This window comes from Corvus kubaryi, unplaced genomic scaffold (genome assembly GCF_017639235.1).
Source record: "Corvus kubaryi isolate FWS band 111438036 unplaced genomic scaffold, C.kubaryi_AGA036_p1.0 37398, whole genome shotgun sequence".
Classification (NCBI taxonomy): Eukaryota; Metazoa; Chordata; class Aves; order Passeriformes; family Corvidae; genus Corvus; species Corvus kubaryi.
In genome coordinates this window covers 11,035,179-11,107,267 of record NW_024581137.1, presented here as the reverse complement: position 1 = coordinate 11,107,267, position 72,089 = coordinate 11,035,179, and the positions used below count along the sequence as shown (strand labels likewise).

General features: G+C 40.2%; 2 protein-coding genes across 3 annotated transcripts in view; both read left to right on the top strand.

The window, feature by feature from the left end:
* TRANK1 (tetratricopeptide repeat and ankyrin repeat containing 1) overlaps positions 1-12,910 on the top strand; it is a 49,398-nt gene extending 36,488 nt beyond the window's left edge. For both annotated transcript variants that reach the window (XM_042043181.1, XM_042043180.1), the window contains exons 19-24: positions 2,647-2,750; positions 4,206-4,338; positions 5,195-5,340; positions 6,358-9,434; positions 11,003-11,104; positions 12,048-12,910. In XM_042043181.1, the coding sequence (XP_041899115.1) occupies positions 2,647-2,750; positions 4,206-4,338; positions 5,195-5,340; positions 6,358-9,434; positions 11,003-11,104; positions 12,048-12,160 (3,675 nt within the window). In that variant the 3' untranslated portion in view covers positions 12,161-12,910. The remainder of the gene's footprint in view (positions 1-2,646; positions 2,751-4,205; positions 4,339-5,194; positions 5,341-6,357; positions 9,435-11,002; positions 11,105-12,047) is intronic.
* A 24,011-nt stretch (positions 12,911-36,921) lies between these two features.
* DCLK3 (doublecortin like kinase 3) lies at positions 36,922-67,674 on the top strand. The gene is made up of 5 exons (XM_042043563.1): positions 36,922-37,115; positions 50,278-52,166; positions 60,205-60,337; positions 61,233-61,400; positions 62,359-67,674. The coding sequence occupies exons 1-5, from the start codon at positions 37,055-37,057 to the stop codon at positions 62,553-62,555; spliced, it is 2,448 nt and encodes an 815-aa protein (XP_041899497.1). The 5' UTR covers positions 36,922-37,054; the 3' UTR covers positions 62,556-67,674.
* Positions 67,675-72,089: the final 4,415 nt, after the last annotated feature.

Here is a 72,089-nt window from a genome sequence, read left to right as displayed (position 1 = left end):
ACTGGTGATGTGCTGAAACACTGTGACTTAGGGAATGATAAACTCCCAGCTGACTCGGCATTAGTTTGAGACTGCTGCAGCTGGATGCACATAAATCTATTGGGCTTGATGGGATTTGTTCCAGGTACAGAATGAGCTGGCCCATTTTATTGTAGGGCCCCTTTCCATTGTTTTTCAAAGGTCTTGGGAGTCTGGAGAGGTCCCAGTCCATTGGAAGCTGGCAAATGTCCCAGTTTTCAAGAAGGGTAAGAAGGAAGACCCTGGTAATTACAGGCCTTTCAGTATCACTTTGGTGCCTGGTAAAATTATGGAGGAGGTTATTCTGGGAGTTACTGAAAATAACACTTGAGAGACAATGCCATCATTAGTCATAGGCAGCATGGGTTCACTCTCAGAAAGTCCTACTTAACCAACTTCCCTTTTGTGACAAGGTCACTCATCTAGTTGACCAAGAGAAGCCAGTAGATGTGGTACATTTTGGTTGTAGCAAAGATTTTAATAGTTTCTCTCACAGTCACTCTTCATTCTGGATGAAATGTTCAGCACACAGCTAGACAAGTCCATAATACATTAGGTGAGAAACTGGTTGACAAGTCTGGCTCAAAGAGTTATAATAAATGGGGTTATCAAGTTGGGGGCCAGTCACTAGTTGGGATTCCCCAGTGCTCAATTTAGGGCCTAGTGCTCTTTAATGTTTTTATAAATGATTTAGACATAGGAATGGAGTGTACATTAAATATGTTTGCCACCAATACTAAATTGGGAGGACACTAAATTGGGAGGAGCTGTTGATTCTCTCAAGGGTGGTGAGGCCCTGCAGAGAGACCTTGACAAACTGGTGGGCTGTCACCAACCGTATGAATTTAACAAGTGAAGTGCTGGTTTCTGCACCTAGGATGGAGTAATCCTGGTTATACATTCAAATTAGGGAATGAGAGGCTGGAGAGCAGCCCCATGAAAAGAGATCTGTGAGTTTGGGTTGATGGCAAGTTGAATATGAGCCAGCAGTGTGCCCTGACAGTCAGAAAGGCAAACGGTGCATCAAATACAGCATTGTGAACCAATCAAAGGAGGTGGTTGTCCCTCTCTGCTCTGTGCTGATGCAGACTCACCTTGAGTACTTTGTGCAGTTTTGGGCACCACAATATAAGGACATCAGACTATTAGAGTGTGTCCAGAGGAAGGTGACCAAGATGGTGAAAAGTCATAGAATCATTGAATGGTTTGGTTTTGAGAGACCTCAAGAATCATGTAGTTCCAACCCCACTGCCATTGCCATGAGCCGCTCTAGAGGACACTTCTTAAGAAGAGCAGCTGAAGTCGCTTGGCTTGTTCAGCTTGGAGAAGAGGTGGGTGAGGGGTAACCTCATCACAGTCTAGAACTTCCTCAAGGGAAGTGGCAGAGGAGGAGGAGGTCCTGATCTCCTCTCTTTGGTGACCAGTGATAGGACATGAGGAAATGGAGTGAAGTTGCATCAGACAAAGACCAGATTGGACATAGAAAAGGGCTCTTCACTGAGAAAGTGGCCTGCCACAGGCACCCCAGGAAAGTGATAATGGCATTTAGCCATGAGTTCAGAGTTCCAGAAGCATCTGGATGACACTTTTAGTCATGTGGGTTTGTTTTAGGTAGTCCGGCAGGGAGCAGTAAGTTGGCCTCTGTGATCCTTGTAAGTCCCTTTCAATTTGAGATGTTCTGTGATTCTGTGAAATAAAATTGTAGATACTTTTTTGATCATGGCAGAGGGAAAGCTTCTGTGTTTTGCTGGTAACAACATATAATTCTCTGAAGGGAAAATAGATATTTATAACAAGGCAAAACCCCAAAATAATCAGCTGCTACTATACAGACAGTCTTTATTTCCCCTTGAAAATAAAAGGCAATTTCCTAAATGGACAGATAAGAGTTTAGATAAAAAACTCACTCAGCTAAAAAAAATTAATCTTGAAATCTGAAATGCATTACCTATATTATCTGCTAATCTGTTTTCTTTATAACCCTGATCTTTGCTTGTCAATGCTACCTTAAGAAGACATTATCTGATGACTTTGGCAGTTCTAAGAGTGGCTTGCAATGTGCAATTTCCAAACAGAAGCAACACTAAATTAATGGATAGAATAAAGAAATCATGGTGTTGCAGAATAAGCAGGATGATAATGAAGCAAAGCTCGCTAGGAGCATGGCAACTCCTGGTGTTTCTGTTTAGTTTTCACAGAAAGAGCCCAGTATGATAAAAGCATTGAGTAAATGTTCCTTGCTTTTTGATTTCACTTGCACATGTTGGTTTTCTTCACTTTTATTAATATGGGGCAGCTGCCTGGTGACTTACCAGTTAATGGTTTAGGCTATCCTTCAAATTGCATATGGTATTAGTTCTATCAGCTTACCAGGAATTCTGCTTTCACTACTTCCATGGACAATATTGTAATTAATATTCTAATTTTGCTAATCGCATGTGGACTGACTTCAAAGCTTTTCTTTTTGTCCTAAAAATATACCACAATGTTTTACCTTTTCCTTTTTCCAGGCACCCTGCCAGTCTTTCTGCTTTCCATTACAGTGACTGTAAAATTAAGTATTGCTTTTATGTGATAAGCCATGGGCTGGATGCACATCTGTGAATGCTGTGTGTGATTTCACCCCAGGTGGCCGCCAAATGTTATCAAAAGGGAGGAGCAGCTGAGAAGTCAAAACTGGCCCTGACGCACGACGCTGTTCTCAAAGTGCACGCGAAGAAAGCCAGCCCAAGGTAAGTGTCAGTGCAGCCGAGCGAGTGCCACTCTGTGGTGCCAGACCCCTTGGGGGTGCAGGGGGCGAGATTCACACCACAGCTGTGGGACCGGACCGGAGACGTCGGAGAGCAGTGCAGGAGGGGTGTCTTTATGTGTCTGTGGGCTGCAAAAGAGATTTAAGAAATTGGAAGGTCTCGCACAATAGGATCCAGGGCACTGCTCCCTGTGGAGAGTAGTGGAAGAGCTGTCTGAATGAAATGTGGCCCTTGCAAGGGCTTACTGGTTGTGTGAGAGAAAAGCAACAGGATTTGCATTATGTCAAGAGGCTTTATGTCCTTAGATATGGATAGAAGAGCATATGCCATCAGCAGTGCTCAACTTCGGTTAATCCCACTGCATATTCACTCAACAAAGAAGAAGGAATGGTGGTGTACATTGGGGAAGAAAAGCTGCTAGCAAAAGTGAGCTTTGGGTAAAATTAGTGTTACAGTCAATTTAAACTAAACAAGCTGAACTAGATCTGAACCATAGGACAGTTTTAAAGGAACAGATTTTGAGATGAATCATTTAGTTCATGATTTCAGCTAAGTAAAATAGCTCAAGGATTTGACAGGGGAGAGAGTTTGCAGTTTCCTGAAGAGGCTTGGAAACTCTTTGGGACTCATCTCAAATAAGACAAGAAAAAACTTAATGGAGAAAGATCTAGACCGAAGTGAATCAGTTCCTGCTCCTGCTGGGGAGACCAGAAGCTAGCAGTGGTAGCAGAAGGGGAAAGGAATGACTAGATCAAAGGAAGCTGGCACACAAGGGGGAGGAGGGAAGGTCTGAAGAAATGCTGTTACTGGAGTTAGTTGAGATTTTATCTTCCTTAATTACATGCTTTATGTTAGTGGCCTGGGTTAAAAGTATAAGGATGCTCATAAAATTTCATGATTGTAGAGAAATTGTTGATGGGACTGATAAAACTTTTTGTCAGTTCCCTGTATGTTGGGGTGCTTGTCAACTGTGTAAAATTTGAGGAGAAGGAATTTGATGTATTAGGATATGTTGACAGAACATATGTAATAATGAAGCTGCCAAAGTTGATTTTTTTTAATAGAGGTATTAATGCTGGTATAAAAAGCTTAAGTAAGATCTTCATATGAAATGTTCTGTACAGTTCTGATTCTCCAGGCTTGGTGCTTAACAGCAGAAAGGAGAGAAAAAGTTAAGAAAAGAGAAGCAGTACAAAATCACAGTACTATACATTACTTAAAAAAACCTCAAAAGAATCTGCCAGAGCAGTCATATTTTGGAACAGATTTCTGGACAGAACAGTGTCATCCCAAAATATAACTAATTGTAAGATCATAACTCATCAGGTAATGTGTGAAGAATAATGTGTGATGTCAGTGTTGGTTGGATTCAGTGAAGATCACATGATCCTAAACTTAATTTGGATGTTAGTGGTAATGTTCTCTTACTTTCTACAGGGAGAAACAGATGGAATATATGACATTGGCTAAAACTTACTTGGAATGTGGAGAACCAAAACTATCACTAAAATGTCTGATTCAATCAAAAGAGTTCCGTCTTTGTGCAGAACTGTGTAAAAAATTAGGAAAGGTATTAAATCCTCACCTTTTCACTTTCCTTTTCCTACAGCTTGTTTTCCTCTCCTATTACTCAGAAAGTATTAGTATCTTTTTGTGTCACGGTAATAGCTGAATGAAACAAGCTCTTTAAGCTGGGCTGTTCAAAGAGAATCATTTGTCAGAGAATAGGCAGAAGAGGAATGAAGTGGAGAACGATGCAATTATGAAGGCTGGCTTTATTTCTTTGGCTTTCCTCAAACACCATCATCAGTCATTTGCAGTCAAAAGTTAGTGAAATGACTGATGTCCTGAAACTTAAGCTGTTGCTTCATTCAGTACTCTGAAGATACTGAAACTTCACTGATTACAGCCATTTAAATGGAACCTTAAAACTTGGAAATATTAGTGTGTTAACAATATGTAATATTTTTTATTTGCAGTGTATTTCCACTAAAAGAATGTAAAATAAATGTTCCCATATATTTGAAGTTCAAGGTACAAGGCTAGGGTTCTCATTCTGCATCCATAACTGTTTTAATTTAGTACTATCCATTCTGACAAATTTGTAAAGCATCAGAAGCATGTGTGGTGTTTTCTAACAACAGGCAGAGCTGGGTAGATAGAATTATTTTGAAAATCCTGTATAATACCTTTCATTTTACACTCTAGTTTTTCAGACACAAATATTTTGAGTTTTTTCTAAAATATTTTGAAGTTTTAGTGATGGTTACTTTAACAAGTATTTGATTACATTCAGATAGTTTAATTACACTTTATTAAAGTGTACTTCTTAATGAGACACATGATGGAATGACAAGATTTATTCTGTTCCTATAGTTCTGACTGTTTACGGCACTTCAGTTTCATTACTGACTTCTGCATTGCAGATGAAAGATGCTGCAGTTTACTATCAGAAAAGCCAGTGCTACAAAGAAGCATCTGAATGTTATGAACTAATTGAGGAGTTTGATCTGGCCATTAAAATGTATTGTCGGGAAGAACTCTATGAAGAAGCAGCAAAGGCCGTTGAAAGGTGTGTCCTGCAAGATGGTATTGGAATATAATTATCTTTTCCATTTCCAAATTCCATATAATGCAGCTGGTTCACTGGGAAATTTTCAAAAGGGTTTTGTCTGCTGACTTTGTTTTACATAAATCCTTTGTGATGTACCTTTAGTAATGGTAGCTGCTTTTTTGAAGGATTAAAGCTTCTTTAATATGTAAAGATTGTTTGATGACCAAAAAGTTCAAGCATTAAAGGCACTTTACCAACTAACAAGTTTTTAAATCAGCCCCCCAAACCATTCATGCAAATTTATCAGCATAGACACAAAAAATCTGCACTCTGAAGTTTATCATGAGAAGATGATAACAAAAAGCTAACGATAATTTACTCACCCAACAGGAAAAAATTACTTGTTCTCAGCTTGCAGGAGAGACTATTTCACAAAACTGGCTTAGGGGATACCTTAATAATTTTACATCAGCCATTAACAATGAATTACTGAATATTCTAAAGTGCATGTTACGAAAGATGCAACCAGGTGTTTTGCTCAGACACTCAATAAGCTACAAAGTATATGCAGATACGTACAACAGACTTGAAAGAATTCTCTCTAAACTGACAAGTTTATGTAAATTTTACAGAATATTGTATATATTGACCCATGGAGAATTCACTGAAACTCATATTTATTTATAAATGGAAGATTAACACTGATAAAATGTGTTAAAACAATTTTTACATTGATTTGACAGTGTGGAGAATGCTTCACTAATGCTGTAAACCTTGTGATCTTGTTTGTGCCAGAAGTTTTAATAATCGTGATTCTGACAGCCTCATGTTGTAATTAATTTCCTTCTGTAGATCTTTTAAGATGATGTGATCCTCTTTTGCCTGGCTGGCATATCACATGAAACAGTTGGCCTTTTTGAAGGAAGGGCTTCTAGGAGCAACTGTTTGTTTAATGGTTCTTTTTTTTATTGCAGTGCTTTTTTTTTTGTCTAGATTTTTCATCTGTGGTAGTAAATTGATGTATCTGTATTTCAGATATGAAGATACGTTGAATGCAAAAGGACAAATGGTTTCCAAACTCTCCTGTACAGCAAATCAGTTGTATTTGGAAGCAGCTGCAAAGTACCTGAGTATGAACAGGACTGAGGAAATGATGCGAGTCCTCTCAAAACTTGATATAGAGGATCAACTTGAGTTTCTGAAGTCTCGTGGATGCTTGCACCAAACAGCAGACTTACTGAAAAGGAAGGATCGCCAGGAGGAGGCTGCAAAGTTGATGAAACAACACGGGTTTGTTCTGGAAGCAGCCAACCTCACGGCTATAAAAGAGTTTCGTGCATCGTGTTTGCTTGCTGAAGCGCGTGCCAGGCTGAGTCGTGGTTCAGAATTACACCTGGGGAACGTGGAGAGCATCCTAAGAGAAGCCCTCGAACTCTGTGAACAAACCAGGCAGAAGTCTGGCATTGCTGAGGCTGTGTTTTTGCAGGGAGCTCTGAAAGGAGACTTCAAGAAGCTGAGCAACGCGTACAGTCAGTTCCTATCTCTGAATCACTCTGCTGGTGCAGTTGAAGCTCTCTTTGCATTATGTCGCTGCAGCACTCCTAGTCAGAACATCCTCTTCATGGCAGCACCTGGCTTAATGGCTCTTCTGAGTCTTGTTAGTGGTCTGAATAAAGCAGCCACCAATGCAGAGAAAGATATGGTGAAGTTATGCTTTGCCTATTTTGGGATTGTCCCAACAGGTGACAGTTGCCAGGTGTCTCAGAATGAAGCTGAACCCATTCTCAAGTTTTTGTTAGACAAGCTAAGTCTAAAAGAGAGGAAGGCAAAAGGTGATTTCTCAGTAAGCACAGAGAAAGTAAAATCAGCTTTGAAGCAGCACTTGTTAAGCAGGTTGTGCTTTATCACACGTGAGTTACTGAGCAGGAAGTACCCTGATATTTGTATGAAGTTCATTGCCGGATTGAACTGTGAAGATGAAACCTGTGAGGGTTACCACAAGCCCTTGTTGCGCTGTGAAGCAAAGACAATATTTCAGTGTAAAATGCATCTGGTGGCAATAAATGGACTGTTGTTGGAAGCCACATGCACTTTCCCTAAAGAGCTACTGAATCAGTGCAAAAGCTTCAAGGACATTTTGACTTCTGACATATATGCATCATGTAAATCCCTCCTAGGAATGTTTTTTCCTAATCATTTTCATTTGAGAATACTGTCTGAGAACCCAAAGGCATGCAAAGAAATATTGCAATTCAGTAGTATTATTTCCAAACCTTGTAGAGAGATGTTGAAGAAGTACATCACATATAAGTTTACTAATGAAGACACTGCAGCCAGAAGAGAATCAACTGACTTGTGGCTAAGTGCCATGAAAGTTCTTATCTTATCTTCAGGATATCCTGGAGAATTTGAGAAGCTTCTTTTTAAAGAAGAGGATGATTATAACAAAGAGCTAAAGTTTGCTTTGGCACAGGCAAAAAGTTCCCCAAAGAATAAAGGCCAGGGAGAAAAGACCAAAGGAATAGAAGGCAGACATGGTATGTTGCTACCTGACAAAAATGCTGAAAATGCAGGAAGAACACACTTGTGCTTCATTCGACTTCTTGAAAATTCACTTGAGCAATTCTATGTTCACAAGAACCCGGAAAACTGTAAAAGATTTTTTTTCCGTTTCATGAATGTCCTGATCAAGAAATGCACAAGATACCTGATTCCAAGCATAGGAAATACGGTGATGTTGTTGGAATTCCAGTATATTCTCTGCTGTGCTGTCCTGATGCGACTCTCCAAGAGCATTATTCTCAGCCTTCCAAAGAGTTACATTGCTCTCCTTTATTACTGGGACTTTTTGTTCAGACGCAAGGACCATTACAAAGAACTTAAAGACACATTTTCTATTATACAGGAGTACAGACCAAAGGACACAAATACAGCTGTATACCGTTTCAGATCTCATCTCTGTTACCTATCAGAAGTCTTGTGTGGTGTTCATGGAAGGTTCAATGTCCTCCTGGATGCATTCAGGGATCCCAACTGCATAACTTCAGGGGAGGCTGAGCGGACAGTAGTGCTGTGCTTAGTGATGTTACTGAATGCTGACCAGGTGCAGAGTTCTAAAGATAGATCCCTCTTACGCCACCTCTTTCCTGCAATCAAGGCGATGCTGGAATCAATGAGAAAAGCCTCTCCCTCTAAAGTACCTGGAAGATTGCTGAGGGTCGTGGAACAAGTGAGTGATGCTACACATGTAAGAGAAGTTGCTGCAGGCCTGCAAGGGCTGCTGACAGAGCGAGATGAAGAGCACTTGGTTGACTGCCGCTGGAAGTCGGACACTGCCTACACTCAGGGGCATTCACCCATACGGGGCATCCAGTATGAACGCGTAAACCTTGACAGATTTATAACCTCTTTGGATGAAACAGAATATGCTGATGAGCTGGAAGAGGAATTTGAAGAGGTTCATTGCTTAGAGGACCAAAAAGATCCCCTGGAAGTCATTGCACTCAGCAAGCAACAGAAGCAAGAGCAGAAAGCATCTGCTCAACGCCAGCTGTATCGTGTGTTCCATTTCATTTCTCTATACATGAAGTGGAAAAGGAAGGCCCGCTCCAGAGTTCATCCTGTTGCAATGAAAGAAGAGGAATTTTTATCAGAGATATTCAAAAGAGCAGATATTGACCAAACCCAGTGTGACCTCTGTGGAGTCAGATTCATCCAGAGCTCTGAGAACTATTTCAGCCGGTCAGAAAGCATGGAGGCAGACACTTCTGAACCTCTGACACCAACAGAGAACAGTGGGGAAGAAAAGTTGCATGCAGAAGGAAATGCAATTTCTGTGGCCAATGAGGCCTACATGGGGCACAGAAACACAGAAGAACACACAAATAACCATGCTGCCTACAGACACTATGCTGAGTTTTTCAGAACAAAGATAGATCCAAGAATACATGATGGACTGGAAGTAGCGGAGGCCATTAGAGAAAGGGGTTACACCCGAGACGGTTTGGCATATAAAGAAGGTTCCAACTTATGCCAGAGGAAAATCAAAGAGAATATTAAAAAAATTTCAGATGCAGTAGAGGAAATATATGAGAAAAAAGCCTGGGATAAAGGTAGGACCTTTCCAGTTTTCTTTAAACAATTTAATATGTAATTTTTTGGCCAGACCTCTAGACCTGACAAAACTCTGTTTGAAAATCTTAATGTGGTCAAGAGAAAGGTACTTCAGGTAGCTGAGGAAAAGAAGAACTGAGAGAGCTGGAAATACTGAAAATGTATCCTAAGCTCTTACAACTTAATAAATTACATAGTACAGGTAAAGTGAATAGTAGTGATTTTTTATAGGTAGTAAAGAATTCTAACCACATGGTCAGGTGTACTGTGTTCTCTGAACGTACATAGTTTTACAGCAACTTCACATTTTTACTGACAGGTCATCTTTACTAATTTTTCTACTGTTTCTACTGTTTCCTATTTACTTCTTCCAGGCACAGTAATTTGGATATGCAGGGGTAGTAGCATGGTGGGAGTACTTGGAGTCTTTGACTAAGGGTATCGCTGACTATTCTGCCCTTGAACTTGTAATTTTGCTAGGGCTGAACAGACATGGATACTTGACTACAAATCTGTGGTGTGTCAGGTACTCAAAGGCCACCCTGGTATTAAAAAGTTCAGTAAATTACGGTGCTTGAGGTACATATTTTGATATTAGATTCCCCCGCCTTATATGCTTAAAGCATTATTCTATGCTGATTTTTGCAAGCAAAATTGAATTACTGAATGAGTGGCCTAGAAGCAAAATTGTTTGGTGTACTTACTTCAGGAAAGTGACAACTTAAATCATAACATTGTTACTGGCTTCAGTTGTAGAAATCCACCAGTCCTGTCAAGTTGTCATTTTGCCTGTGATGTCTGACAGTAGTGAAAACCTGTAGTATTTGATATGTTCATCAGCTCTGATCAGTGAAATACGTTAAATAGTAACTAAATGTTAGGTTGTGCTCGTCATGTGTAAGCTTTATCTTTAGTCCTAGTGGAAAGTTTTACATATGGATGAAGTCCATGAAGTTTTGCTTATTGTTTACTTGGCTTTCTGCTCAGTGAACCATGATAGTGATGAATAAGAGATGTAGTAGGCTTAATTAGGTAATGGTGGATTTTGTTATGACAATTGCTTGATGAATGTTACCTTGTTCTTCCACTCAGTGAAAATATATATACAGAAATTATATAAGTCTCTGAGATTACTTTTTCCTCTCTTTATAACAGGCATTTTTCAGGTTCTTAATGGTGCAGTTCAGCAAAAGCTGCAACATCTCAGGTCCATGTTTGATTTGTATAATTTCAGAGAGATAATGAAAGTCAAGAACTTTAATACCCAAAAATAAAGTAGAATGTTTTCAGGATTCAGGTGTAACTCAAAAAGGGCAGCACAAGGATGTAGAACTTCTCTTCTGACAGTGCTAGTAATGCTGATTGGAATGGGGAGTAATACATGCATGATCTTCATCCACACTAGTGAAATATGCCCCGTATGAGATCACTGGCGACCGTGACTTCTGGGTTTGCAGCATCATCATCCAACATGGCTCTGTGTAATGTCATTTTGTGCTTGACCTGTAGCTGCTGTCCATTTCTCAGCTAAGTGTTCTCACAGAATGTTAACTGTGCTCCATTACAGCTGAAGAAGTAATAACCACACACGCCAACAAATTGGATGGCACCATTGATGATGCTCGTAAGTGGCTGAAGCAAATGGACTCTCACAGGATAACAGAAGAAGGTATGTTTTAAAACTGCACAGCTTTCTGTGCCCACTACTGAACAGTAGTGGTCTCTAAGCATCACTTCAGTCTCCCTGTCAGCAGCATTGCAGATATTCGCTGAGCTTTGAGAGGCAGCCCCACAGGGGCCCTCTGGGAAACATGAGATAACCAGGCTTTCCTCAGTGGCTCTTCAAAACAGGGCAGCTGGTTGCAGGGCGACCAGAGTGGAGCAAGCCTTCTCGCTGGCCCTCGGTGGATCCCAGCTTGTGTTTGTTTCTTTTATTTTCACTTGCATTTCTCTTGGTTTCGTACAAAAAGTAGCATACACTGATGCAGTCTATTGCATCACAGATCTCTGAGGGCATGTTTAAGACTTCCTTGTGCCTCCCTGAATGTTCAGGTTTAAACATATGTTTAGGTAGTGGGATTACAACAATTGCAGAAACAGGCAGCAATGAAGTGATCAGACTTAAAAAATGGACCATATGTAAAGCATTAAAGTAGCTCAATTTTAGAAAAATTGGTTGTGATTAAAGCCTTGTGTTGCATCTTCTTATTCCAGCAGATATGGGTAATAAGACTGGAGGTGCTCTTGTAGTCCCAAAAGCAACCTTAGAGTCTGTCTTGAAAGTCAGCAAGCAAATGTAGTGTCTGCTGAAACGGAATCTTGAGAGAGAGATGAGACAAACTTCGTAGAAAAGTCAAAGGAAATAACAATAGAAACAGATTATCAGTGTGAAAATTGATTAGTAGTACAGCAAGTGTCTTAGCAGTTGCTGCTTCCTTGCAGAGCTCTTAAGCACATTGTCATATTAAGCTAAATACTTCTTAAACATGATTATGCACATATGAAGGTATATTGCTGACATATAAAATAGCAATGGCATAGCTTGTCATGCTGTTAAGAGCAAAAAGTGTTGGGGTTTTCCATTCTGCATTAATTTATTGTTTTTAATATAGGCTTGGTGCATGATAAAGACTTGGAAAATGAAGTGGAAGATGAAATTATGGCTTTTGAAGAACTTGTCCATAAAAAAATCTCAAGGAAGAAAGGAAGACATGGGAAACTATAATTTGAAAAATTATTCCAGATGGCTATTTTATCCTCCTAACAATCTAAGTTTAGAATGAAAAATTTTTAAAAAAAATAGAGGGATGGGATCAGAAATGGGAAGAATCTGAAGAAAAAGAGCAGCTTATGCTGTGTTTTGTTTTGGGGTTTTTTTATTGCTTGTATTGTGTCAGAATAATTACCTATGTTATGATAATGTAATTGTTAAAACCTATGACTGGACCAATTTCCTTTCAAACCTGTGTGGTAGCTTAAAAGTAACAAAAGCCAAAGAAACAAGCAAGTAGAAAAAAATATTAATGTTCTGACTTATCTCAGGGGTATTTTTCCACTCAGTCTTTTTTTCTTCTTCCTTGTAAACTTGCATCATCATTCTTCTGAGCTGGAATCCTCAGAAAAATTGATTGATAGTTTCTCTGATTTTGAGTGTCCTGGTATGTTTAGAACTTTTTGAGTCTTCAGGTGAGATACTTACAGTATCCCTCTTTTCTATTTTTATAGACAAGAAATCTCTAAACACATTCATATTTCTGACAGTGTATATTCTTCTGATTAGATAGGTATGAAAGTTAAGGGTTGTCTTATTTGATAAAGTTTTGATATAAACTTCTACCTGTACCTGTTGAAAAAATGGATAATCTTAATTTCAAAGAATGTTACACATTTTTAGTGCTTTATAATTGTAAGGTTTAATTGATACATTTTTGTAATGTATGATGTTTTTATAAAACCTATAAAATTTTTAAAATCACTTGATCTTGTCTTATTTTTTGAATGCTTTCCAAAAGCCGTATGAGTGGGATTTGTAAATTGGGTCCAGAATATCAGTTTGTTCTGATGGGATCTCAGTGGATCTCCAGCATACTGTAGTGTGCTGGTTTTGGCTGGGATAGAGTTATTTTCTTCCTAGTAGCTGGTATAGTGCTGTGTATTTGAATTTAGGAGGAGAATAATGTTGACAACACACAGATGTTTTGGTTGTTGCTGAGCAGTGCTTACTGTAGGTCAAAGACTTCTCGGTTTCCTGTGCTCTGCTAGAGAGCAGGTGCACAAGAAGCTGAGAGGGAGCATGGCCAGGACAGCTGGCCCCAACTGGACAAAGGGACACATTCCACAGCGCAGAAACATCTTCTCAGCACATGAACTGGGAGGAGGTGGATGGGACGGGCTGATCACTGCCAGGGAGGGGCTGAGCTTCAGTCAGGGGAGTGAGCAATTGTATTGTGCTTCACTGTTTTTCTTGGGTTTTATTCCACCCTCTCTTTTTTATCTCCCTTTTCACTAAAATTATTATTATTGTCATTAGTACTGTATGTTACTTAATTTCAATTATTAAACTGTTCTTATCTCAACCCACAGGTTTTACCCTTTCCTCTGATTCTCCTCCCCATCCCACAGGGAAGGTTGGAGGGTGAGTGAGCAGCTGTGTGGTAATTAGTTGCTGGCTGGGGTTAAACCACAACATGTAGTCTCCTTTAGTAACCCTTTTATTTAAAACATTTGTGTGTTAAACATAATTAGAGTATTATTTAGTTGTTGAAATATTTTGCCTTTAAAAGGGTTCCTGTTTGTATACATAACAAATTGCTTCAATAATTACCTTTTGTCAAAAACATAATCACTTATTATTATGCTCAGTGTTGTGGAAATGGGACATTTTCATGGGTAAAAATGAAATGCTGCTGTAGAATGGAGCTACGTGGGTAGCAGTAATAATTTTCTATTGCATTGTAAAAGATTCTTTCCAGGTGTTTCTTCTTAAAGAAGTCTTATTGCTTAAGCAAGCATTTAGAAGATAGTTTAGAAACATACATTGATGAAATGTAATGCAAGTCACTTGCACTGTACAGAAGTCAAGAATTAAGAAAGCTGTATCATTAATGTAACTAATTTGGCTTTGTTTTCTGTTATAATGGGTATTTTGCAGAAACTTTTCCTGTTTGGTTTATCAGCTTCACTGTTTATGTTTGTGGCAGTAAACACTACCTAAACCTTTTAAGGACAATTACAATTTCAGAATCCTGGCTGGCCACATTTTAAAGACCTAATGATTATACTTTTTCTTTCTCTTTATGGAAAAAAACCCCAACTTAAACACTATCTTGAAATACCAAGCAAAGGGGGAACAAAGAAAAAGAAATAAGAACAGAAGTTGCCAAGAACTTAATCTTGGGTACCTTTCCTTGGGTACCTGTGATCCTTGATGTGGTTCCATGCAACCCACTGGTTTTTCTCTGACTTTGAATCAGCACTCCCAGATGGAACTTATTTCAATAACATATGAAATACTGACTGCTAGACAAAAATAATGGGAATTAAAATTTCAGAGGTGACAGTTTCAGAGATTTATTAGGTCAAGATTTCAGTAATGTTCAAGCAGAGATGGGAAATCTAGCTGGATCTCCAGACCAATATCACTGCTGTAAGGTTTTTTTTCCCATGTGCTGATCTGCATAAATAAACATGAACCTTCCCTTTCCATGGCAGTCTCTTCAGATAATAGTTATCTCAGTGCATTAATCCTATTTACATGTTACATTAGCAAAATGAATTCATCCAGATATACCCTTAGGTTGTGGGGATTTTTTGCTCTATTTTTTTCCTTTTTTTTTTTTTTTTTTTAATCTTTCCCACCTCTGGTGGAAGCCCCAGTGTTCTGGCATCAGCTAATGCCTATGACTCAAAGGGCTTAAGACCCACGACAGGTGCCTTGGTATGTGTGAGATGCATATTGCACTGAAACCTTGGAACTAAGCAGTGGATGCAGGCTGTTGAGCTAATCCACCCACTTCTGCCTGTCTAAGCCATGTTGAAAAGAATTTTGAAAAGGCTTCAAAAGCTCAGAAACTGGTGACTTAAAATCCCTCTCCCTGGTGATACAAAAATGACACCTAAATGAAAAAGAAGAACAAACTATTTGCTGCAGTTGGAAGATGGGGTGTGTGGTCCTAAAGAAGACCAAGTCTCCAAATTTCAGACTCTCCAAGAAAAAAAATCTCTTGCTTGCTTGAATCTCATATTAATACAAAGGACTGTGTGGTAAATGATGTGTACTTTTCATCTTTTTCTTTTATTTCTCTTAAAAACATTTTTTCATTATACTGCCAAACCAATACATGCCCACAGTTTTATTCCAAAACACTTTCCTAACAGTCAGCTGTTACAAACTCTGACTCAGCAAATCATTTAAACACTTGCCATTTTTTAAGCATTTGCTGTCATTCCTAAAGGGAAGCCTTTTACCTCTGTACTTACTGAAAATATAGGAGGAAAGAAATTGTCTTATCTCTGTAAATAAATTGAAAGGTTTTCCTGCCAGCAACCCCTGTAAAAGTATTTGCTGAAAACCAGTAGGAAGCACCCTTCATTACCATGAAAGGGACCACAGCTGTTGCTACCGAGCTTCAACCTTTTTTTGTTGGAGTATTTAGAAAGGTAAATACAGAAAAAAAGAGCTAAAAAAAAATATATAACCAGCAACAACAAAGTGGCAACTAAAATAATGATAGACAGGGACACACTACTGTATCTGTATTCACTGAAATGGTTATTGCTGATCAACACAGGAAGGATGTAGACCTGCTAGAATGAGTACAGAGGAGTGACATGAAGATGGTAGGAGGGCTGGAACATCTCCCATGTGAAAACAAGCGTGAGAGAGTTGAGATTGTTCAGCTGGAGAAGAAAAGGCTCTGGGGACACCTTAGAGTATCTTCTACTACCTGAAGGTGTCCTAAAAGAGAGCCAGAGAGGGACTTTTTACAAGTACATGTGATAGGACAAGGGGGAAATGCTTTTAACTGACAGAGGATAGGTTTAAATTAGAGATTAGGAAGAAATTATTCTATGAGGGTGATAAGGCACTGGAACATGTTACCCAGAGAAGCTGTAAATGCCCCATCTCTGGCAGTGTTCAGGGCCAGGTTGGATGGGGCTCTGAGCAGCCTGGTCTAGTGGAAGGTGTCCCCATCCATGGCAGGGGGGTTGGAACTACATAGTCTTTGAGGTCCCTTCCAATCCAAACTGTTCTATAACTCACTTCTCATTAAAACCTTCACATCTACACTTACACAGCAAGACCCAGAGACACCTTGGTGTTAGATTTATGGCATGTCTGCGTTAGCTTGTAACTCAGAAATATATTAGCAAAGTACCAGGCAACACCCCTACTCTTTATCTTCTTCTGGTAGATGGCAGAAATTTTGAGTATCTTCCCTCTCTGTAAGAGCTGGTGTGGTGGGGGTGGAAGAGTTTACGTACTTTAGTTTGTAGTTTTCATGACTACATTCGTACACCAAGATTTCTGACTCTAGACATACTCAACATCAATGTGAAATACTTAAAGAGTCAGATACCTAAACACCAAAGCAGTTGAATTGTCAGATTAATAACCATTGCAAATAAGTATTCTGTGAATCAGAGCATTTATTTCAGTTTTCTGACATGGACTTCTGTAACTGTTTTCAGCCTGTCATCTGAACATGCATGTGCACAGGTAATGTCTATTCATATTCTTACCTTTGCTGTGTTCATCCTGCCTTGTTGCAAGAGGATGGGTTGCAGTGTCTTTGAAGCCTGTTACGGTCATTCTGTGCTGCTTGATCTATGGAAATAGTTCAAATTTCTTTGGAAAGAAATTGGTAGGAGATTCTTAACCTCCCCATATCCCATCTTCTGCTTAGGCCACACACAAAGTTTCATGGTTTAAAGGTGTAGTTGCTAGTGATTTAAGTAATGTTGCTACTCTAGACATTTAGAAGTTACTTTCATTGGTCGTCTGATCAACTGGTTTCTAAACTGTCCTAAGTAAACCAGCGCTGAAACTTTAGCAAATAATTGACAGAATTAGGTTGCCTCTTCAACATTCTGCAGACAAATAGTGATACCACAGTTTTCATAAGGTCTTGTAGAAGTAAATCCTTGCAATTCTCTTTCAGGGAGGGGTGAGTAGATCATTACTGAAGCTACATTACGTGAGTATAGTGCTATATACCACTCTATACTATTCATTGTAGAATTAGCTGGTCTTGTATTACATTAATGGTAGTTTTGGACAGGGTCCACAAAACTAGAAGAGCCTTTGAACACAGAGTAGCTTGACAGGATGCTGAAGCAGAGTAATTCAGGTGCCTAATTTCTATGGAGAAAGTTGGGTACCACATTATGGTTTATGGAGCAAAAGAGCACTGAGCTGAAAGGTGCTGGTGATCTGAAATGGCGTTTCAGATACCAGAATTCGTGCAGAAAGGAAACTGCAGAATACAGGTAAGTTACCGACCCTGGTATCACTGGAGCTTTGACTGGGGAAGTCTGGGTGAAGGAGTGTCTGAAGTGTGGAAACCTTCAGGCATCTCCCTGTCAAAAGAATATATCAGAGTTCTTCACTTCCACCAGGAGACAGACAAAAAAAAGTTTGCTTGGAGGAATACGTGATGATGAATACTTATGTAACAGCTAAGTGGCTGGAATACTTCTCCAGGCTGCTGAGACGGCCAGGATTCAAACAGCCCTCCCAGGAGGATGCTCTGAGCCATCGGATGCCAATTTGCCTAGAAAACATTCACTGCAGCTGCTGCTGAAGGTGCCTAATTCAGGATATTTTGGGGCCAGAGAGAGGGTGGAAGTGGGACCCATTTGGGAAGGGAATGCATGCATTCAAGTTGCAGGTGTTAACACAGTAGTCCTACACGTGAAAAAGATCCACCAGATCTTGGAAGGGGACCTGCGCCTCCAGTGCTGGTGGTGCCTGGTTTCCAGGGTGCGGTTGAGTTCCCTTTCTTTGATAAATGACTGCTGAATTCATTGTGCAGTGAAACAGTTTCAGTAAGAGAGGCGGGATTGCCAGCAGACCCCAACCAGGCTCATTGCTGCTAAGTGATAGGTGGATGTGGAGTAAAACCTGGATCTCCTGTTCCCTGGGAGAACGCTCTGATTCAGGAGCTAGTCAACAGTGACTGTTTTATGAAGATGCCCATGGTATGCAAGAACCTTGGGGAGTGCTTTATTGAACTAAAGTAGATGATGAGAAAGAGCTGCCTTTTTCTGGATCCTGGTTGGACTTGGTGGGTACGTAACATGTTGAGCTACCGAATTTGTCAAAATATGGCAGTTCTGGGCATATAATGGAGGTACAGGGTCAAACCAAGTGTGGTGCACACCAGTATCTTGGGTTTGATACTGGGCAATGGCTAATCCCACCCATTTGAAGCCCTTTCCTTTCCCCCAGTCATTCTGCTGCTGTGTAGGGTCACGTTCAAAGTGACATTACCTTCAAGGTAAGGAATGCTGCGTTGCAGGCCAGACCCATACTGATGAGGCTACTCCTGCCCTTGTGTCCCTTAAATGCAGATACTAATATTCCTCACATAACTCCATCAGTTTTAGAATTGAGAGATCTTAGGGCAACTGGTGCTTTGCAATCTTGTATGATAATCTTTCACTGGAGCAAGTAAGCAGTGCTGTTGAATTTATTCGAACCATGATTATTGGGCGGATATAAAGCACTTAAATACTTAGTTTTAACAAATCATGCAGAACCATATTTTCCACAAGGAACTCTTGGTTAGAGACCTGCATAAAGAACAGAAAGATCAAGCTGAAATAAATAAGTAAGTGCCAAAAAACAGTTTCCAAGTTGCTCTGCTTGTCTCTGTAAATAACATGCCTGGGTAACTATCACTTTTTTTTGACCCTGTCACTTTGAAAGTCTCTGCTGTTCGAGCCAGTGTTACTCAGACAAGATTCAACACCAGCTAATAGGAAGGAATTTCCTGATGTTACGTTCACAGTTTGTCTCCATTCTTTACTTTTGCTGGAGGAGTCTGATGTTTAAGAAAGGAATAAACTTGTAGTACAATGAACTGTACCTGTGAGCTGGGGTATTTATAGCTTCATGCAGCAGTCTGGTTGCAGGGGCGAAGAAAAGTCTTTGGTTGTTGTGTGGAATATGTTTGGCATTGTGAATTAAAATTAGGTTACTGTTTTTTACTGAACAGTGACTATCGATATGGAGAGGGGATTTTTGCCTATCTCCACCACCAGCCTAAGGACATAAGTCCTTTATGGTCTCACCTTGCCCACTTGGTGTTGTCTAGTTCATAAATTGCTAACTCTGCCTGTTTTTTGCTGGAGGATCTTTTTGAAGTTCTTGTGTCTTGTGAATAGGCAAGATAAACATGATGAACTTCCCGCTTTTGAGGACCTGGGTTGGACAATCCCCTTTGTCTGGCAGGAGCTGTAACTCTCTTGAGAAGCTGTCAGGATTGACTGAATCTTGTCCAAGGCTGGGGTCACCACCTGGGACTACTCACTGTTCCCCAACTGAAAAACATTTTCTTCTAGGAGTAATGAGTTTCTAATAGGAGCTGTAATCACCTAGTAATTTAGCCTCAGCCTCTAATTGGAAACACTGATGTATCTGCTTGTCTGACTGAAGCCTTTTGATTGAAACTACTAGAGCACAAACTGAGAAAGTTGTGTCCTTATGGAAAAAGGACACAATCTGTCCAGGTTCAAAGTTGTAGTGTGGACCTCCATCCCCATGATGCCTTAGGATTTTGGCTTTTATATTTTTCAGATCCTGTACTGCTTTAGTGTGTAACTCTAAAACTCCATATAGCCTGTTAGCTACTGTTCTCCCATTCTGGTTAGACATAACAAATCCTCTCTAGGCCTGAGACTCAAGGACACCTTGTTGTCCCAGGCCCCGAAATATGTAAACAAAGCCTCTTAAAAAGGGGAACAAACTTGGGGTAATGACATCATTACCTGAAATTGTAATTGGAAGATTAATCCCAATATGCGAATAGGCCAAACTTATAAAAGTGTGAAAAACCCATGCCCCATCGTCCATTTTGAGTGTAGCCCTAGGGCTCTGTCTGCCCATGGTCTACCTTATTGAAGGCCCTTCAATAAATACCTGCTTTTATCCTCTTAATTTTGTCTAGCCTCTGTTTTTAGGTAGGCCCCCAAGGCATCACCATTATTCCTTCTAACTAAATTGGGGTGAGAAAGAAGAGAAAATGCCATGTCTTGTCTGATGCTTATCTTCAAAGCATTGTCCCAAAATATGGTTCTTCAACCTGGTGTGCATGAGGGCATTCCAAACATAGAGTCAAGGTATTTATTTACAGTCCTGCACAGAAAGGGATGCTGGGTGGTCAATCCACAAAGCCATCATGATGGCTATCAAAAATTTTCACTATTTATACATTTTAACAAACAAAGGCATTAATATTCACTTGCTTCAAGTTACACAGTTCTCTTATTAATTAGTATTCTGTCTTCTGTTGGTTGAGTCCCTCACTTCTTATGCTGATTGGTCCACGTGCTCAATTTTTCTCTTCAGATAGTGGGTTTCTTGAGTCAGTGGTCATGAAATCCCCCTGCCAGAGCTACCTTTTACCCACTTGGAGCTCATTTCAGCACAGTTGCTTGAGTTGACTTGTTAGTTTCTTCCTTATCTTGGGAGTTTTTCCAAACGTCCTTGTGGCCTGTAAATTCTGCATTCTTTTTGTCTACTATAGTAATACATCCTTCTCCCCTGAGATCATTGAAATGATCAAGCCCTAAATCTTAACAAGGCAATTCCACCAACAACCTTTCTAACACCTGGGTATTGCAGCCATCCCCATTTTTTAACTCATTCTGCAAAGATTACTAAAAAAATTACCTGAAATGTGGAATAAAATTATCTGTCCACCTAGCTTGATTGATAGATAGACCATTATAGGTACTCGAGGGAAAAATAGTTCCTTTGAGCATTCAAACTGAAAAAAGTCCCAAACCATACAAACTTTTCTCTTTATGAAAGCTGCAATATCCACAGTAAGAATTAAGTTGGGAGGTTTTTGAATCTGAGAGGTTTCACCTCAGTGATAAATGAGATGTCGTCTCTCTTTTTTCCTGATTTTTTCTGTGTTTCCTCTTTCAGCAGCATCTCAATTCCAGACCTTGAGATCTGGACTAAAATACTGTCTGAACACAGGTTTTGATATTCTGCTTAGTTACACATGGTGGACAATTTTGTATTCCATGACCACAAACTTCCCCCCACTCCTCATACTGCCAGATTCACCAATTTAGAATTGTTGCACAATAGTTGGCTTAAAGCCATAGGATTGCACTGTGTGTTTAATGAAATTTGATACCTTTATTTCCTGAGTTTTTTCGACTGTCTTCAGCCAAACCTAGTTTTCCTCCCCATCCAAGAGTACTTGACTTACTGCTTTCTTTAAAAGAAACAGAAAATCTGAAGTGAGCACTTCCTTCCAGGAGCCAGATATCAAAGATAAATACCAACTGGCCGTACGACTCAGGATTAAACCTCAAAATTTGGAAATAGTGAGATATATGACTGAATTTGAGTGTGGCAGGGAAAAGAGGAAGAAAAATAGTCTTTATTGTCAGATATCGTCTGTTTCTTTCTGTTCCTAATAGGTAGGGTGGAGGTGATCAGCAGTGAACACCATGTGGGATTTTACAGCAGCTTTTTAGTCATTTAGTCAAATGGGCTGTAGAAGCCTCTTCTTACACAGGGGATTAGCTAAGAAGCAATGTCATATTTCAAAATGAAGCACTTGGGCAGTGGGTGTGTGTGGAGGAGAGAGTGGGATTGTGCTGTAAAAAGTGCTCACATTTTTAGCCAGACAGCAGTTCTGCAGCAAATAAAATCTCTCTCTCCAACAGATGGAGGAGAGGTGAGTGGGAGGGAAGTTTGGAAGCGCACTTTGTCATTTCTGTTCGCTCACTGCTTCGTCTGCAAGGGAGAGTGCATGAAATACCAGTTGATAAAAGTGTGGAATAAAAAGTGTAGCAGCATCAAGGAGATAGAGGCAACTCTCCATGGAGCAGCTTCCATCTGGAATTGTCAAAATGCTTTACAAACACCAGACAGCTGAGCTTTGTGATATCCCAGTGGACAGGTATTGATCATTCCTATTTAGAGATTAAGAAATTCAGGAATAGAAAGTGCATGGCGAGATTTAGGTGCAAAAGAATATTGATTTGTAGGGCTGGACTTCATGCTATTGTCATCTTCTGCTTCTAGTACAGGACCTCACTCCCTGTATGTTGTTCAGACTTTGACTAGCTGCCTGGAGTAACATGGACAGTTCTGCCTAACCCAGCCTCCCCTTGGAATACACTGCAATTTGCTTTCCATGATCAGGCTTAATTTACCTATCACTTTCATTAGAACTGATGACTTTAAAACTCTCCTGGAAAGCAAATGTTCTCATCTGAAAATGGCAGGGAGAGAATCACGAAGTGAGAGTATCTGTATTGTTTCCACCTGCAAAATTTTACTTATTCCTCCCTCAACCTTTGTTTTAAATAGGGGGTAGGGGGAGTAAAAAATCATCTCTGATAATTTGTTGCAATATAAATTAATTAGCTTTCTACATTTCCTCAAAAAAGGGCTGCTGTTTCAAAACAAGGTCAAAAACACGGTTACATGAAGATATATGTATTTGGGTGAAATGTTTAAACATGAGCTCAGAGAGAGCTGTAAGTTCTGCTGCCCCTGCACTGGAAGGAACTATATTTGCACCCAGCATAAATGCTTCCAAACACATCTTAATCTTATTTATACTTGTGGAAAAGTGGAGTAAACCTGGTAAAAATCAGATTACTTCCATTGCCATAAAGGCAAAACAAGCAAAATCAGTCAGGTTCTTGAGGTCTTACTGCAGGGCAGATAGGTCTCAATGTACAAGCTGAGGTGTACTTTCTGAACTACACCAACCTCCTGACCTGTTCATCTAGTCAGAAATCAGAACAGGGATGTTCTCTTGCCAGCTGGACTGGACGTGGATATTACTGAATGGAAGGCTACACAGCAATGAAGCTCTAGTTTGCTTTCTCAGGCTCTAGAAAGTGTTTATTCCTGTGGCTGGGAGAGTGTGTCTCTGTACATAGGAGGATTTCCTCAGCTGATGGTCTCAAATGTTAAGACTGATTGCTGTTTTTCAGCCTTTGTAAGGTGATTCTGCCTGTGTTGCACAAGGGCCTGGTGTTCTGGCTGATTGATTAGGTAACCAAAACATGGATTCACCCCTGGGTTTATGCTTTTGAACTGTGCTATCTCAGATGAATCAGTCCTGTTTGTTCCTGCCTTTCTAAACCGAAGTAACAAAATACAGTCTGCAAATGTCTGACATTCATAATCTGACTATATTGCAAACTATTTATATCATTGCAAACTATTTATATCTTCAATGCTGACTCACAAAGCAAGGTATTTCACTGAGGCTGAAAAGGAAATGACCCTGCATCTTTTCCAGCTTATTTGTAATTTCATTTTTTTGTCCCTCTTTGGGGATCTCTGTCCTACTTTCCATCACACATATTAGCCTTGGCCGATTGATATGACAAGATAAAGAGCCTTGAGCAAAATCAGCCTTATAAACAATGATAGAAAATTATTTTGCTTCATGTATCAGGAAAATACCTTAAGCAGAATGGAAGAGCATTAACTGACCCATTTCCAGACTAAGTTATGAGTAGGTTAACAAAGAAACGAAAATGTATAGTTTGCTGGTTTATTTTTCTGCCTTGGTATGAAAAGACAGAATAAAACAAGAGTGGCTTCAAAAAAGAGCTACAGCTGGGCCCACCGTCATGAATGCTTTCTACTAAAATGTGTTTACTGCTTATGTCCTGAATATTGCCATGAAAATGTGTATTGCAGATTAGAGTTATTATGAAATCCTTGTAAATTATGCCAAGGAAAATATCTGTATTTGTTGTCAGTCACAGAAGTCCAGTCAGTGTAATAGGCGAAATCACCTCTTGTGATTTGGTGCGTAGGATTTGCTGAAGGAATAAATTATATCCTTTTTTCTGCATGAAAAGCTAAATTCAATACAAGGACCATTAGAACTTGACAAGTTGATTGGGTGTTGAAACCTGGGTGGAAGAGAATTTACAACCTAATGACAAACCTTGAAGAGGAGGAGTTAACCTCCTCTGCTTCTAGATGTCTTGAAGGACATATGACCACAAAGAAGTCCTTATTCAAATAGTTTTAACTTCAAAATATAATTCAATAAATGTGTTGTTATTAATCATAATATTCCATGTAATTATATTTATTTGCTTAAAGTAATCAAGTTTTTGCCTATTATATATAATTGATATTTCCATCCAAATTAGCTTAACTCAAATCATGAATAGAAGGGAATCCCCTTAGAAACAAAAAGCATTATCTGCCTTTTTCTAATAGAATACAGTCTAACAATTAAGTTACCTAATATACATTCTTCTGGTTACCAAAGAAAAGGTACCAAATTTAGTATAAACGCCTCACTTACTTGCAAAACAGCATGCCTTAATAATTGCTAAAAGTGAGGATCAATCTTCAGAAAAATAACTAAGTATAACCAATGTGAGATAAGAATAAAACCACATTTTGAATCAGGATGTGTTCTTTGCTGAACTAAATCATGTTAAAATTAGCTTTTCCAGCCTTACCCATATGTTACCTTTCTCTTTGAGCTCTTGTAGGATTTCTGTGCATTTGATGATAGCTGCATTTGTGAGGTTGGTTTTTTTTTTTTTTTTTTGGTTTTCTTTTTGGTATCAGTTGAGTAATGAACAATTAATAGATGACCTCAAATGATGTGCAGATCTCAAATGTACATCTTTCTTTTCTGTTTAGTGAAAGCACATTAAGGCAAATGTGTTCAGTGAATGTGTTAGGCACTCAAATGCCTGGTGCTTGGCTCCACAATGAAATCCAAAATCTTCTGTTCAGAAATATATACAGTTCATGTAGAGAATAAAACTCTTCAGGATGTGATCCAGTGCAGCCATTACACTTGTTTTATGAGATCAGCTAAAATGTACAGCTGCTTCAAGCTAGGCATGTGGAAATAATGGGGAGAAGAATCAATGTCTGCCTGAGGTGCCCTGGTGTCTATATGGGATCCATCTCCCTGAGATACCTCCTAGAGCTCCATCCTGAAGGCAACAGTGAAATAGTGGGAGCATTTGTACACAAAATGGTAGCACAGAGAGCCTTTTCTTACCCGGAATATTCAGACCATCAATATCTCCCACTCTGAGACCATAACACAAAGCCAAACTGGAGGAAAGGTTCCCTCTAAAGCCTGGTCCTTTCATGTAAACAGTCATTAAGAGACTTACTGGGTGAGAAAGTCAGGGGGTCCAGGGACCAAGATCTTGCTGCCCAGTGCTGGGGTGGTGAAGCCTGATTACCTCTCTTCACTAAATTCTGCACTAAACAGCTTCTGGATAAAACAAAGGTGCTCAGAGAACTTAGATGTGGCTGAGGGGAAGGGGAGATGCTTAAGAATGTGATTTTGGTTTGGTGAACTTAAGTCTCATTTCTATGACTTTCAGCTCTTAAATCTAGTCCTTGGTCACTCCTCTGAGAGTTTAGAAGTAAAAGAATCAGCTCCACTTTGTTTCTCAGCACTTGAGTACTAATTGTTTCCCTTTGGATTTATGCCATGTCATCTAATATGCAGTGAATAAACAAAGCTGTAAGTCATGTGCAATCATCCCCAACCTACTGGAGTTACTAACAGCACCCACTCACAGACGTTTTAACAGAGACTCAGCTTTCCTTTAAATTCTCTCTTGGAAAAGTGGCCATAAAATATCCCAGGCTCAGATAGACTCTATTCGGAAAGAATTCTTATTGAAAACTTTCAGTATTTACCACAGCATGATTCTCCCTAAATTGTCCTCCTTTGGAGTGCTAGCTGAACATTCAAAACTAATAAGCTGATAATATTGCCTCCAGAAAATTTCTATGCCCTTGTAATATAGTTGCTTGTATTACTGTAACACAGAAATTTGATTGAAACCTTAATTTTTTTACACGTCTAAAATGAATTGATTCCCATTACTGCTTTAAACACACCCAAATTTAAAATATAAAGCAAGAATTTGTTGACATGGTGCTGCTCTTTCCCTTATCAGCTCACTGGAGAGGTAATTTTTTGTTACAATCTTGATTTTCAAGCACAGTTCACACTCACCACAGGACATGAAGTACTGAGTAGAGTGAAATAATGGGTGTAGCTTCCTTAAATCTTCCAGTAGAAAGGGCAGGGGAATAACCAGTCTGCAGTCTTTTCAAAACATAATATTAAAAATGGTTCTGCACAGACTGAATTCAGTTCCTCATCTCCGATTCTTGGGAGTTTGTCACACACTGGACAGTATTGATGTATGACCAATGTGTGCATTGGCACATGTATGATCTATGTATTTAATATACGCTGTATTTAAAGATACCTGAAACTCCAGATATTCTCAGCCAGTTACTTGAAGTAGGTGAAATTTATACATGGAATACCCATTTTCCCTTTAAAGAGCAGAGTCTCTACATTTGTTCCTGAAATGAGCAAAGTTATCCATAAAAGCTTCTCATCTCCTTGGTTTAAGCAGACAGACCATGAGTTTTTACATCTTGGCTGACTCTCTCTTTTATTCATATTTGATGGAAAACTCAGTAGATAATTCCAATTACTCCGATACAAAGATGGAATATTGGTCTCTATCTGCAGTTTCACACAAATGTCTCATGTATGCCACACTTCAGCACCAGCTTCTTGTAAGGGAAATGCATCCTTGGAGTGTGTTTCACAGTCTTATGGTGATCTTCAGCTCAGGCATGGGAGGATAAAGCCTGGCTAACAACTCTGATCAAGTTTTCATTGTAAACTTCACTCCTTTCTCTATGAAAACTGTAAGACAGATGCTGTATTTGTATCTTGTTAAGTAAATAAAAGACATAGCTGGTGAGATGTAGGATTTCTCATTCAGCTTAGCTGGCACAAACTATCCACAGGGCTTTGCTGGTGATGTGAAGAAGTTGCCTGGGTAGCAGAATATTGTCCCCAGGCTCCCAGGCTGAGAACAAGTACAACACTGCAGGCCTGTTTCTAATAAACATAGAGGGATTAGAAAGTGATTGCTTACTTTGACCTTCTTCACTTTTGCTTCTTTCCTTGAGAGAGATTTATGGATCATTTAAGGGAGGGAAAAGAAAACATGTTTGCAGGGGATAATTTAGAAGTGAACTTCGATTTTTGGGGACTTTTCATGTTTTTTTAGACAAACTACTGCTTAACTAGATGAAGTGTTGCAGACAACAGGTGTTCACTGCAATGTGGTGTCTTTGTTTGAAGTGAGGTGCCACATGGACTTTTGTGAAGTGATCTGCAATGGATCTAAGATGGCTGTAGAGAGACTGAATTTTCTCAGATGGAAATTGCAACCGGTGTTTCTACTCTCACCTTTTCACCATTAAAATGTCAAGTCTAATTTTCCTTGGTTTAGACAGAGAATGTCAGGAACACTGGAAAACGAGAAAAGTATAAATTAAAGGTTGTAGCCATCTGTAACCATAACAATAAATATCATTGTCTGTACAGTTGATACTTCATCCATGTCTTCTGCCTGAGAAGACTGAAAAAGCATTCATGTCAATGCACTATTCCTCATTATTCTGCTCATACAGAAAAATTTTATCCCTTTCAGCAGGAGGAAAATTGGTCTAGTCTCAGGTCTTTGAGTTCAAAGCAGTTTAAAATCTTGGCATAGCTGTTTAGGAATGAAATTTGAGTGGAGGTCTGATAGAAAGATGGTTTTCATCTCTTGCAAAATGGCTAATTTAACGCTATAACAGGTCATTTCTGCAATGGCGCACCTACATTAACTTCCAGTTTGAATCTCCCATCAAAGCAAGACATTAAAAACAGCATTGGGTAGAGCAGTAGAGAATGAGCTGGAACCACAGATTTGTGTCAGGGAAGGAGGGACAGAAAACTTTAACAGAACATCTTATGCCAAGTTCTGTTCCAACAAAATGTCTCTGAGATAGGGGCAGCTCTGATCTGACTGATGTGGGAGATGGAATGATGGATTGTGCCCGCACCATTTGATGTGTGAGCTCATTATGTGTCTGAAGGACACGTGGCAGAGGAAAGGCTATACTAAGCAGAGTCCTCTTGTCTGAGTAAGCATAGTTTGGGATACCCCTCAAATTTTTCTCCCCTTTCTTGAGGGGAGAGGGACAAAACCAGAAAAAAATTATCTTTCTGCCATGTGGCTGTGTGATAAAGCACCATATCCATAAAAAAATCCTAATAAAGCACTTAACTGCCTGTTCTTGCCTTTTGCATCTTTCTCCTTGACTTAGGTATGAATACACTGGCAGCTATATAGAAGCACTTTTAGAACTGCTTTCTCTGGGGTTCATTAGGGCCAGTGGAAAACCACACACTTTCTCATTAATTTTCACCTTGTCCAGTTATGTGCATCTCTTGCACTCTAGTTTTAAAGGCTAAATCAGGAAAGCAATGAAATTAATGTATAAAAAGCTCAAAAGCTTATAAATAATGGATTACATCATATTGGCCTAGGAAGCAAAGAAAGTGCTATCAAAAAAAGGTGACAAGTCTTTTAAGATGCTTTTCTGAGGAGTCAAAATTAATGCCATGTGCTGATTTTACTATGTTATCCTAAGATTGACAGTGTGTCTGTGGTCCCTATCAGAAAATCAGTGAGATTTAAGTGAGTTTTCTGTGAGCAGGGGGACTAATCAATCCTGCTTTCCTATGAATTGTCCTTTGCCTCCAGTCTTACCTCTTCCTTCATACTTTCCTCCAATTTGAATAATGTCAGCCCTCCACTATGTGCTGTTGATGCAGCAGCTGTCGATGCTATCCCAGAAAAACAGGGCCCAGGCTAATGTGAGGCTGCCCGTGGATGATTACACATGTTCTACTGCCAGTTGGTTGTCAGCAGTTGCATATGTGAAGAGCAGCTACATCCTGGTTGCTTTGCTCCCGTGAGGGAAAATAATTTGGCTTGCTATGTGCTAGCCAGATTCAAGTTTTCAGAAAATGTATACAAGACAGTTAAATTTCAAATGTCAACTCTCTTGTCAATTTTGGTAGAAATTAGTCAGTGCTGTCAAAATTATTGGGCAAGGAAAGGAAAATAGACAAATGAGAAATTGAAGAGAAAATCACAGCCTCAAAATTCTTTTTTTCTTGGGAATTCAGGCCTGAAACAGTTAATGCCAGTATTGCATATTTGTCTGCTGCTTCTTCAACCTGTAATGCTGGTATTGTCAAGGTACTCTTTCTCAATCAGGAGGGCTGAGCATTTTTTTGTGGTAATGCAATTTCTCATATAACTGTAGCTGAGGCTTCAAAAAATACTTGTTAGATTGTGAGACTAAGGAAATATAAAAAGTAGCCAGGACAGCTTCTCCTGTTTTGGTTCTCTTGATGATTTGATATCTCGTTCATCAAAGTCCAGAATAAATAGCTCATTCTAACTGGGGCTCCCAAAAGTTATGGCACCAGTGGCACCAGTTGTCCTAAGCATGCAGAGAAGGAGCAGCTGGTGACTGTTTTTACACACAATCTTCCTCTAAATATTAGAGGGTGCTTTGCAATATGATATTATTATTTACACCTCAGTAATACCAAGAGGTCCTAGCTGAAAGTGGAGCCTGAAGGTACAATTTTTTGGATCTACAGTGCTGTAGGAGAGAGTCCTGTTCTCAGTTTCCCTCTGTCTATTTCCTCCAAAATATCACAGCTAATTAGGAAGAGGAAAGGCAGGCGCCATGAAATGAGGTGACTTGTGCCAGGCTCCAGAGCAGATCTGTGCTGTGTGTCCTGAGAATAGAGCTCAGTGTCGTGCTGCCCAATGGGAATCTCTTCCCTGGATTCCCTGGCTGCATCTCAAGGTCCCAACTAAAGTGTTGCGTTTCTAATACGGTTTTACAAAACTCAGAAGTTTTAAGGAAACATTATAAAAACGTGGTAAATATAGACAACTCTTCAAAACATTTGAAATACTCTGGCTACAGCTGAGCAGTATTCATTCACTTTAATGCAAGGTTGTTAAAATCTTTATTGAGACAAGGGGAGAAAAGGGGGGGGGGAAGTAATTTGTTTTCAAGGATTCTGCTTCATTGCGTGCTTTTCAGACACTCATGATTTGTCATTCGGCTGTGATTTCTTATGAGAATTACATTCCTAATAAATACATTTGTGTTTACCTTGTCATTAGCGTAAATGTGTGAACACTCCATGCATTTACCATGCACAGGCCTTGTGAAAGTCTCTTGGCCTTGTGAAAATGACACAGTTTTTTCCCCTGACACATTTTATTCTTTAATATACTTTTCTATTTTGTAGAATGCTGCTTTTTTTGTTACTGCCTTGGATCACAAATGGTCTTCATTTCCCTATTCTTCTGAACTAAATAGCTAAAAGCAGGTTCCTGTGGATGTGAAAGGGGTTATGAATCATACAAATAAAAATATGTTAACTTCTTGATAACTTCTTGTGCGTGCTGTAATGCATTAGAAACATTCTTATTCCATGTGGCTTAACCTTGTACTTCCTTCCTATTTTAAGTGACAATCATCAATTAATTGAAGTGTATTTTGGACCCAGCTCATCAGACTGTCAGAACTGTGTGTTGCAATGCATTAATATAATTCCAGGTGCCACTTTACATTGTCACCTCTTAATATTACTGTACTATGACAATAATGGATTGAATAACTGCGATTGCAAGGCAGTCTTTTGGGGGTTAGTGTGATAAAAGTGAAGGTATGTTACATGCTCTAAATTCTCCTCCCTATTGAGTACAAAGTCCTTTTGCAGGGGCTTTATATTTCCATATAGAGAGAGATCTGGCTCTCTTCAGCTCTCAGTAAGAGCAGGCTGGTCCTATCATTCCAGATGGTTTGACCTGCCTGATGTGATTGCCTAGGAGTCCCACTGAGGTCTCTCTGTCCATGAGATCACCACCTGTGTAGGCTTTCCCCATGAATTCTCCTTGGGGAGAAGTTTCAAAATGCCTAATTCCTGTGCACCCAAGTTCCTTCTATGTCACGTGTGCTTCTTATGCTGAGTTGGAGAAGGCCATCAGGAATGCTGCTGTGGCTGACTCTGCAAAGCATGGGCAAGAAACAAGTTCTGTCCTGGATAAGAAATAGAAAAGTGATGCTGCAAGTAAGCAGAAAGTAGAGGTGATAGTGCCCTGTTTGCTGTCTGAATTTTAATTACAGTGGAATGTATTCAAGAGTGATAAGGAAAATACAGATTCTTTATCCATTTTTCCTAAGAATCATAAGTATTATTAATCAGACTGGCGCTTGCACAAAATACATTTTTTCAAGTATTCTTAATGAAAGCATAGAAGATGGGATTTTTTTTATGACAATGCTAAAGTCCACATTTTGTATTATTTGGGAGGTTTCTCAGATAAAATCTGCAGTTTTCAAATTTTTGCTTTTCCAACCGGTTGTTTGGAAAAACCATAGGCATTGTTGGCATGAAAAGTCCTTATTTCAAAAGGGAGGTGAAAAAGAATTCAAGGAAGATCTACAGCTACATGACACAGAAGACTGACTGCAGCATCTCGGTCCCTCCTTTTCGCACGTATGAACACGACAGCTTGTGGCCACATTTCCCAAAGATGTAGCACAGGCTGGTCAGTTTGATTCCTGTTCACCCACTCCTGAAAACAGAAACACCTTCCTTGTTCCGGCCTTTTCATTCAGTGCAGAACTGAGGATTTGAATTCACTCATTAAGCCCAGCTGCTTAACATAGAGAAACATCTATTGCCCCTCAGATTACCTGAAGAGGTGCCCAGAAAATCAGTGATCCCTCTCTTGCCTTCCCAGTAGCAGCCACTTTGCTCTGGTGTCACTCACAACTCCGGCCTGTTCATCAGTACTGACCAGTGTTAGATTAAATGACCTTGGGGGAAAAGATGATGTCAGACTGGTATTGCTATTTCTGGTTTACTGGTCTGTTTTCCCCATCCATCTTTATTTTTCTGGTAGTGTTCCATTTCTACAGTAACAATATAGATGTGATTAGTAAGTATAAACTCCCTGCTTCCAAACACTAAGAATTGTGTCATTTAGAAACGTATCTGTACAAACACTGTCTCACACTGTTTGCAGCTAAATTTTCTGTTGCCTGAGCCATCAGTGGCAGTGAAAACCAGTGTCTCCAAGAAGCTAAGGTTCCTTTTCTCTTTACATGAGGCACGAAATAAGCTGATATGTAGCAAATAGAAGTATTCACAGCAGGAACCATGTTCAAAACTTCAAAGCAAGGAAGGTAGAGTAACTTCTAAGCAAGGAGAGGAGTGTATTTTCAAAGCTATACTGTCAACCAGGGGATATGGCTCCTAAAAATCCACAAAGAGCTTACCTAGGTGTATGAATTCCTAGGGTGCTTTCAAAAAAATACATCCAGCATCAAATATTGTAATAACAATGGCAAATATTGAGGCACACAAAGTCAGGCAGTTTGGGTTTGGATTCTATTTCTGTGGCTTGCTAGGTGACCCTCATTGAGTGTCTCTGTGTTTCAAATTTCTTACTTTTAATATTCATTTGAGGTACTTACATATAGTTTATGTACCTTTACTGTTTTTCTCCAGCTCTAGATTTTGATCAGGTCATCTATTAATGAAGTTCCTACATGCCTTATATCATTGTGAAAGATTTCACTGAATGTTGATGATCTTTGCTATACTTGAATGAAAGACATTATTAAATGCAAAATATAAATATAATAAATATAAATAAAATAAAAAATGTCTCCTTTGAGAAGTGTCCTAATGATAAGCATGCCATTCTGTGAGTCTTCCTAGAAGGCAAAAGTCATAATTCTGTATGTATTGTTTAGCACAGGTAAAGCTGAAATCTGGCATGTCAGGGGATGTCAGGTAGTCACATTTCTACTCATTTGATACAACTGAGTGTCTCTTTAATACAGTAACACTTTCTAAAACAAGTAATGGAGAATTATCCCACATCATCAAAACACTGCCATTTATAAAACACCTATTATCAATGCCCTTTTCCACTGTAGTTTCTAATTATCTGAATTTGACACTGATTAAGTATTTTCATGACTTAGAAGCTGAAATAATGCAGCATGTTAGAGGAAGATAACAGAACTTACTTTGGTAAGAATACAATGCTCTTTTCTAAATATGCCCTTTAAACAAAAAGTTATTTCTGGAAAGAAGTAGACAATTATGTTCATTATCTTCTTTCTTGGTTAGGTAATAAGTTGCCAAAGTCTGGTTTTTGCTTTGGATATCTGCTGGCCTGCTGACTGTGGCTGAGGAAGCTTTGGATCCTGACTTTTAAAATTTGATCTTGTAAATTTGTTCAGTGTTGTTGTTATGTAAATGCCCATAATATCACTGTTCTGGCAGTGAAGAGTGATATCATAGATCAGACTTGATTCCAGTCTGGTATTAGAATTTGGTTTCTATTGGGAACTCTTTCCTTCATGACCTTTAGCATACATCTAAGGAGTAGCATGGATGTAAACTCTTTGATTTTTTAAAATTTATTTTTGAGGGTGGAGGGTAAACCCTGCATTGTTCACATATAGCTTGGCATTTGTTTTTTGTGATTTGAATAATGCCTGTCATTTTTGGTATTTTACTGATGGCTTTTTGATTTCTTATTAGCTTGGAGCTAATATTTCAGACCTAATATTAATGGAGCTCTAAAAGCAGCAGACTGTTAGCTACCATCACCTTCATTCAGATTAATTCCTTCATCTTTTGCCCCTTGTATTTCATATACTCAAGCCATAGAAGATGAGGTAGAAAGGTGGTTTAGAGAGAACTCAGTCTTATTTTTATTTCTCTGAAAAGGTCAGGGTTTTATTTGCTTTTATTTTTTAAATTAAATGCACTGGGTTTCTTTTTTTCTTTAAAGGGAGCTATATTAACTGCTGTCTTATTTACAATCTAGGTATTTTTGCAAATAGGAAATCATCCCTGATAGGTCTGCCAGAAGCAGCAGTGTCAGGGTGCCTGTCACACGTCTGCATTTCAGCCTCTGTGTCAGTTGAAGCTACTTTACAGCACATGATGTGACAAAGTTTAATGTGCCCCAAGCAACCGTTGGCTCCTGGCGTTTGGAATATCCCAGCCACATGGGATATTCATATTCATCTGAAAATGATAAACACACTTTTCTTTATAGACTACAGAAAAATTACATTATAGCGCTGGGCTTTGAGATTTCAAGCCTAATTTGCCACCTCAAGGACTATTAGCAAAAGCACTGTGTATGAATGACTTTCACATAAAAATGACAGACTAACATTTTCGTTATTGAAACCACATTATGAAGCTGCTATTTCTATGCCGATTTATTCAATATTCTAGATTAGATTTCTGGACATTAGGAAGACAGCTCTCATCAGACTTTGTGAATAAACTGATTAAGTTTAAAGTATATGCTTTTTTCTTGTCAAAAAGCAATTGCAATTTCTTTGAAATTATGCAAAACAGAGGAAAATATATATAGTAGCTCTTGCTACTTCTTCCTCACTTGGAATGGTGTTATAGGTGATTTACCATTTTCAAAGCAATGTGTTGTGATAGCAGAAGGGATGCTCCTATCTGGGATGTAACTTAATAGGTCCACCACGAAAAAATGTGGATTTATTTTTAATGATATATTCTTAAAAATACGACAAGAAACAAAATACAATTGCTGAGCATTGTCATCTAGAGAGAATAATTCCCCAAGAAGATCAGTAGGAATTTTTGTTTTACGTATCTCCTTTAATTTAAGTACAGCCCTTGAAACAGAACAGGTGCCAGCAGAATCCTGGGTCTCAAGGGAGGAGAAAAGGGAGAGAAAGAAGAGGTGGTTTCTAAGGCAGAAGGAAATTGCTGATTTTAGGACAAGGCAAAAAGGAAGTAGGATTTCTTACTAAAAGAGACTGAATATCCATTTCCAAGGGTGTATCAACAAATCTGTTGTCAGTCGTAGCCCTATGTAGATACTGTGTATGAGCTGGGTGTGCAACACACAGAGACCTGTATTTGACAACTTTCTGCTGATTCATTTCAGTCTGTGAAATTCAGCTTTCTTACAGGTTAAAAAGGTATCACTGGGAAGGCAATCTCGTGGTTCTTGTTTATCCTTATTAAGAAATGGCAAGGAAGCAGCAGATGGTTTAGTAGAGGAATGGAGTGTTTGAGGTCATTGGCTGGTTAAAAAGTGGATTAAAGGAAAAACCACTTCACTGACTGATGAAGGCAGAGGTGACAATTTTCCAGAGGCAAGGAGGAATGAGGTGTCTTCAGAAGTCTGTATTCACTCCTCATCTGTTTTTCATATTACAATAAGAAATGAGAGTATTACTGATCTAGTGTTGATTTTCGGGCGATGTTACATTCTTATTTTGGAAGCCAACTGCAGGGAGTAATATAATTAAGTGATACTTAGCTGTTCTAAGGATTTTGCATCTATCAACAGCAAATCCCTTTAACTGATGTTGGTATTGACATTTTACATTGAAAAGGTCACACACAGAAAAGTGGAATGACCTGGTAGAGGAGTCCCAGAGACAGGAACTGAACACAGTCCCTGATTTCTTAAGATAGGTTTAATAACTGAAATACCAACAACTGCAGAAATTAGTTGTAACATTGTTTAAAGAACCAGAGTATATGTTTAACATGTTCTGCTTCGTCCTGTTCACACAGTTTGAGGCCAGAATGATGTAACACTACATCTTTTAGTCTGACCTGGATATCTCTAGCCACTATTTTGCATGTAAGTCCAACTTCTTTATTGGGATGCTGTATTTATCAGTTATTTATACAGTATTTATATATTATTTTCCACAGAGTCATCTTGTGCTATTAGGAGAGTTCCAAAGAGTAAAATACAGCTTCCCTCCACAATTTGTGCCAATGATTATTCACTCCCATCGATAACACTTCTAATTTGAATTTACCCACCTTCAGCTTCCAGACATCGACTCTCTTACCCATTTCAACTACAAGACTGAAGGGCCTTTTAGTTTGTGGTATTCCTCCATGAAGGTATGTACATGTTGCATCTCCTTTTGTAGCATGGTAAGCAGTCCAATCTCTATTTATACAACACTTAAATCAGCTTTGTATCTCATCACTCCCCTCTCATATTTTTCAGGCATGCCGGCCATGTAGCATCCCATGGGCAGTCTGGATGAAATAAAGTCCCTTCTCATATTTTACATAGATGTTGGGCAACCAGTTGTTCACGCATCCAGCGTGCACTTTATATACATCGCTTAGTGCTTGTCTTTTTTAATCCAAGCTAAATTGAAGTTGCATCAGGGCAGGTTTAGGTTGGGTATCAGGAAAAGGTTCTTCCCCCAGGGGGTGGTTGGGCACTGGAACAGGCTCCCCAGGGAAGTGGTCACAGCACCAAGCCTGATAGAGTTCAAGAAGTGTTTGGACAATGCTCTCAGGCACATGGTGTGACTCTTGGGGATGGTGCTGTGCAGGGCCGGAGTTGGACTCGGCCGACGATCCTTGAGGGTCCCTTCCAACTCAGCATTTGCTGTGATTCTTTGAATGATTTACCAAGTCTACTTGGCATCGACAGGGCGACAATAAAAGCGTTTTCACCCATGAGCGGGCTGGGAGCAGCGCCCCACATCCCGCCAGCCAGTGACACCCCCGGGGACGCATGGAGCCCCCCCGGCCACGGAACAAACACCCGCGCCCGGCGGGCGGGCGCCCGGCTGGGGGGCAAACGAGGACATCCCGGTGGCTGGGGCCGAGCTCAGCGCTGGGGAAAGGCGGGAGGCGGGCGGGGAGCGGTCCGGGGGCGGGCGGGCGCTGAGGCGGCGGCGGCGGGGCGGTGCCGCCGGCGGGGCAGCCCCGGGGAGGGGTGCGGGGGTGTGACCGCCGGTGTGGCCGGTGCGCGGCGCCGCCTCCCCGCCGGGTCCCCTCCCTCCCTCTCCCTGACTGCCCTCGCAGGCGGGAGGCGGATCAGAGGGATCGTGCGGTGCTGTGCGGGCACCCCTAGCCCCAGCCGAGCCGAGCCGAGCCCCCGCACCATGCCGGCCGCCGCGCCGCCCCCGCTCCACCCCGCGGCGGGCGCCTGCTGCCACTGCCAGGGTGAGTGTCCCTTCCCTCGGCCCCTTCCCCGGCCCCTTCCCCGCGGGCAGCCCCCGCGCCGCGCCACCAGGACCTTGCTCCGACGGGTCGCCAGCTGGGGGGCTCGTTTTGGGAGGAGGGGGCGAGCTGGCGGCGCCCCGGCTGACGGGGACGTGGGGCGGCTCCGGCGGCGGCGAAAGTTCGTGCCCGGGTCCTTGCGTGTCCGCGGGGAGCGGGGGAAAGCTTTCGGTGGCGTTTGGGCTGGAAATGGGGGCTGGAGACTGACGGGGGAAGGTGCGATGCCTCTCGGCCGTGGGATTGAGGCGAGGGCTTTGGGAGGAGAGGGAGGTGCCCGAAGGTCCGGAGTTGGGGTGGTTATTTCACGGTGTTCCTTTAATTGCCTGTGTGTTGGATTAAAGAGAAGCCCCTTCGCCCCCTCCCGTTTTGTACGGTAGTGGAGACTAGTGAAGTGGATTCGTTGGGAGGTGTGTTGCTTTGGGAAGCAGAACGAGGGGCTGCTACAGGATGGAGAGCCAGTCCGTGCTGGTGGGTGCGGGTCACGCCGTCTGTGCCCCTTTCCGAGGCTGAGGCACCACCGCGGCAGCTGTGCGAGTACCGGGGCAAGCTTTGAAGTCTGAGTGTGAAGTCAGCGTTTGCCTCTCCAAAAGGCACGCACGGTGTCATCTGTACTGCCATAAAAATTGAAGATTTGAAGTAACTTGCACTCTTAATAGTCAGCATGAGTGTACTTCACTTGGAACGAATGCTTGTGGGCTGCCTAGGGCACACTGATGCGCTGCAAAAAACAGTAAATAGCATGCAGTATAACGGTTTTAAACCACTGGACAACTGTGTGTTAAAACACACTTGAGGCCGGTGAATCTTCTCTCAGCTGAGAAATCACCAGGGCTGAAGCTACACGGGTTACAGGCAGGGGCTCAAAGGGTGGGGAGGGCTCCTGTGTCAGATGGGGATGCTGTGACTTGTAGCCAGACCTCTCTCGGGAAGAGTGCTGGCTGTGCCCTTACATCCCCTGGCTTCTGTAGTTATATCACTTGTGTTTGTTCCTATTTAATAACTGAACAGATATTTATAGGAGAACTACTCCATAACTTTTCACTGTGCAGTGTTATTTTCTGCCTTCCTCAGGGTACATTCAGTATGCAATGTCAGCAGGACTGGACGGGCCACTGGTTTGAGCTAGCGGAGTAGTTTTCAGGTTGTGAGACACAGTGTTTGGGAACAGCCCCATAAGCTGAAACTTCTGCTACACTGAGTTCTAAAAGGTTTCCTTTTTAAAAAAAGAACAAGCCCAAAACCAAGAACCCAACCAACCCCTTGCAACAGCATGAAAAGTTTCTAGCTCCTTCCTCTGAGCATTTAGATTGAAACCTATCCTGTGTGGGGGTATAACCAGTTTAGCCTCAAACCTGATAATTTGTTATGCATGCCTTTGATACTAACTTTATAGAGCCATGAAAATGTGCATATATACAGGTTTGCATGCAAGTTTGTCTTCCCACCTCCTTGTTTCCTTTTACTTTAGCCCCCCTTTTTTCTCTTGATGCTTCTTGTGGTTTTTTATATGATCTAAATGCAGTTTTGACACTTTGAAATGTTGAGAACTCAGCAGACTCCCAAAACAGTTAGCAAGTGAAATGAAGCTTACAAAACATATTACAGCTGCTTTATGTAGTAGAAGTGCAGTTATTATAGCAACTCATGCTCTTCTCAAGAGGTGACTGCATTTTATATCTCAGGAAACCACCCTTCAGCTCTCCAGATAAAACTGATCCTGCTGAGTTAGTCCCTTTCTTGTAGTATAATGGGTGTAGATCTTCTGAAATAGCATGACCTTTTCCATTAGAATTTTTGTAGGATGTTCAGACCCATCAGCTGAGAGTTAGCTTCTGACCAATCTCCGTCTGTGGTTTATTAACCTGAATTGGCTAATTGGACTTAAACTGTCAGCAAAGATAAGATAACTTGGTTTAATTCAAGTTAGAGGCAGCTGCTCATGCCTCTGAATTTGAGCTGTGCTTAAGTTACCTTGTCTATATTGGTTTTTCTTATACTGAAGTTAATTACCTTGGGCATGGCTACTAGCCTGACTTTAGAATGTATCTTTATCGGGTAGTGTCACTACTTGCTTTGTATCTGTTTTCACTGCTGCTTTTTCTGGTCATGTTCCGCAAAACGTCAGAATTTTGGCATCGTCTGGACTTACAACGTGTGGTGACTAAGGGAAGTTGTGTGGGATTCATTTCCCCATTTCTAAGATTACCTAGCTTAGCTTGTTTTCTGCAGAAACATCTATAGTTTTGTAAAAATAAGGGAAGTTCATGGTCCTTCCTTCTCTTCCAACAGCTCTAGGGCACATTGAGTTGGTTTCTGTCACTGATTTTCTCATTCCCTTTAACTTGATGATTCCTTGACATTTAACAACATTTGAAATTAGTGTTATATAGATTTTCTTGTAAATATAATTAGAATCTTTCTTGTAAATGTAATTAGAATCAGAACATTATGGTGATTTTAGCAGCTTCAAATCTGATCCAGATTTCACTGAAGCTAATGGGGATCTTTTAATTAGCTCCAGTGCAACTTGGATCAGAGCTGAAAATGTGGTAGTTGAAGAGGTGAATATGACACTTCTCTTCTTAACAGTATACTGTTTTCTATGTTTTTCTCAATTTCAGGGTATAGGGTGTGTCCTTTTGGAGTGTTCACTAGATTCTGGAAACAATGAAAAAGAGGGGGAGCTACTGCCTTGGTTGATTCTAATATAAATTTGGAGTTTTGGTAATGCTTGCACATTGTCCATCTTACCTAGCAGTAGTTAGCTTTCACTGCAAAAGAAAGTCAGCCGTGTTTACCATCTTCTCTCTGTTGCTGGCACTGTTTACTCAGTCTAATTATTGTAAGAATGCAAAACAATGATACCATATATTCGTGGAGGATGCTCTCCGTAGACATTCTGAAAACACCATCTCCCACTCCATCAGTAGTGCTAGCCTGCACGTATTCTCCAGGTTTTAGTCTTCTCATCACCCCAAATAATGTAGTTGATGGAAATGCTGAGAAGTGTCTGGTGATGTGCAAATCATGATCTTTCTGTTTGTCATCATGCTTTTGAGTCTAATTAGCACTGGCTTACAGTTTTCCCTGAGAAACCCATTTTCTTTTATAAGTCCTGTGAAACAATTTATTTTGCAATGTTGTCTTTAATAGACGAGTCTCCTCTGAGAAAGCGGTTCTGTAATAGTGGGGTTGGGAATTCTACTTTTGTGTGTGAGTTAGCATCTCTTAAATGTGCTATATTTACAAAGAAAACTTCTGTGTGATTTCCCCTTTTGCAAACCAGATGGAGAATCAGACTCTGGCTGGGTCTTTCCTTCAGTTATGCAACGAGGTTATTGGTAATAAAAGATCTGGAAGCTTAATTAAACTCTCGGTGACACCTCTGCAGGCTCTTTTATTTTCACTGGGTTTGCTCAGTTGCAACTGATTAGTCATCAAGTTGAGATTTAGGAAGCAATGCAAATAAAGTCTCCCACAAGAAGAAACAGAATCCTGCTCCTTTGGGGCATTGTTGGCTAACAGGGCTAAAAAGCTGTTGAAAGCTTACTTTGTAATGAAACATGAATAATTAATTTGAAATATAAGGTACTTCAGGAGTCAAGAGCATCAACGTGAAAGTGAAACTCCGTGTACAGTGAGCCTGGAGAAACATATGGAGAGCTTTGCCAGATGGATTCTGGCAAATGCCACAGTTGTGTAAGATGTTTTTGTTTCCCTCTGTCAGTTCTGTCCCTTTCCTGAAAGATCCCTGATGGAAGTTCCTGGACTGCAGAGCTGACTTCCCTGGTTACTGGGGCAGACCCTAAAGCAGTCAAACTACAGAAAGCAGCCATGGCTGCTCCCAATAAAATACACAGCCTGTCATCTTTGAAAGAAATTAAATAAATGAGCAGTTTCATAATATTCTTTTTTTGGTTTTATGCAACTTAAACCAAGCCTCACACCTCCAAAGGCACTGATTCATTTCACGTGCAGTCTTACATTTCACATAGTTCTTTACAGATTATGCATCTGTATACTTCTCTGTAAGACTTCCTTTATGCTTGCTTTTTAATTTGCTACCCTTAAAATGTCAGAAAGGAGATAATGAAAGTGGGGTTCTGCTCCAAAAAAAAGTAAAAATGATGGTACTTGTGAGTCATTACCAGACTCCATGAAATCTTTACCTTCATCTGCTGCTCCGGGTGTGATTCAGCTCAGTTTAACACTAACACATGGCAGTAACCATCTGTGTTTGCTGTAAATATTTTATTTTTTAATTACAAATGGCTTGATTTAGAAAACCTGCAGCGGTACAGTGGCGTGGTTGTGAGCCTGCAGGGGAAGAAGATAAGCAGCTGGGAAGGTAATTTTTGCCCAGCCACTGTTGCCGGGTTGGAAAGGGAAGTGTAACACAGAGAGCAACCCAGGCTGCCCTGCAGCAATCCAGACCCTGCTGGTCCCTTCTTGGAGGAGCTGGACAGGAGAGCACCAGTACAGACTGCAAAGGGGCTCTGAACATCTAGTGGAGAAGGGGGGGCGTGGTGAGGGGGGGAAGAAGTAGAGAAAACTCTAAGTTTATCTTCTTTGTGGAGAAAGAAGGAAAGGTGGCTGCTAAATGTCACTTATCCATCGTGATTCTCATACAGTAAATACGGTCACATGCTGTGGCATGCTGAGCCTCCTACAAGCATTTTGCTGTGGGATAACACTCACACTGGGGCTTAGGGTTTCACAGAGGCACCATCCATCCTCAGAATGGAAAAGTCCAGAGCTCTTCTAGCCACAGAGAGGGATTTCCAATGTGGGCATCCCTCAGGCTCCCTCCCTCTGCTGAAGTCCAGCCAGCTGCAAAGTTTTCCCTTCAGTCTGTCATTCTAGATAGTCCTTCCCATCTTAGGAACTCCTTTGCTGTAACATCAGCCTGATTTTAGCTGCTCTGGTGCTCTTTGTCCTCTAGGATCTCCCATTAATTCCAAGGTTTGTGTCTCAGAGCGGGCAGTGAAAAGGGAGTGAGATAAAGGGCCAGGGGGAAGAGAGTAGAGTCACTTCTTTCTTGCTAGTGTGAGAGACTGGGGAAGAATGAGAACAGATACTTATGAGACTGAAAGGTTTGGGGAACTCTAGTTTGCAGTTTGCATGACACAGTGTATGTTTGTTCTGAAAATAAAAAGCAGAAGTGCTGAAGATAAGGTGTACAATGCAGAGTTTTGAAGTCGTCTTGCCTGCCCTCATGAAGCCAGGGAGTGGGTCCAGAGGTGCATGTCTCCCGTAGTCCTGCAGTCCAGGTGTAGCCACTAAGGACATTTTCCTTCCTCGCAGCTGACACTTTGGAAACTCACCTAATGGGACCAGACACATTTGGCCGGGAGAAACTTTAATTCTGTTGGTGATGTATGGGACAGAAGGAACCCAACTTGACACACAGCTGAGTTTGCAGGGCTGACAGTTAAAGGAAAAATAATATTGCATGCGAATTTAAGCATGCTTGATGTGAAATTGTGAAAGACAAAGAACTTGGAATCCCATCATACTAATTTTATGTGATCTTTTAGGGCTAAAACTGTATATTTATGAGATAGAGATATTATTCTGACTTTTTTTTTCTTTCTGTATGTGAGCCCAAATTAGTTTTTCTTCAGTGAACTTAGAACACTCTCTGAACTGCTGAATGATTTTCATTTTCTACAAATCAGGTTAGACTGGGTCAGCAGTTGATATCCACTACACTGGTGCATATCAGACATGGAAGTGCTGGCATGAGTATGACTGGAAATATCCATTAGGGTAGCAGAAAGGATGTTATAGAAATTAAACTGATAACTGATTCTGTGCCCCTCCCCCCCTTTTTTTTTTCATTGTGACAGTATTAAAACTGTTTTTGAAAGAATCCAGCTGGTAAGTGATATTCGTGATATTGAACATGGTTTTGTTTTCCTTCTGCTCCAGTAGCTAATGCAGATAAGAATTCATGCAAATACCATGATGACTTTGTTGGTTTTTTTTCAAATTCAATTAATCTAATTGAATAAAATACACCTTGTTCATCTAAAAAGACTGTGCTTCTTTTATTTGGTTTAGGAAACCATGGTTATAACACCATATAATTTACAATAATATTTTATTGCATAGTATATTTTATAACTGCTTTACCATCAAATATATTCTGAACACGTACGGCTTGTTCAATGCTTTTCTTCAATGTATTAAAACATGTATTTCTATGAGGCGAGGTACTTAAAATCTAATATTATTCAGGTTACAAAGTCAAGCTTTTATGACTATTGATTAGCACTGCTATTCCCCCAACCCATGTTCCCGTGCATTAAGAGATACACATTATTACGTTACCAGAAGCTGCTTTTTTTATCCCCAGGGGCTCTGTCTCCATCAGCGTACGTGATGGACAAAGCTTTCCTAATGAGCATCTACTCTGCTGTTTACCCTGGCATTTCATGCCTCCTGCTGAGTGTTTTTTGAACCCTGTTGTTAAAACAGGCTTATTAACGTCTGGGCTTTTCTGTCATGGTTATTTCTACAGTAGCAGATATGGATTAGCCTATCTCTGATACCTGAAAAGGGAGGGCTTGTAGTGCATTCAGTGGCAGCCAAGGCATAGAAAATAAAGTCAAAAGTACTGTAATCTGGGGAAGAAAGCAACTTGAGATGCCCAGGTCCTGAATTTTGGGATGATTTAACATTATCTATGTGTTGTGTTGTATTATCTTGTTGTCTGAAGTGCCTCTTTCAGTATGTGCCCTTGCACCTGTGAGCACTGAGCAGGTTTGTGGATCCGGTCTCAGAATGTTGTTTTGGCTACCAGACTCTGATCCTCTCTGAAAAGCATAGATTACATTGATTGCTTTGAAACTCAGTGGAATTGGTTGAGACGAAATCCAGTTCTTCGGGGCTGCACTTCCCTAAGCAGAGAAACTGTTCTTCCTATATTTTTTCACACACTTTTCAGCTCTTCTAGTTATGTGTATTTTCCTACAACACAGTCCTTAATCCAGTTTACCTGTAAAAGAGGATCCACTGTACCCTGGAGTAGGCATTAGAAAAACTGTATGTTTCTAAACTGTCTTGTATGCAAGGATGAAGTGAATTCCCAAAGTAAGTGATTTGGGTTGGAAGTGACCTTGAAGATCATCTAGTTCCAAGCCCTCTGCCGCAGGCAGGGACACCTTATACTACACCAGCTTCCTCTGAGCCCCATCTTGAACACTGCCAGCAATGGGGCAGCCACAATTTCTCTGCCAACCTGTATCACCACCCTCACAGTAAAAATTTCTTCCTCACATCTAATCTAATCTAAGTCTCTCCTCTTTCAGTTTAAAGCCATTCCCCCTTGTCCTATCACTCCATGCCCTGGTAAAATTCCTCTCCAGCTCTCTCCTAGGTCTCTTTAGGTTCTGAAAGGCCGTTCTAAGGTATGCACAGAGCTGCTGCCTTCTCCAGGCTGACCATCCTCAACTCTGTCTGTCTTCATGGGAGAGGTGCTCCAGCCCTTTGATCACCTTCATGCCCTCCTCTGGAGTTGCTCCAACAGGTCCACATCCTTCATATGTTGGGGGCCCCAGAGGTGGGTGCAGCACCTCAGGTCTCTTGAGAGTAGAGTGGTGTGGGAGAATCACCTCCCTTCCCTTGCTGGCCACACTGCTTTTGATGCCATGCAGGATGTGGTTGATAACTTTAATTTTCTCCTGTCTCACTGAGGACCTTGCTAATATTCTCTTAATGTAGTCACCTGTTTGTGTGCATGTAGTTCTTCCTGTTATTTAAAAAAATATAAATCAACATAAGCTAATAGGGCAAGTGACAACAAAAGCAGGTAGATATCCTTTATGGAGAACTGCAAAGGGGCAGACCCTGTGAGGATAGTTCTGTTGCTGACTTCCAATCCCATCCCTTTGTCTAAGTTTGGCATTCTACCTGACTTCTTGATCCACTCTTATTCTCATATTTTACTGCTTCCCTATTACAGTCTCCATCTGCTTCCACTGTGTCAGTAAAGTTCAGGGAAATTGCCATCAGCCAGTATAAAAGTTCATAGGAACTGCTGTGTGTCAGACAGTGTCTGACTATGGCACTCTTTGCTTCATTCTCTGCAGTCTGTCACAATTCCTCTTTGCTCTTATCCTCCCAGTCCAGTTCTTCACTAGGTTTCCTTTTCCATTTTCAATTCCATACCTCTGAGTGAGCTGAGTGAGCATTTGGAGCTTGCTCAGGCTGGAACTAGCAGCAACTGTCCTGCAACATTTGACACTGTCTTCATCCAGTCCTTGTGAAATTTGACTTTCTTTTCCTACTCAGGATTTTATCTGGTCAAAACGGATGCAGCGTGTCTGCCTCTTGTTGTTGCTGAAATAACCACCAGTCCTGACTCAAACAAAATCTCTGCCCTAAAATGATGTAAAACATGCCAGGGGAGGAAAGAGAAGGTATGACTCCTTAGAGAAAAATTCACCAGTAGTGTTTCCAACAGTATGGCTGTAGATAATGTAAAATTTACTTGCTGTAAAAGGATGCCTGTGATCATGTTTTGTTTCTGTGCATCTAATTTAGTGAATTGGGACTTGCCGTACTACTGCTTCAGTCCTGGGCACTAACAGTGTGCATTAGCCCTGGAAGTTGCAACTTTAAATAATTTACAGCAAGGAGAGGAGATCAAGATGGTACATTTCTAGAGGACTTGGATTGTGTCCTGGAGCCAACTGCTGATGCACACGGGTAACCCACACAAGCTACGTACTTGGCTGCTCCAAGTTCTGTGCCAGAGGCATTCTTCATACACAAGTACTTGAAGATACTTGTTAGTGCTGTGAAATGAATCAAACGTTTTCTGTTACAAGTAAAATTATTCTTTTTTTCCCCCTGTGGTCTTTGTTTTACGTGCCCTCAGCAGGAATTTCCTTAAGGAAAAAATAGACATTTTTACTCCTGTCCTTTCTCTGCCCATTTGAAACAGTGTTTTGTTTGTCCTATATTGGGACCAGTCTATCAAAACAACTCCCAGATACACAGTTTGTCATGTGCAAGTTTAGTTGCTGCTAATGTTTTGGGGTGTTTTCATGGTTGCTTTTGTAAGTGAAGCCTCCTAAAGAAATTGGAGGGCTTAAATAACACCATTTTATTCCCAGAAAGCAACGCCATACCTAGATCCTATTTCACTGCTGCCTCCTGTTTTAAATTGTGTTGTAAAACTCCTTGTAAAAATTTAATTCCCCTTCAACCTGTGACTTGATAGCAGAATGGTAAACCATTCAGTTAATTACTGAAACTGTAATCACCAGCAGGAGAGCCAAGAAGAATGCAAGCTGAGTGGCAATATTTTAATTAATGAACAAAAGCTTATGGCCAAGGGAAAGGATAAGTTTTGAAACACAAATGGCAGCAATATATTTTTACCTGTGGCAAGTCCCATTAGTCTACTTTTTTAGCTGGTGTAGCCAGGCAATTCCTTAAGATATAGATGTTGATTCTCTGTATACACAACTTCTTCAGAGCTTAAGTCTTCAGAATTAATTTAATCTTACTCCATGTCCAGGATATGATCCAAAACACTCCAAAAAAAGGTCTTCTAGAGGACTTTTTGTGATTTCTCCCCCATAGTTTCCCACCCTCCCCAGCCCTACAGTGGGTTGGACTCTCATGATCAGAAACGATTTGTAAATTTTAAAAATTAACCACAGCAGCTGTGCTCCCTGCGAGGCACCACATTTTCTCCCTAAGGAGCACGTGTGCTTTGGTCATAGGTGCTGAATTTCTTGTTTCTGCTACCTGTTTGAGCCCCCAAATCCCAGTTTGTTCCATCCTCTATGCTCCTCTAGGGACTTGGTGTGAGTGTTTGCCCTACAAGACCATCAAGACTTCATGATGTGGATCTCTGTATTGCTCCATGGGTTCCAGTTTTTGTTTTCCTGTGCCCATGGGCACAGTTTAGGTGGTGTGCAGGGTGCCCTTGACCAGCTGTGTTGCCTCACCCCTGCCTGTCCACAGTAGCAGCCTCAGCATCCTCCTTGGCCATGCTGCACCATTGATAAACCATAATACACCAACATATGTGGACAGATAAAACCAAACACACTCATCAACCCATTTTAACATTTCTAAGAAATACTTATATTTAATAATCATTAGCTCTGAGGAGGACAGCAAAAGAAAAAGCACACTTTATTCTCAGATGTATAATTTGCCAGTACTTGAACTCATTGAAGTGTGTTTCTCATACCACCTCCCTCTTCCTCCTTCTCCCACTTGTATATAAATATGGAAACAAGATTTTGAAGCAATATAAATTGTAGCTATAGGATTTGGGTATGCTTGTGACCTTTGAAGGCTTTCTAGAAATGCTTGTTACTGCTTTAAGCATGTGCATTTTCCTGACAGATTGAGGCTCGCTTCTTGTATATCAGTTAAATATAGCATAACTGGAAAACAACAGAAATTATGACTGAAATAGTTGTAACAGGCAACTGAAGTGAATTTTTAATTGTATGTAATATACAGTCATTGTGACCACCACTTTGACAAAATTTGACACTTCCCTTTTTCTTGGAAAATATTAGAAGATTCTTTCATACATTGATTTAAGCAGTTATTTTCTTTCCCATCATAGAAAAAGATGCATGTTGCATATTGCAATTCTACTCTTATTCTGAACATTGTTGGATATCAACTTGTGGCTTTTGTCAAAGTGCTTTTGGCTAGGAATCAAGTCAGTTTAAAAAGAACAAAACATTCCTGTATTGTTCTTTATAATGACATAAAACTGCTCTTATTCCATTAGTTACAGAATTAAAAAATAAACTTGGCTTCTCCTTAAGGCCTAGCCAATTTAGTGAAGAAAGGAAACATAATTGATGCCTGGGTAATTGAAACAATCAACAGTACAACCAAGCACTTAAAATCAGTGGTTTATAGAAAGGTATAATAGCAGCATGACTGGGAGGAAAATAATCTGTGGGAAAAGTCATTATTAGTGCACCATTGTTTTTATGTTGTACCAAGATTATAAGCAGTAAAAATGTCACTCACAATTCCCATAAGCAAGATAAAGCTTTGATGACAGTGGGTACGCAAGAACCTGGAAATGCTGATTAAATTCAGAGCTTCATCGGTTCCTGGTAACTAAGATGTTGTGAAGTTGATTTAGATTTCAGAGAACTGTTATTACAGCTGATTTTTTTTTTTTTTTTTTTTGCCTCCATTCACAGCAAGCTTTATTCTGGGTGGAATGTAAACACATGATTGTTGAAAAATCACTAGCACATATGTAGTCATCTTTTGATAACAAGAGATCATCCTTAAAAAGCAGAATGAAGACAGAAATAACTTGTACAACCACCAAGCATTAGTCACACGTAGCTCTTATATAATGCTTACGTCTTCAATCAGCATGCTGGCAGCTGGGCTTCTTTGTAATATTTGTTTGGAGAAGAAGCATCTATCTCATTTGGCAGGGGAAGAAAATGAAGCCAAGAGTTAAGGGACATGCCGGGGGGCACACAGCGCTTAGCTGGTGAGAGTATTACAGCTAAGGAGTGTCCATCATCCTGCATCAAGCAGAGCCAACAGCAGAGTGGATTCTGTAACAGTGTCTCTTCATGTGCTTTCCACACTCAAGCCCTGGCCTATTGGGTATTTTTTGAGGCAGGGCAAGTGAATGCTGTGTTGCAGCACTTCTGCAGTTTTCCCTTTTGTTTGTTGTTCTAGGTGAGGAGGCATATCTCTTCTTCACTCTATTATCCCTTGATGGAAAGGGCAAATAAAAATACATAGCATGAAATACTGAAAATGGCTTTTCTTGCACTTGAAACCCAAAATGTAGTAGGCTTGAGCCTAACACCAAGAGAAATGCTGATATGTGCAGATTTTCTTTTGAGGATTTGCCCACTGCACTGTAACTATGCAATCACAGTAATGTATGAAAATGGACATGATTCTCTGGGAGATGAGCCATTGGTGTACAGAAATTTCCTTGTAATGGTTCAGTAACCATTTTGGCTGTTTTCTTTTGCATTGGTACTGTTAGTTCATATATATTGAAGGTTTGTTCCCAACTGAAGAGCAAGGCTATTAAATGGAGTTGGAAACATAGTGTGATCTCCTGAAAGTTTACTTCTTTAGCTGAAAATAAATGCATTGTAAGCAGGTTTTAATCATAGCAAGTACAACAGCTCACAATACTTTCAGGGGACGTTTTTGTTCTTAGCTTATTGTTGATAGACATTATGTTAGAGCTTGGTTTGTCCATAACCATATGTTATGTTTCTGTTTTTCCTTTTCACAATTACACGTAACAAATGGTGCCATTTTCTTTGATGATGTTCTAAGATGAAATGTCAATGTCTCCAGAGAATACTCGGAACCTTGTGCGATTTTACATAATTTTTAGAAAAAAGAAGTCAAACCAAAGTATTGAAAACCATGACTGCAATTATCAAACAAAACTAAGATGGCCTTTCTTTAAGACAAAAAGTTAAGTTACATTACTATTAGATGACCTATAAAATTGTTGTAAAAATTATAGCACAAGTAATGTGTAATTTCATTTATTTAATTTGCTATAGAAGGTCCAGGGAAAATGAAGAAGAGATAATTATTTATAAAAACGTAAGGTTGCACACAGAGTGCCATCTGGTAGTAATTTTAAAACACAAATAATTAGTTTATTTTACTTCATGCAGTGTAATTGTGGGACTTGTTGCCATGGGGTTTATAGAGGCCAAAATTGCAATTGGGTTCAGAAAAGAATTGAGTGAGTTTATGGGAGATATATTAATAAGAGAATGCTAAACAATCTGGATGCAATTCTGCTATTCTTTGAGGATTTCTGAAAGATACGAGGGTTTAGAAAAAAGATCTGTTTGTGTTCAATATTATTACTTTTTTAATTATATTCCCCTGTCACAAAATTAATTTAAATTTTCTCACAAACTTGGCAATGTTTGTAGTTGCAACTATGTGGAGATACTCCTTAGTGGTAGTTAAAAGTTCTTTATGAGCCTGAAGTCACCTACCCCTACTCTCTGAAGTCACATGCACTGACATGTAGAAAACTATTGCTGCAAAAGGTCTGATGATGCAAAATAATTGATAGCCTGCTTTTTGTTTGCCTTAGGACGCCAAGGCTTGTTGGACCATTCACCACACGATGCAGGCTCAAAAGTAAAAGAGAGGAAACTACACGGGACTTGTCCTCCTGTTGGTCATGGAAACTATGGGAAACCGTGTTTGGGTGAAAGCAGCCACAGGTCCTCATTTTTCAGTCCCCGCAATGGTTTTCACACGATACATTCAGAGCACAGTCCTGTGAAGCCAAGGATAATTACAGTGGTGAAACCTGGCGGCCGCACGCTCAGGAGGATAACCTTGCTTCTCAACAAGAGATCAGTCCAGACCTTTGAGCAGCTGATGGCTGACATTTCAGAAGCTCTGGGATTTCCTCGTTGGAAGAATGACCGTGTGAGAAAGCTGTACAATCTGAGAGGCAGAGAAATCCGAAGTGTTTCTGAGTTCTTCAGGGAAGGTGATGCGTTCATAGCTATGGGAAGGGAGCCCCTCACTGTGAAGGATCTGGAAGTGGTATTACAAGAACTTTATCCTGAAAATCCTTATGCTTGCAGTGCTGCCATTCAGCAGAATGAGGAGCAGTCCCAAAAACTGAAGAGCAGGCTGTATGACAAGGCCTCGAAAGTAGACAGTGGCTTTGATGAGACAGAAATGACCAAGAACTGCAGCGATGGCTTGTCTTCCCAACTGGTAGCTGGACATGAAGGAAAAAGTCAAGCCAAGACAAAGCAAGAGGAAAAAATGAGAACCAAAAAAAAGTGGACTAGAGAGAGCTGGAGTGGTGAGCCTGGAGTGAAGCCTTCTAGAAAAACACGAGAAAGTGAAAGATACCTTAACCATGAGAGGAGTTCTGAGGAAGGCTTAGAAGAGAGTTCGGAGGAGGTGCTGAGGTGTGAGAAGTGCGAACAGGAAAGGCAGGCCAGAGAAAAGTTACAGAGGGAAAGGCAGGCTGAGGCCTCGTTTGAGAACAGAGACTTGAACGCAGGTGCATGTCAGAGGTACCATGTAGAAAGAAATGCAAAAGTCAGGAACTGCCGAAAATCTTCTGAAAATTGTCTGGAGGGTGAGGAAGTTGGCTGGAAAGATAATGGCAGTAGGAGGATGTGGAAGCCGCTACACAGGATTGTTAATGAAGGGCTGGAGAAGCAAAAAAGGAGCATTGAGAAAGAAAGGGATGTGGAGAAGCATGAAAACCATGGGAAGGAAGTAGTAAAAATCAGGAAGAATGCTGTAGAAGGGCTCCAGCTATCTCATGAAGTGAAGGAAGATAATGGAAGTAGCTGTGTAATGAACCAAAGCGGTTGGCTAAAGAAAGACACTCTGAGGGATGCTGAGAAAATGTCTAAAACACATAGGGAGGGCAGAGAGGGACAAAGGTCTAAAGAGGAAGCTGTCAGAAGAGAGGGGAATGTCACATGTAGAGAGAGTGACATGACTCGACGAGAAAAAACAGGGGAGCGCAGAGTGAATAAAGAAGACAGCAAAGCTCAGGGATTGGAAAGCACAAGCCGGAGGTATGCCATTAAAAGCAGAACTGATGTGGAAAAACACTATGAGATTGGCAGAACTATTGGGGATGGGAACTTTGCAGTGGTGAAGGAATGTCGCCACTGTGATTCCAATCAGATCTATGCTATGAAAATTGTTGATAAATCCAAACTGAAGGGGAAGGAGGACATGATGGAAAGTGAAATTCTGATTATTCGGAGTCTCTCTCATCCCAATATAGTAAGCTTAATTGAGGTGTATGAGACAGAGGCTGAGATCTACCTAATCCTGGAGTATGTCCCAGGAGGAGACTTATTTGATGCAATCATAGAAAGTGTGAAGTTCACGGAGCATGATGCTGCTGTCATGATCACTGACCTGTGTGAAGCACTGGTTTATATTCACAGCAAGAACATTGTCCACAGGGACCTAAAACCAGAGAATCTTTTGGTAAGTATTGTCTAACATTTGCATATGTGCAGGAATTGAATTTATTTTCCTTTCAGTTATGGTTTTCTGAATTGTTTTAAGCAAATCCCATGCAGAAATAATGTGCCGTGGCAGGACTGTTTGGAAAAATGAATACAATTTTGAAGTGAAATTACAATTGCAGTTTGCTTTACATAGATCTGCTGTGCATTGCAGATAGCAGTGGTTGCAGAAAGGTATTCAAGTAAAAATTATCAGGGGTAGCGAGCATTTGTATTTTTCAGAAATCAGACCTGTTACTTAGCATCTGACTTTTAGGTGTCCAATGATAAATCAAAAAGCATCTTCCTTGCAGACTGAAATTTATTAAAATTGCTGATTTATCTTATTTATTTGTTGGACTTTTTGTCCACTGCATTTGCGTGTCTTGCAGACTGCTGTGCTAGTCCTCTAGTATAGTGATTTCTATCTTGTGACAATTTATTTTCTTAGAAGCAGAATTATTATGCAGTTGATTGAAATAATCTGACAGTAAAATGTTTTGGTGAATACAGCATTAAAGTCAGCTCAGATCATAACTTCATGCCAAAGAGACAAATTCTTGTTTCCATCACATTTCTGAGGCTGCATTCTTTGCATGCAGCACTGAAGTCGAGTTACTCACATGTGTGAATATTCATAGAAATGTTTGTAGTATTGACACTCTACAAGATACCCATTGTAGAACTGTAACAGTAAACAACTCTCCCTAAGTTGTGTTAGCTAAGTGTGTGTTACTCTCTTGTATTAGGGTTCCAAATTTCCTGAAAAACAGATAAATAGCAAGTGTTTGCCAGTCTCTAACAAATTGGATTTGATCAGCTTTTGTGGAAGATCATGGTTAGCCAAACAAAGTAATAGATTATTTAGTCCTGTGGGCCATTCAGTGCTTTTAAGAGAATTAATTTTGCACAGAGATCAGTTTGAATTTCTGGAGAAAAGCAGCAGTGTAGCCTCGAGGACAATGCAGAGGTTGCACAAGGCTGGGCTGGAACGGTTTAGCCCAAACCTTTTAACTAAGCAATAGCATCTATACTAGGTCCTGCTATGAATCTTGCTTAGTTTTGTGAAAGTCTTTGGTATGTGATCTCTGTGTAAACAAAAGAATGAATGCAACTGTGAATGCAGTGAATGCAACTGGCTGGTTTGCAGGAAGAAGTGGGCTTGTAGGCCCTGCCTTTGTGGTTCATTTGCACAAAGTTTGAACAAAACTTCACTTAAAACTGCATGGCTTTTTCCGGAAGCTGGTTTTCCATTATGAACCAGGTCCTCCTCCTTCTCATTTGCTGAAAATAAGCTAGTGCATGTGAAACACCTGAGATCTGATGCTTCATTTCCCTCTATAATACATAATCATCACAGTGATGTAGATAAGCAAACAAGGGCAAGATAAAGGTCTGTTCTGGTTGTTTTCACATTTATTTCACAGAACAGCAAAACAAAGAATGCTGGGCAGTGGCAGTGTTGTGTAGCACTGAAATTATCATGTTGCCCATTCTGAAAGTCAGAATACATTTTTCAAGGACAGAGCAGCTCCCAGACTGTAGGTATTTTGTCACAAGAACAGTGTTACCTAAGCACTATGGGAGATAAAATTTTACCTGTTCTAGTTTCACCTTGCTGTTGATTTTCTGTGCACACCTGTATTAGATACCATGTGCACAAAGCATCCCTTTGAAAAGCAAGTCTCTTCAACCATGCAAATGAGTTTATAAGCTCTTGGTAGTATTGGATAGGTCACCTGCTATCTAATAGGTATTCCTACAAATACAGGCCATTTGAGCAAGATTCTGGGTTTTCTTGCTTTTTAGTGTGCTGCCTCTGTCTCTTTAGAGTGGCTGGAGCAGAAAAGTAGGAAGGAGAGCTGCCACTAATCTTACCATCAGCCAGTGCTGAACAGCAACAAACAGTATTGAAGCAAATTTTGTGGGTTCATCTGCAGCTGGTGGGAGTTGAAGCACAGTGCTTCAAGTTCTAGCATCCTGCAGAGATGTCTCTGTGGGATACCTCTTGTTATACTGAGGATGTTTAAATCTGAATTGTTCTACCTAGACTTTGTACACAGAGGTCAAAATACAGGTATGTACTTTTAGGCTGTTGACTTGTTTGTCCTACTTTGGGTCTTCTTTTGGTCAGGTGAACCTTGTAATTTCTTTATCTACTTCAAGCAAATGGGAAATGGAAGGGAAAGGATCCTTGGTCTATTTTACTAAGGAAATGTGTATGTCTACTTTAAACCTGCTTTGTGTCAGAATCTAACCCTGTTCCTAATGACTTATAAACATATTGGCTAATTGTCATAAGAGATGACAGAGAAGCAGCAATCTGGGAAAAAATACTTCCATAAGTTTCATGAAAATAAGCAATTGGGGAAAGAAGGAAAACAGTTTCTGTCCCCACAGAAGAAAAGGTAGAAATATGCTTTGATGTCTAGTAAATTGTAAAATTATTGACACAGGAGAAAGTTGGAAACCTGGTTTAATTATTAGTTCACTGCACTTCAGTTTCTTTTACGGAACTGTCCTCTAGTTATAAACTTCTGTACCAGGCCACCATAATCTTTTCTGCTTTTTCCCCTCCCTCTTTCACTACTGTGTCTTCCCACATTGATCAGGCTCCTTGCAGCATAGCTGCGAGGCAGAAGGGTGGTGACTTGCGCTACAAAAACAAAATCTGTTTGACAGCTGGTGTGAAGACAGCTGCTACGACTCCCTCCCATCTGCTAACAGAATCACCTCATTTAGGACTAGGTGTTCAGCAAGAAAACCTTTGCTGCCAAGGATGGGCAATGTGGTGTGTTTGGTCTCACAAATGATGACAGTCACTTCTTTCATGCTATCTCGTGGAGCAGGATTTGCTCGCAAGGTTTTTAGGAAAGGGACAGATTAACTCTACAGCTGCTGGCATTTCTTCACTTTTGAGTGAGAAATTAATGCCCAAAGTGTGGTGGTGTTTTTCCAGGTTATAGCTGTAAAAGAGACAAAGTCGCCCCTTTTTAGGGGGAAGGAAGGGGCCGTATTTGTGGTTGTGTACTCACCACCTTGTACATTCCCCTCACATGCTAATGTGATAATTGTTTAACACTCAACTTCATAAATGTTATAGCTTTTTATGCATTTGAGATTACCCCCCTGCCCCTTTTTCTGTCTCTCAAGTTTTCATGTATATATGAGAACTTCAAGTATAGCTTTTCTGCCCTTGAACTTTGTGACACTATTTATGTATATACAAAGCACTGTCCATTTTCCAACAGTATTTACATTTATACAAAACACTGCTAGTTTTCTGAGTTCATGTGAGGCAAACTCCAGGTTAACCACTTACCTGTCATAACTTTCAGTATGATAAACCTACACAGGGAATTTTTTGTAAGCTTTTTCACAGAGATTCTTCTACTTAGCAGCAAGGGATGTCTGAAACTCAAATGTGTAAGCAGTAGTTTTTCTTAAGCTCTGTCTATTTCCAATGTACAAAATGTCACATGGGCTAATTGGCTTTCATGATGTCCATAAGAAGAATCTGTGCTACCATATGCATGTGCATACAGAGAAATACTAATGTTGTAAATCATCATCCTAAACACACTGATGGATTTAACAAGGTAGATACGAAATCAAACGAGCATTAAGTACTGGGAGTCATCCACGGACAGGAGAGAAGGCGAAAGATTTTTTTTTTTCCGTTCTTTGAAGGTGAATTTGGCCTTATATTGTAATCTTCTGGTTGTATGGCTGGGATAGCTAGAAATCCTCAGACAATATTTGAATCATCTGTCCTTGAGAAGATGGTGAGCAGTTGACTACCTTTAGTGCAAGACCACCAGATGCTGGCGTGCTTTGCAGTTGAAGGACATAAGTATTTGTATGGCCTAAATTTGCTGTCTGTAGAAAGTGTATCGAATACTGGTCTTTCTTACCTCGATGAAGTCTATAGGCAGGCAGCACTATTTTTGCTTTGTTCTCACCACTGCATGGAATACATACTGTAGATGTCAGAGGTTAGATTTCTCTCGAGCAGGTTGTACGTTTCTGTAATACTGCTGTGAGGAAGTAGTCTGGCCCGAGGAACGATTGAAAATAATGTGAAGCTTTTGTTTCTACAGTGAAGCATATTTGCATGCTCAAGGTGATGCCAGGTGATGGAAAGGTAGATGGGAGGGTAGGAAGGGGATGAAGACAATGCTCTGGGCTGACTCTGAATTGTTCTGAGCAAAAGCATTAGTGAAGCTGCTGAGAAGTTCTGGGTTGAGGTTTTTAGGCTTGCTGACAGGTTACATGCTGTCTCTGAAGAGATTGTCACAAAGCTGTGAAAATATACCCACCGTGCCTGCTGTTCCTACCTGCTCTGTTGTTAAGTAAAATGAAAGCTCGGTGGTTTTGTCCTGAAAGAACAGATGGTGCAGTGTTGCCACCTTGTGCTGTAATGGGAGATTAGGAGTCTGGCATCAGAAAAGAAAAAGTACAAAAGTACAACAGTCTCCTGAAGATTTTGGGACTGGGATTAAGGCCAGTGTGTTCTCCACCCTTCCCACCACCCTGCTGTTTTCTAAAAATGTATATGAACGTTTTAGTATTGTTTGTCTTAGCACAGTAGCATGCAGGGTAGTTGAAATTCCATACGACATACTTTTGTTATATAATTTTAAAAAATATATATAGAATAGGAAAATTAATTCATGCTCATATTTTCATATTGCATATAAAATTGAGCATTTCAATTGTGAATTTTTGTAACATCTTACCACTATTACCCCTATTAGAATATAAATTCTATAGATAGATGTTGTTCTAGAAAGCGAGTGTTACCTTTATAATTTTTTTTGCCATTTTCTTCAGTTTGTGTCCACAGTGCATGATGGCAGAAGATTGTCACATAGTTGCCTAATATAATAGAGAAAATGGCTGTGGCATTTTAGCTTCTTCTTGCAGAAGTTTTGACTTCATGGTTGTAGTAAACTTTATTTTTGGTTTCACACTGAGGAATACTTTTTCATGGAAGAGCAGCAAAAAAAACCACCTCAAAATGTTTTGCTTAATCAAAACTAGAAGAGTGCACAAAGCCACTGCTGATTCATGGACAACTTGTTGTCCTCTGGGGCCTCCTTCTCTGCAGAGCTGCTTTCCAGCAGGTCAGTCTCCAGTCTGTACAGGTGCCTGGGTTATTCCTGCCCAGGTTCTAGACCCTGCACTTGTTTTTGTTGAATATCAAAAGGTTCTGTCCTGCTTGTCTCTCAAGTCTGTTGAGGTCCTTCTGAATGGCCATGTTCTGGGACATCGGTCACTCCTGCCAGTTTTGTATTGTGATTTTTTTATAAAGAAGGAAAAAAGGATTAGTAAGCTATACTGTATTAGTTTGTATTGTCTTTTTTTTTTTTTCTTAAAAAGAAATAAAATTCTACCAAAAAGTCCAAACTCATTTTGCTTAATCAAAATTGGATGAGTACTTACAGTTTCTATAAAGATGATAAATGGGGACTAGTCAACTGTAATGTACAAGAGCAAATTTCATCCCTTCTGTGTCCTTAGTTATCAGGTGATAGAGACAATCCTGAATTTTTGGCTTTCTTAAGTGGTGTCTGATGGCAAAGTGTGAGGTTAAAGCATGGAGTATACCTGTCACATTATATTCCAGTTTGTCCATTCAAAACCAAGTCCAGGTTTCCTTGGCTTTTTTGTAGACATTTTAGCTGCTGATCCGTTCCCCATAGTACCAGAGACAAACAGGTTTTCATTTAAAGGAAATTAATGACATTTTTTACCTCTCAAAGAATATTTAAGTGTCAGTCACTAGTATAAAACATACTGATTTTTAAAATTATACTACTGCATTGTTTATGACTTGGCCTTTGAATATAGAATCATAGAATGGTTTGGGTTAGAAGGGACCTTTAAAGGTCATCTAGCTCAAACTCTTGCAATCACCAGGGACATCTCAACTAGATCAGGGTGCTCAGGGCCTTGTCCAACCTGACTTTAAATGTTCCCAGGCATTGAGTATCTACCACGTCTCTGGGCAGCCTGTTCTGGTGTTTCACTACCCTCCATAAAACATTTCTTCCTAGTATCTAGTCTGAATCTACTGTCCTTCAGTTTAAAGTTATTGTCCCTTGCCCTGTTGCTGAAGGCCCTACTAAAAAGCCTGTCCCCATCCTTCTTTAATTATCGAAAGGCCACAATGAGGTCTGTCTGGAACCTTCTTTTTTTCAGGCTTAACAACCACAACTCTCGCAGCCTTTCCTCACAGGAGAGGTGCTCCATCCCTCTTTCCTGGCCCTGCTCTGGACTTGCTCCAACAGGTCCTTTTCCTTCCTGTGCTGGGACCCCAGAGCTGGATGCAGCACTGTAGGTGGGGTCTCACCAGAGCGGAACAGAGGGGCAAAATCCCCTCCCCTGCTTTGCTGACCACATTATTTTGGATATGGTTGGCGTTCTGAACTGTAGCTGTACATTGGCAGCTCATCCCAGTTTTTCATCCACCAGCACCTTCAAATCCCTCTCCGCAGGGCTGCTCTCAATCCATAACCTAGTCTATACTGATACCAGGGATTGCCCCAGCTCAGGTGTAGGACCTGCACTTGTCCTTGTTGAACCTCATGAGGCTCAACCTCTGGATGACATTCCATCCTTCAGACTCACCACTCAGCCTGGTGTTCTCGGCCAGCTTGCTGAGGGTGCGCTCGATCCCACTGGCTATGTCATTAACATATTTCATTTCTTAAAATAACCCTTCATTAACTGCATTATAAAGTAATGCTAAAGACCAGTGCACACAAAATTAGAATTGGAAAAAGTGTTTTGACTACTTGCCAGGTGGATGTAGGAGATGAGAACTGCTGAAAAGGCCTATTTAGGGGGTCAGTATACATGGACCTATTTCTTCAGCTCTTGCTGTGTGGTGACCACTACTAATCTAGTTTCAGAGCAGCAGGTAGAGTAGCAGAGTAATTTGGAAAGAATGTAAAGCTTTTGTTGGTTTTTTTTTTGTTGTTAGACCAGTATGATGGAGATACACTTTTCCTGTGTCTTGGTTTTAGCTGGGATAGAGTTATTTTTTCTTCCTAGTAGCTGGTACAGTGCTGTCCTTTGGATTTAGTATGAGAATAACATTGATAACACACTGATGTTTTGGTTGCTGCTGAGCACTGCTTACCCTAAGTGAAGGAGTTCTTAGTGCCCCATGCTCTCCCAGGTAGCAGGTGTACCGAATGCTGGGAGGGAGCAGGGCCAGGGCAGCTGACCCAAAAGCATATTGCACGGCATGGAACATTATGCTCAGTAAGTAAACCGAGGAGAGTTGGCCAGGAGTTGCTGGTCTCTGCTGGGGGATGGGCTGGGCTGAACAGTTGTATTGTGCAGCACTTGTTTTACTTGGGTTTTATTCCTCTCTCTTTCTCTTGCTCTCTCTCCCCCCACCCCCCTTCTCATTACAGTTGTTACCATTCCTACCATTGTTATTATTATACTTCTGTTTCATTTATTAAATTGTTCTTATCTCAACCCAAGGTTTTTTGGATACTCCTTCCCATCCTGCTTTGGGCAGAAGGGGGATGAGTGACTGAGCAATTATGTGGTATTTGGTTGCTGTCTGGGGCTAAAACACAACTATAAAATCAGTGGTTTACCTGGGCCCTTTACATTTAAGCATAAAGATGTCCACAGCATTCTTCTTTGCTTTCCTAGGGAAGAAGAACCGTTTATTTTCTCAAGAGGAAATAATAATATTTAATTGACACTTGGCTATTTTTTGTGTTCCTTCTATTAATTTCTTGGAAATTGCAGTGTGCCAGAGTTTGTAGAGCAAAGTTTTCTTTTTTCCATAATTGCTTATCCTCTTAAATAGACCCTCTTAGTATATGGGGGGAAAGAGCCATGTTCTGAAGACTGTTTCCATTATTAGTACTATTATTAGAATTCCCTTCTGTTTAATTTTCTGCTTCCTTTATATTTTGCTGTTTTAAAATGCATCTGGATTAAACATATATGTATATATATATTTTTTTTGTTTGTTTGTTTGGGTATAGGTTCAGCACAATGCAGATAAATCTACTACACTGAAACTGGCAGATTTCGGCCTTGCAAAGCAGGTTACAAAACCCATATTTACTGTCTGCGGAACACCAACGTACGTTGCTCCTGAAATACTTGCTGAGAAGGGTGAGTGTATATCTTTATAATTTGTCATAAATCTTACAATTTTGCTGGACTTTCTAATAATGGAAATAGTCCAGAATGTTTCAACCTACTGATACATCTTTTCAGGGTAGGAGGTTGGCTAGCACTGTAATTTGGGAAAGCAAACCTGTTAGTTTCTAACAAACACAAGCATGACATCAGTTATATTTTCACTATTAGTGTCTGTGCTAACACTGACTTCTAAGCAGATAAGCCATAAAATATCATAGATAATGATTGCTAAAGTGGGAAAATGACCAAAAGTTCTGTTGCAACCTAAGAGTAGCCAGCCCCATTTCATTACTGTAATCCAAACAACTTTCCAAAGCCCCTGATGCTGCAAAATCATTGTGAACATGTATGTTAAATTTATGTAACTATCCAAAACATGCTTTTCATTACAAGGAATTTTGAAGATTTCATCTCCAAAAGGATTCAGACCTGGAAAGAAGTCAGTTTTGTTGGTGACTCAAGCAAATCTATTTCTGGTTTTTGTTCTGCGGAGCTGGGTTGCACATCTCTAGTTATATCCAATTTCAATGGAAACTTGGCAGTCTTAGCTCTTTCTTGAAGGGAATCTGAGGATGACTATTTTGGAAATATGTGCTGTGTTTTCTCAATTAGTCTCCAGTTGACACTGGCCTTGTGAGACAGTGTTTGTGAAACATGTTGTGGAAAAGACAGACTCTGTGAGAGCTGTAGCTAATAACGGGCAGCTTGTAAGCGTGGTGTACCAGCCACTTATTCTTTTTCTGACCTCATCTTTCTGAGCAGAGATCCTGTGTTTCTTTTTCATTCTATTTCCAAGAAGCAGTTCTCTTGCAGCTGTGAGTTTTCTTTCTAAAACAAGACTTACCGTTTGTCCCTTCTTCCTTAGGTTATGGACTTGAAGTAGACATGTGGGCAGCTGGTGTGATCCTTTACATCCTGCTCTGTGGTTTTCCCCCTTTTCGCAGTCAGGACCGTGATCAAGAGGAGCTGTTTCAGATCATACAGCTGGGTCACTACGAGTTCCTATCCCCTTACTGGGACAATATTTCTGCAGGTAAGATTCTGCATTTGTAGCAGATCTGAGAAATGGCAGTCTTCTCCCCTGAAGTGGGAAAATTTTTTTTTTCAGGGGAGTGAGCTTGATCAGCTTGGGGTGTTTTACAGGTCTCTCTTGTGTGAATCTGTGCTTTAAATGTAAATTTAGTCCTCTGGTAATATCGATGGCTATGTTTCTGCATATTAGTTCTGAATGCTTTAATGGAGTCCTTGATTCTTCCCTTTCTAGGCAAAAGCAAGGATTTTCCTCATCTTGTTTATATGTCACTGCAGAAAAAGGTGCCAAAATAATCTCAAGGGTTATGTTAGATTTTAAAGATATTATCAAAAATCTCAAAAACTGAGAATGAGATCCTTGCCCTGCAGAACACAGTGTGGATTTCCTATTGACAACAATGGGGTCTGCACGTAGTAGTTTTGTACTTCTTACAGGCTAGTACAGTGTCTTTTGTGCACTCTTTAAAATCAGAAACCCTAAAATTCTTTTACACCCTGCGTACAATCTTTTAAAGAACACATTCCACAGCATTTTACAACATTTATGTTCCTTAAAGGAATGAGATACCCAGTGCCCATTCCTGTGAATGTGAACACTTAGCCTGATGCCTTCAGCATGCTTTTGAGATTAAATTACCCTCACTTTCTCATCTTTCTGAAGGGGAGAATGACATCAGTCACGGAGATTTAATATCTCCTGTCACTAATTCTAACGCCAGTTGTTAGAATAGCTCCTGGGGATAGTCACAGAAGTCATGGTAAAACTAATGAAAAAAATAAGGAGGACATTTTTTGTGGGTATAACTGTCATCATCACAGAATGGGTAAGGCTGGAAGTGACCATGGTGGGTCATGTGTTTCAAACACCCTGCTCGAGCAGGGTCATCCTAGAGCATGTTGCACAGGATCATCACACCACTGTGCTTCACCCCTCTCTCCTTTGCTTTCTTTCATAATAGCAGCGAAAGACCTCATCACCAGGCTGTTGATAGTGGATCCCCAGAAGCGCTACACAGCACGGCAAGTACTTCAGCACCCCTGGATCAGAACAGCTGGGAAAACTAACAGCAGGAATTTGCAGAGGGAAGTGACAATAAATATTGAACGCCATTTCCGGGCCCAGCGCCGAAAGGAAGTTGCTGATGGGGACACATGAAATCTTTCAAGCTCATTTTGTCTTCTTTTTATTGATTAATAAATCATTTATGTTTTCTTTTCTAAATTAGTTGGGAATTTAATGTGTAGCTGTTGGTGGCTATTGCCATGCCTCTTTTTTTGATTCTGAGATTCTGAAGGACAAAGATCAAATTCACATCCACCTCCTCTGATGTTACTTGGCAGTCTCTCTGTTGAAAGCAGTGGGGACTAGATAAATCCTGGAGGGTGTCTATTATTTTTCTTTAAGTACTGATTTGGGCTTTTACATCTGTTTAAGATGACAAATGTTTGCTTCTGTGACTGACACTAGTGGTGAGTCTTCTCTCATCATTTTTGTATGGTATCTTCGAGGAGTTTTGTGTTTGTAATGTTTTCAAAATAGCTGTCTGCATACACATCCTGCACTAATTCTTTAAACTGTCTTTTCACTAATTCCTTCTGGCCACAGAGAAGGAAGAATAAAAAGTGCATCTATTCTTTAGCTGTAGGATATATTAAATAAGCAGCCAGATACTGTATTTATTAAGTTGTGAGGGAATACAAACCCTTATTGACTAAATCTGATGTTTTATGATGTCTCCCTTGGCAACCTATTTCATTGCTTGCTCAGGATAGTAGATGGTAATAGATGGTACAATGTTACGCGGTGATGGTGCTGTGCAGTATGAGCTCATTTGTCTTGAAAAGGGGGAAGATATGGCTGATACCTTTTCAAGATTCTAATAATAACAACTTTCAGAGAGGTTTTCTTCCTATTCTGGGAAGCAGGAAGTTAAGCGATTCTAAGGGCACTTTGCTTCTTTCCCCAAAGTCATAATTATGGAATGATAACTCATGCATTTTTCCATATTGAGTTTTTTACCCCTTGGAGACATCCATGTGCATCTGTGACTTTTCTATGCTGATGGAGAAGAAGAAGCTGGGAAACTGTGAGCAAAGTTAATACTTGCCCTCACCATTTCCCTTTCATCAACACACTTCCCAGCTGAATTGCTTTTTTACACTTTTTCAGTGTAGTTTAGCAATTGTTTTGCTTGCTTGGTTTGGTTTTTTTTCATATCTTGTCCTCCCTGTAGCCTTTTTCTCCTTGCTTCCATGAGAATAGGCAACAGGATGAAATTAGACTAAAATCCCACTTGGGGAGAAACAGCTTGTTGGCTATGGAAAAGTCTCCCAGGGGAAGTGTCAGATGCTCTATTGCATGTGTTTTTAATATTTTTATTGGATGCAGTTTTAAAGAAATCCTGAGAGGAAAAAATACAGTCCAGAGAGGGGCCATGACCTAGAACAGCTTTTGAATCTCAGAATTTTTGGTTAACTAATTAAATTCAAAAAGCACATGAGTTTTCCATTTTATAATTCTTTGAGTTCCATGTGCTATCAAATAATATTGATGTTGGAATATCAGTGGTGTTAGCATTGAATACACAGCCTGTAGAAATAAAGGAGGGTATTTTACACTTGGAGAGCTGCTGCTCTGCCTGTGTATTTCATAATGAGAAATGTCAGAAGCATTTCAGAATCAGTGGAACATTTTCACAACTATATGAACCAGAATATTATTTTTTGGTGAGTGCTAATATTTTGTGTGAACTTGCTGAATAACCAAAAAGTGTAGGGTGCTGTCATCATATTTCTGTTTCATCTTGTGACTGTTCTGCTGCAAGAGTTATGTATAAAAGTAGAGATCCCTTTACTCTTAAAGGAGAATTGCACTTTAAATTGAATTAGCTTATTTGTAATACTTACTGGAATAAGACTTGCTGTGGAGTTCAAGAATTGGTGAAACAAACCAATCAAATCTTTACTGTATGCCCAAGTAGTATGTGATACTTCTACTTTGGCGTCTCTGAGTCAGGAAGACTTTTCCAGAAAACAAAAATGGATTTAAGTGCTTCCCTGAGTTAAGGGAAACTAATATTACCTAATATTATAAAAGTATTACATAGTATTTTAGTACTAGTAATAATGTATCCTCTGTTAATTTAAGTATATTTTGAATAGGAAACTGTGGAAAAATGGCTTCTGATGTGCAATATTATATTTTGTAATTATCTTATTTTTAATATAGTTGTTTAGGAATAAAGTCTGAAGTGACTAAAAGTATTTAATGAGCAATGAATCTGAAAGTTTGGAGATTGTGTTACAAGTTGCCTTTTTCATCTCTAAGAACCTGTCTGCAGCCTTATTCATAGTGCAGAAGATAGAGAAATTGCTTGTAATGATTATAAAAGTAGTTATTTTTTCAATGATTTTGTTTTTCTTTCAAGTTCTCTGTGTTCCAGACAGGCTAAACGTGGACTGTGCCAGGTAGTCACTGCACGGCACCTGTAAGTGCAGATGCTACTGTGGCAGTGCTGAGGCTCTGGTTTGTCACTGTTGCTAACAGACCTGTGGCATTAGGCCCTCCTCCTTCAGGCTGGAGGCTGAAAAAGCTTCCAGGTGCTTCTCAGGGTTTTTACTTCTTTCTTTCTGTCTCCTACTTTGTTATTCCTTTTTTTCTCTTGTTGCTTCCAGTGTTCTTGCTCTGCCTCTGTGCTGTCCTCAAGAGGCCAGGTCCCCAAACTTTATAGTTTAAGTTACTTGTAGCAATGAAAACCCATATGATTTTGGAGAGCTCAGCTTCAACATTGCTTGCTGATGTTGACAGTAATGTTAGGCAGGACTCAGACAAAAAATGGTGAAAATCCTCTGTCATCTTCTACTGCCTTTTCTCAGGCTTTTGTCTGCCCACTGTGTGACATTGCAATACAGACCTGATCTTTATGCTCTTTAAGGTGGTTTCTAATATATGAACCATGTTCACACTCCATGATTGAGGATTATCACTGTTCTTTGTTTCCTGATATTTTTCTAACGTATACTCTCTCCTTGGGTTTTGGAGTCATCTTCCCCTTAATGTTTGCATTTCGTGATTGGTTCCTTTGTCTACAGTAAGTCTGAGAAAGCTCAAAGCTGGGGGAGAATACAGGCTCAGAGAAAATTCTTGCTGATTTCTTAGGAAGAGGAAATATCCCTCCTTTCCCTTCCTTAAGTCTTTGTTAATTAGACTCTCATATGGCTTTATATTCCACTGAAAATAAAACAAGTTATAGTGTCCTCATCTCTTTAAATACTAACAATGAAGAGAGTGAAAATATCAGCAAGAAACACCCCTCCCCCATCCAAGAGCTAAGTGCAAAGAATTAATTAATATTGCAGACCTCAACAGGAAAGTTCCACTTCCAGAGGATTTCCTGGGTCTAAGGCAATAGGGTCTAAGGTAATAGAAGGGAAGAACCTGTTTATTTGCTGCAAGCTTTAGCAAATCAGCTGAGTAGGAATCCTTTTATGCCTCATAAAAGGTGTTGGTTGATTCCTAACTCACACTGGAGGTCCTAATCAAGTTCTAGTTATTCCAGGGTTATTTCTTTACCATCTGGTATTGGCTATTCAAAATATATTCTCCTTTTAGAAACCAGAGGTTCTCCATCATCTTTAACCATTAACTTGGCTCTTCTTTAGTTGGTTGCAGCTTTTAAGCATACTTGCATTTTTTCATGCCCTAACTGTAACATTTCTCAGACTTGAAGCAAGCACAAAGATCCAAACATATAGAATGAGTCATCAATATTTCATTTTGTAGTGAAACACGTGCCTAATAGACAGAATTGGTTTTTTTAACCTTTCAGTATTATGATGTTATGTTATTTTAGGGTCAACACTTAAAATCACAGTCAAGGCTTTCAACTACAATAGTTACAAAAGGGGCCACTAAAGGATAGTTGGGGTTTTGGTAAGGAAGTGCTGTTCCCCCAGGTCAGCCAAAGAGTACTGTGAAGCATTTTGAGTATCCTTAGAAGCCAGTGTTACTAGCTTTGTGCATCATAAACTTTCTTTGTTTGGAGTTTACTAACATTTAATCCAGGCTTTTAGTGATTGCCTGTGACTGACAAACTAAGTAGTAACTCTCTTTAGTGGCGTGCTTTCCACTGCCTGAAGATAAAGCGGTCCCTGTATATCCCTTCCATTTGCCACAAAGGTCAACTTCTTCAGCTTCCCCATATGCTATTACATTTCATTGGTCCTAGACTTCACCTACATATTTTCTATCACCTGTCATCTGCCTACTGTCGTTGGCCTCTTATCCCCTTGGATGACTCCCGTTATTGAAAGGTGTAGTGAAATCTGCACATATTAATATGTTTTTCTTCAGGGAATTCTGGCCTTAGAAATGGGAACGAGCAAAAATTTTTGGAAGTATTTAGGCATCTGAAACCGTGCAAAAGACTGGCGTTTCACATTGCACCGTGCATAACTGCCTGAAAATGAACAGTGGGAATTTGGTTGTTGCTCTTATATTTAGTCACCTAATATTTAAAAATGTGTGCCCAGGAGACTTGTGATTGAAGCTTGGCAGTACAGCAGAGACTGTTTCCTCTGAGACAAAGACACTTTAACTTCTTTTATTCAGGGACCTTCTTAATCTAAGTTTGTGTAGCAGCTGTGTAGAATAGTTGCACTCAAACACCATCAAATCTGCCACCTCGCTTCTGACTGGCATTATAGGTGGATTTCCTGTATCTCTGTTACTGCAATTTTTGGCTGTAGGGTGATGGAGGGATAGTGGGATGTTATCCCCTGAGCTTAGGCCTGTTGGGTTTTGGTCCTCTTGTTAAAGTGAACTTACTGAAGTCAACTGCTTGCTTTTCTGCAAGTACCAGATTTGGGGAGGTATTCAGACTGAAAATACAGTAAATTTGCTGTGCTTATAAACTGATCTTCCCAAAGACACTTTAGTATCACTGAAATATTTTTCCTATAATTTCTCCTGTCAGCTAGATTTCTTTTAATTTAAGCAATGTAAGGGAAATGCTTTTTGTTTCTGGGCATGCATTTTTCTGTCTTTTCTAAGTCCACTAGTAATACTTTACTGTTGACATTCTTGCTCCTGAAAGGAATTATGGGCACTTTAACTGGGCTGACAGTGTATATTGGCACTGTTTGTTCTACAACATGGTTCATTTGTAACTAGGCTGAAGGTGTAATTTTCTAAATTAAAGTACATTGTAGACTTCAGCAGAAAAAATTGTTATTCCTTCCCCTGTACCTCCAATAAAGGCAAATGATACAGTGAATGTTATGTTTCAGTTCTTTCCAAGGAATTGGGAAACAACTGTGTGGCCAAGTATTTTGAGCTTGGTGTTGGTTTTTTTGTTTTGTTTTGTTTTGTTTGTTTGTTTTCTGGCAATGTATCTATTTGGGAAATACTTGTTTCTAAAGGTTTTCAACTTCAGTAAGTATTGTGTGTACCTTCATTTATGAGTAGCAGAACCCATTCTGCTGCTGCAGTCCTTTGAATACTTACAGATGTGTTTTTCTTTGCTGCTGCATGCAATCCTGAGACGCTGCCTGAGACAAGCCCGGAGGCAGGCAGGCGTCACTGCAGACAGCCCTTGGCAAGCGACTATCAGCAGGCAAGGATGAGCCCCTCAGCTCCAAGGGGCGAGCTCCAGAGTAGGTGGCAAGCACGTTGGCGGAGATGAAAGAGACAGAGGGGTCCTCAGTATGGGCTACATAGGTCACAGCTTATTCCAGCGCAGTGAAGGGTCCAGGGACGAAGAACAAGAAACACAGGAGGCTCCAGGGGTTTTGTACTCGAAGGAATTGGGGTGGGGACAGAGGCAATAACCAGTAGGGAAGAGTGAGGTGGGAGGAGTCCATGGGGAGTTAGCCAATGGGAAGTGCTTGTAGGAGGGGCAACAGGGAACAACAAATGGGGCATCGAATAACGTAGAACTTTCCAGAACTAATACACAGTCAACTAAGGCGATAAATATTCATTAGGCTTATACATAAAACTAGGAGGGGAGAACAGTAACCAATCAACGTGAACACAAATTAAGGAAACTAAGGATTACAGGGACTTGCCCTCACCACGGAGGTTATCTTAAACATCAGTGCCTGACCACCAGACCTTAGATTCTGTTGTTCTCTCTGGGGTGATGGTGGCTACAGCCACTTGCACCACAACATAATCCCATTAAAACCAATACAAATCTTTGCAGAACTGGAGCTGAGATTCATTTTTACCACCATTTTTGGCTCTGTACTGCATTAGTCATATATGCTATGATGCTAGAGCAATGATGACAAGCAGACCTAGCTTCATTGAGGCTTTATGCACACAGGACTAATTTCTCCCATCAAATCTTTTTCTGTAAAATTCAAGTTTGTTTAGAAAAAGATTTGCTTTCTTTGTGGAAGCAGGCATTCTATTTGAAATTGAGTTGCTCGCAAAAAATGGCTTTTTCAAAGGAGACAATATCTTAGTAGCCTGTGTATATTTCAGTTCTGTTATTAAAATGGTATTTTCCCACAGGCCTGCAGTATAATCTGAAGCAGTGGAAATAAAATTGTGTCTGGGATATTGATGGTGTTTTTTAAGAAGCTACCTTCTCTGCATGTGAGCATGTGTGATAAAGTGGCTGGCAGTGAGAAAAGTTTACTGTATATTGGTCCTTAAAGACATCACAGCCTCCTCATTACTCTAAGAATAACTGTAAACTCTTTGGAATGACTGGCTTTTATGATAATCACACAAATTTATTGGACTTCGTTTTAACAATTTGTATAGGGAGCTAATTAAATCTGATTTAATGCTTTGCTGTTAGAGGAATTTACATGTGTTTCCTGTGTCAGAAAGCTGAAGGCAGAGTCCAGCAGTGCAATAAATTTGTGTGATTATCATGAAAGTCAGACGTTACATTTTCACAGAATTTTTTCTTTTTAGATTAGAACTGTTCATAAAGAGCAACTGGAAAAACAGAAAAAGTAAAGCTAATAACCTTAAACTGTCATTGGAAATAGATTTTGTTTTCTGAATTCAGAAACCAAAATGAAGAGCTGGAAGCATTTCAAAAACCAGAGAAATACAGGAATTATTCCCAGAGTGTTTCAGCATTTCCAGCAATAAGAATATTTGGTGCAGTGAGAACATGAAGTACCTTGGTAGGGCTGAGCAGGTGCTGCAATAGGAGCTGTGTGAGATTGCTAGACTGAATAAGGAGTGTAGCTGTGAAAAAGGGGTGCTCCTTATAACCACTGGAAAAATGTATTAAATCATAAAAGGTTATTCCTGCATTGTCATTGCTCTCTTCATAAAGCTTTCTAAATTTCAGTGACAACCACTGTGCTGTAAGAAGGCACTTCCCATGAAGAACTGCAGCGTAAAACATTTTAGAGAATGTTTAACATAAAGGATTTCAGAAATGAAGATAATTTTCCTAGAAATGGAAGTGTGTGATTGTTAACCACTATGGTAAGTTGTCAAGAAAACCTTATTGCTGGATTTTCAAAAAGAGTTCAATTTTGTGATCCTAAGAAATTGCAACTACACAGCTTGCAATGTTGAGAGTTTCAATGACATTGCACTGCTACAGCATAAAAACTTATTATTTAATAGCTCAGAAGAAACCTTTGTGCCTAATGTAAGGGTAGAACTAAATGGGTTGAATAAATCTTATTAATTTCAGCTTGCCTGAAAACATACTGGCCAAAATACTGTTCACGTGGTGAGTGATGGATGAAAAATGTATTACTGACCAGTGTTTCCAATGGAAGCATAAAATTGTGTTCCTGAAAATGGAATCCTGTTGGCTGTTTGGCTAAAAGCCAGCATGTGTCCTGGTAAGGTATTATGTCTTCAAATAAAGAAGGAGGGAGAGACACCATATTAAATAGCCCCTTGTGATTTGAAACAAACAAAAAAGATTCTGAAAGAAAAAGGAGGGAAATAAGAGGAGGAAAAGCTGAAGGAAAATATAACTTTCTTTCAAAATGTTTTATTTTGTTAACTAAATCAATGCTCTAGACAAATCTAGCAGGATTTATGAGTGAAATGTCTTTCCCTTTGCTCGTGTGTAACATTCCCGTGGTGGTTCCCCAGTTACTTCTGTGTGTCTGGGAATAGCTGATTCCAAGCAGATACTATAGCAACCACTAGATTATCTCACCTGGATCATAATTTTCTAATGACAGGACAGAAGAATCCCTTAAAAGAAATAAAAGAAAAACTGCTCCACCATGTAAGTAACTTTGAGCAATTATTCATCCACAGAAGAATTTTGTGGAAGTTTATTTTTACATGCTTTCATAACTCACATAGTTGATGTTCAAGGGACGAAAGTTAGAGCTGGATGTTAGAATGTGAGAGTAATAAACTCTTCCTAACAACTGAAGCCTTACATAAATTATTGGCTAATAACTGGTAAGGTTATAAAATCAGAATATTCAAAAAGCGGTGTTTAGGGACATGTGGTGGCCGGTGAGCCTACGGAACAAGACACAAAGAAAAGTCCACTGGTAGGACAGTCCCTAGTATTAGAGATCCTCCTAGGTTAGGGTGAACAGAAGAGGCTTCCCTCAGGATGCTTTGCTTTGCCATGCTAATGTACCCCAGTTCTGCTTCCCTGGTTGGCCCGTGGCCTCCCTGCCCCTTGCTACCTTATATGTCCCTGCCCAAGAAGGTTCTCCACTCCAGGTTCCCCCCATTGGCTCTTGCCCCATCACCACTCCCTCAGAGTTTCCTCACTGGCTCCCATTCCCTAGTCCCACCTGTGTACTGCCCCCATGCCCTCAGATCATTGGTCCCTGATGGTCCCTCTGCTCCCATATATAAACCTGGACCTTCCATTGTTCTCAGTCTTTGTTCCTGGAACCCTTCACGATTGTGGCTGCAACAAACCGCTCCCTTGGAACTCTGTATGGAGACTCTTCCTGCCTCTTTGCCGTCGGCCCATTTACTGGAGCTACCTGTGTGCGTGTACGCGTGTGTGAGTGTGCCGTGGTCCTGCTGAGTGGCTTCACCTTGGAGACACTTTTGGGAAGATCGCAGCACCTCACGCTCCGGCACCGACAAGCCACGCGGTCCGCAATAGGTACAGAGTTCACTTGGGAAAAGGCAGCAGGATATATGAGGAAAATTGGAACAAGGATGTGCAGATGAATCCCTTAATGACCAGGAAAATGAACTGGTTCTCTAATTCCCAAAACAGACCACTGAACGTGATGGTCATGGAAAATGAACCTGTATTGCTTTTATGATGAAATACATCTTTTAGTACTTTTTTAAGCTTTGATGTTGGGAATCTTAAAAGACACAAACATGGGTTTTAGATTATCGCTTTCTGTGAAAGAGTGGTACAATTCTTGCTTTTGCCTTGAAAATCCACTTCTGCTGCTCGTTAATCCAGGTCTTAAGGAAAACAGAAACATTTAGTATTGTATTTCTGTGACACTAAACTTAGTTCCTTGTACTTGCCAGTAGCAAAGATTCCTTCATGAGCATCCTCTAAAATGTACGTTATGGAATTAAAAGATCTACTGGTGTTTCTGAGGGCATTCCTGTGTTTCAATGGATTAGAGCTGGTGACGGAGACTTTCCCCCTTAGTTGGAAATAACTATTGCTTGAGGCTTTTCAGGTTTGCAGCTTCTCTGTGTGTGCACACGTTTTAATGGTATAAATGCTGAATTCTGTGCATGCCCTCTGTT

What these genes read in the sequence shown, in the direction of transcription:
- DCLK3 (XM_042043563.1), top strand. Translation starts at nt 37,055, where the DNA reads ATGCCGGCCGCCGCGCCGCCCCCGCTCCACCCCGCGGCGGGCGCCTGC. An exon ending in TGAAATACTTGCTGAGAAGG is followed by an intron (nt 60,338 to 61,232) that starts GTGAGTGTATAT and finishes CTTCTTCCTTAG; the next exon opens with GTTATGGACTTGAAGTAGAC. An exon ending in CTGGGACAATATTTCTGCAG is followed by an intron (nt 61,401 to 62,358) that starts GTAAGATTCTGC and finishes CTTTCATAATAG; the next exon opens with CAGCGAAAGACCTCATCACC.